The sequence below is a fragment of the Eurytemora carolleeae genome, unplaced genomic scaffold, assembly GCF_000591075.1.
Source record: "Eurytemora carolleeae unplaced genomic scaffold, Eaff_2.0 scaffold71, whole genome shotgun sequence".
Taxonomy (NCBI): domain Eukaryota; kingdom Metazoa; phylum Arthropoda; class Copepoda; order Calanoida; family Temoridae; genus Eurytemora; species Eurytemora carolleeae.
This window is the reverse complement of record NW_019396152.1, coordinates 1-72,089: the sequence shown is the minus strand read 5'-3', so window position 1 is coordinate 72,089 and position 72,089 is coordinate 1. Positions and strand designations below refer to the sequence as shown.

The following is a 72,089-nucleotide window of genomic DNA, read 5'->3' as shown; positions in this document are numbered from 1 at the left end:
GTTTTTCTTGATTAAAAATCAGGTTATTTAAAATTTTGAAAAAATTGTTGCATATTTAAAATGGCATGGTCAAGGGCTTTTCAAAAATGTATAATTTTTCATTTTTTGGACAACTTTTTTTTGCAAACATTTCTACTATATAACTGGATTTTGCGATAAAAATTCAATTTTTGCAAATTTGAAAATTTTTTTGCAGATTCTAAAAGTAGAGCAAAAGAGCTTTCCAATAATGTATCATTTGTCATATTTTGACATCAAACATGGGATTTAGAGGGGGGGGGGGGCAAATTGACCCCCCCCCAGCATATCCTGGTTTTCAAGTACCTCAGCAGAGATAGGGTTAAAAATATGTGTAGCGCAATTTTCTGTACTCTTAGAATTTCTTGCATCTGTTATTTTCTAAATCTAAAATTATCAAAAACTATTTTATTTTATGAAAGTGCGCCAAATATTTGGGGTTTTCACATTAAAAAATGTACCATTAAGGATTTGACTTTAATGTCGATCGTGAATTCTTTAGATAAGAATAAAATTATACAGGGATCTGCGTTGAGTATGGTTTTTAATGGTATATCATAAATATTTTGTAAAGAAAAAAAAAACAAAGAACTGAATAAATTTCAGAATCAAAATTTCATCCTTTGTGGGTAAATAAATTTTTCGAACTTTTTTTCTTTTTTTATTCTTAAATAAATCAATTATTTTGACCAAGTCCTGATATTATGCAGGTATTCCGTATGCTGAACCTCCAACAGGCAGTTACAGATATTCCTACCCAAGGTCGAAAATCCGCTAAATTAGATTTTAAAGACACTGTTCGCCGAATTATATAGCGTGTTCTTTTTATTTCAATATCCCCCAGGCCCTTGTCTTGAATAAGACATATTTTCTTGTCTCTCTGAGGTGTCTATTTTTTATTTTTAAAAGGATTTTTATCATTTATTTTCCTTCTTATTTAAAAATTTGATGAAGAAAAAAAATGATTAAACTATATTTAGATAAAAAAAGCATCTTTAAAGCTCTTTGTTTTCTCACTTAATTGTAGATATTTACTTACAAATTTGTGTTATAGTAAACATCTTTCTGGAACCATAAACATCTCTCGTTTGGGAATTTAAAAGAACTTGGAATAATGTAGATGCTAAAATTAAAGTTTATTTAACGTAGAACAATGTTTTTTAAACATCGAACAAAGATTTGTAAACAAAAATTTTTACAGTTAATAAACCATTATGCAATATTCTTGCATAATCAATCGTACACCTCAAAGATCCTTTTTTAAAGGGGGTGACCGGCTTTGTAAGGTAGTTGAACTGAGTATGCAGTGTTGTGGAAAACTTCTTTCGGATTCATTTGAGACACATTAAACATTTTTAAAGATCTGTAAATCCTGAGTTTGAGCGCAAATTCGACGTTCAAAACTCCTACTTTGGGGGTGGATACGTTTTCAGAATTGGTTTTTTTAAATTATTAAATAACGACGACATAAAATGTAAAAAAGTTCTACAATAAAATACAGACGTCATGTATAGGAACATGTTGAGAAAATAAAAATGATCTTATCATCAAAAATAAGTAATCTTGTTCTATTATTAGTTTCTATTTTCTCATTATTCTGGTTTCTCATTATTTACAAAGATTTTCTGCGGATTTTCTAGAATTATCATTGAAAAGACGACATTTGAAGAATTTGAAAAAAAAATGCGAATAAATTCAAAGAAAATAAGAAATTCAATATAATAATGAAAACGAAATAATCGATTTCAGCATTGATTTATTGACAAATTTCTTTTGTGAAATGTGTTCCTAACCATCTAATTATATTACTGTATAATTTTTACTTTATTTTTCGTTTTCTTTATTTTATAATTTAAAAAAACTAATTCTGAAAACGTACCCCAAAGTAGGAGTTTTGAACGTCGAATTTGCGCTCAAACACCTTACATAGTCGGTCACTCCCTTTAAAAATATAATGTAAACCAATTAAAAAAAATGAAAAATTCCTATAAATCTGAATGTTTAGATCTGTGTCTAGCTGGGAATGTCCCCTGGATGCTACAAGACTGAAGAATAAGATGTGTCCGCAGATTAGTATAGGGGTAGATCACGAAGGTGTGAGACCAAAATATTTTTAGTTTTTTTAAAATTATATTTAAACTAATATTTTTGGAAAGAATTAGTTTTAATTTTTTGAAATTCTCGGGATAGACAATGTGCCTTAAAAGTTTTTATTTTAACAAGAATATAAAAAATGAGAGTTTACTCCCAGCGGAAATATTGTATTGCAGGCTTCTTAACATTTTGAAGAAAATAAGGAAATTGACACAAAATATCAGAAACAAAATTTTCAAAAAAAACATCCGAAAAAAATGAAAGAATAAAAGAAAATTCAACCTAATTTCAAGCTACCCTCCATTTCAAGAATTTCAAGCTACCCTCCATTTTTAGAATCTCAAGCTACCCTCCATTTCTCAAGAATTTAAAGTTACCCTCCATTTCAAGAATTTCAAGCTACCCTCCATTTCAAGAATTTCAAGCTACCCTCCATTTCAAGAATTTCAAGCTACGCTCCATTTCAAGAATTTCAAGCGAAATTCCCAACTATGCCTTTTAATAAACAAAACCAATTGAGACATCCTTGTTTTTCTATAGGAAAATATAAAATAGGACGATATCTTCCTCATCGTGACCGCTTTAATCTTCAATGGAAAATCGTTTTAAATTATGTTAACGGTTCTTTAGTGATGTTTTGCATAGTGTTCTCCCTTTAATGTTGTTTTGAATAGAGTTCTCCCTTTAATGATGTTTTGAATAGTGTTCTCCCTTTAATGATGTTGTGAATAGTGTTCTCCCTTTAGTGATGTTTTGAATAGAGCTCTCCCTTTAAAGATGTTTTGAATAGAGTTCTCCCTTTAATGATGTTTTGAATAGAGTTCTCCCCATAATGATGATTTGAATAGTGTTCTCCCTTTAATGATGTTTTGAATAGTGTTCTCCCTTTAGTGATGTTTTGAATAGAGCTCTCCCTTTAAAGATGTTTTGAATAGACTCCCTTTAATGATGTTTTGAATAGAGTTCTCCCCATAATGATGATTTGAATAGTGTTCTCCCTTTAATGATGTTTTGAATAGTGTTCTCCCTTTAGTGATGTTTTGAATAGTGTTCTCCCTATTGATGTTAAGGGTTGGTGCCGGGAACTGACGAGGACTGCCTTTATCTTAATGTTTATGTTCCACAACCACAAGGATTTAATGGAATCAACCGAGGTAGAAATAAATTGTTAAGGATTTAGAGTAATCTGTTTTTATTGTAGTTTGTTGTATTTCAGTTTAAATGTAATGGTTCCAATTGTAATTTCTTGACATTAAAAAAACATTCACAAACCATGCGTCATCAATTTAATATTTAAAGAAATCTGTTTATCATTTTTGTGAAAATTAATCACCTTAAAAATGGAAAGGTATAATTTTTGTAATTCAAACTGAAATCAGAATTTTTGTGTATGTTAATCTCAAGATCAAGTATTGATCTCCAACTTTTGCAGACCTACGGATTTATCTAATTCCTCTTAAATATCCCGTGGTGCCTACATTGAATATCAAAATCAAGTTTTAAGATTAGCGAAAAACGATACTATGAACAAAAAAATTTCGATCTCTGATCAAAATATAAGAAGAAAAAAAGAATTTTACTGTAAAATAAAAAATGCCTTATTCAAGCTTCCTGAATGCTATTAAAAATGTCCAATTTTTTGTTTAAACATTTTTTAAACTGTATCCATTAAAAAGCACAATTTTTTTTGTGTTCCATTCCAAAATCTAATTTCTGTACAAAATATTAAACTTCGATCAAAATGTTTAATATATATAATTTATTTTTAGAAAAGCTTCGGCCTGTTCTGGTTTATATACACGGAGGAGCATTTATGTTTGGATCTGGTTCAGCGTGTTGGTACGGACCAGAGTTCTGGATGATTCATGATATTATTGTCGTTACTTTCAACTACAGGCTTGGACCCTTAGGTAAACCTATACCTGCGCTTTTATTGCTACGAAATTTGCTCTCACTTTTGCCATTTCTCTATTGCCATTTTTTATTTTTCCATGTGCTCTAATGCCATTTACTCTATTGGCAATTGCTCTATTCCCATTTTTTCTATCTCGTAATTTGCTCCTGCATTAAGTTTAAAATTGAACTAAAAACTGGACTCTCTAACTACAAAGTGAAAATTATTTGTCATGCTCATACTTTTTAAGCATGTAAGAAGTTAGAAGACATTTTTTATTGTATTCCAACTTGGTGATGTAAAGTGTAAACCAGTGATATTGGTGATGTAAAGTGTAAACCAGTGATATTGGTGGTGTAAAGTGTAAACCAGTGATATTGGTTGTGTATAGTGTAAACCAGTGATATTGGAGATGTAAAGTGTAAACCAGTGATATTGGTGGTGTAAAGTGTAAACCAGTGATATTTGTGGTGTAAAGTGTAAACCAGTGATATTGGAGATGTAAAGTGTAAACCAGTGATATTGGAGATGTAAAGTGTAAACCAGTGATATTGGTGATGTAAAGTGTAAACCAGTAATATTGGTAGTGTAAAGTGTAAACCAGTGATATTGGAGATGTAAAGTGTAAACCAGTGATATTGGTGATGTAAAGTGTAAACCAGTGATATTGGAGATGTAAAGTGTAAAACAGTAATATTGGTGGTGTAAAGTGTAAACCAGTGATATTGGTGATGTAAAGTGTAAACCAGTGATATTGGAGATGTAAAGTGTAAACCAGTGATATTGGTGATGTAAAGTGTAAACCAGTGATATTGGTGATGTAAAGTGTAAACCAGTGATATTGTTGATGTAAAATGTAAACCAGTGATATTGGTGATGTAAAGTGTAAACCAGTGATATTGGAGATGTAAAGTGTAAACCAGTGATATTTGTGGTGTAAAGTGTAAACCAGTGATATTGGAGATGTAAAGTGTAAACCAGTAATATTTGTGTTGTAAAGTGTAAACCAGTGATATTGGAGATGTAAAGTGTAAACCAGTGATATTGGTGGTGTAAAGTGTAAACCAGTAATATTGGTGATGTAAAGTGTAAACCAGTGATATTGGTGGTGTAAAGTGTAAACCAGTGATATTGGTGGTGTAAAGTGTAAACCAGTGATATTGGAAATGTAAAGTGTAAACCAGTAATATTTGTGTTGTAAAGTGTAAACCAGTGATATTGGAGATGTAAAGTGTAAACCAGTGATATTGGTGATGTAAAGTGTAAACCAGTAATATTGGTGATGTAAAGTGTAAACCAGTGATATTGGTGGTGTAAAGTGTAAACAAGTGTAAACCAGTATAAACCAGTATTATAAGTTTGCACAGTGTTAGAAAATTTAGGAGAAAATTACAAAATTAAAAATGATTTTGATTAACTTATATCTTTAGGATTTCTTTCCTTGGGTAGTAAAGATATCCCTGGTAATGCTGGTATGCTGGACCAGGTGGAAGCTCTTAAATGGATTCAAGATAATATCAGGTAATATCAGGGAGAACCAAATTTAACCCTAAACAGGCTAGGGAGTCCTAGCACTCTCATTTTTGACACTATTACCGTGAAATTTTGTGACTTCTAAAGAATAGTAATTTAAAGGATTTGTTGCTAAAAAAATAAAGAATAGGATATATGGCGGAAAAAAGTCCAGTCTGTGAAAATAATCTTAAATAGCCCATACCTTTTTACACCTTTACCGAGAAATAATCGAAAGCTATGGAATTAATGTTGCCTTTTTTTCTTTAATCAAGAAATGTCATCAAGGATTTGTATTTTGTTTTGGTGAAAATTATGCATATTTTATCAAACTGAGTAAATAGTGAATAACTAGTAAATAACCAACTATCATAATGTCGACGAGAATTCCCTTGTTTTCTGGTTTTCACTGGAGTTTTCGTGCAAACATGTTATTCATGAATTAGAGTTAGTTTGGCAAACACCATTTTGTTTCCAGACTGCCTTGTCTATAGACTGACCTAGATCTTTTACTTTATAATTCTCCTCTCATGCCAATTCTCCATGTTTATGCTCGAGACAAGAAACAAAAGAAACAAAGCTCTAATTACATCAACAGTGCCCAGAAATTATATTCAAGGGGATTTTTACTTTCATTCAGTTATTCTATACAGGGGAATAATAGTACTAATCCCCCCCCCCATTTAGACAGAAAAGGGTGGGCACTTGTGCAATGCCCCCTCCCCCACACTTTTAGAACAAGACTAAGGTTGCCATTAAAATTTGGTAACTATTTGTCTCAAAATTGAGATAGAAAAATGAGACTCAATCCGTGAAATATTTTACGACTAATTTTTATTTGTTGGCTGGATATTTTTTGTCTAGAAAAACGTAATATTTTTTCATCAGAAAATAATTTTCTTGTTTAGTGGAAAATGGATTCTATTATTTTCTTATAATAAAGATATTATGGAAATATTTGACCTATATTATCTCATAATAATTTCTATTGTTTTCTAAGAGAAAATTAAGACATAATTTAATCCAATTATAAAAACAGAATTTAAGAATAATATTTACTTATGTATCTACATTATACAACACGTTATGAATGGAAAAAATACGTATATCTGAAAGAAAAAAAAAAGCTACCAAAATATAAATAATACATATTTTAAATATCCTAGCATAGTTAACAATTAAAAATACTACTTCTTTTAAAATCTAAACCAAGTATTACAAACTAACCTTTTCTATTTTTCTTTTAAATATAAACAGATATATGATTTATAGATAAATATCTGATTGACTGATTTTAAATATTTCGTAGATCCTATGGAGGAGACCCGGGTCAGGTTACATTGATGGGTCAGAGTGCTGGAAGCTTCTCAGCTACATATCATTTAGTTTCTCCACTTTCAAGGTATACAGGGTGTACCATAGTTACAGTACTCCCAGGGTATAAAGGGTGTACCATAGTTACAGTACTCGCAGGGTATAAAGGGTGTACCATAGTCACAGTACTCCCAGGTATACAGGGTGTACCATGGTTACAGTACTCTCCAGGTATACAGGATGGACCATAGTTACGGTATTCTTGCAGGTATACAGGGTGTACCATAGTCACAGTACTCTCCAGGTATACAGGATGGACCATAGTTACGGTATTCTTGCAGGTATACAGGGTGTACCATAGTCACAGTACTCCAAGGAGTATAGGGTGTACCAAAATTTCAGTACTCTCCAGGTATACAGGGTGTACCATGGTTACAGTACTCTCCAAGTATGCAAGGTGTACCACAGTTACAGTTATAATCTCTAGGTATACAGGGTGTACTATAGTTAAAATACTCTTTAGGTACACAGGGTGTACCATAGTTACAGTCTTCTCCGGGTATACAGGGTGTACCATAGTTACAGTAATCTCCAGGTATACAGAGTTTACTACAGTTACAGTAATCTCCAGGTGCAAAGGGTGTACTATAGTTACAGTATTCTCCAAGTGTACAGGGTGTACCAAGGTAACAGCTCTAGTGGTATAAAGCTGTACAATGTAATGCACAAGTTGAAATGATATATATTGAAAAATAAGGAATGTTTTATTAAAGTTTTAATTGAGTAATGATCAGAAAAATAAGTTCGCATGGTGAAATTGTAATTTTAGCTTTTCTCGAATGGTTGTGAACTTGCAAGTAAGAGTATTTTCTGAACTCTTGATATGTTTCTATGTACAAGCTGGTAACAGATATGTTCCTATTTACAAGCTGGTAACAGATGTGTTCCTATTTACAAGCTGGTAACAGATGGTGTTTTTCATTTTTAACAATCTCTTGACCCATAGAAAACATATATTTCACAGATGATTTAGTCAATGTCGTCTTTGTTGTCGATTCTGCCTCGCGAATCACAAGTTGAATCAAATAGTGATCAAATATTCTACTATAGAAAGCAATTGGTAATTGGTATTTAAACAACTAATCAAATATAACAACTACACATTTAATATTTGGATCTTTATTTCATCCTTGAAATAGTTTTTCTATGTTCTGTTCTGGAATATTCTACCATTCCTACGTAGTTTTCTAGATCTGAATAATATTTGTGTCTAGACTTCAGACCAGTATTGTTAAATTCGAGGTTATTCATAATAATCTCTTTACAGATATATATCGGGAGACATGTTTTTATCTTCATTTTTGTAAACAAAAACATTGTTATCATCATTTTTATGAAGTCGTTGGGTAAAGAAGTGACACCAAGTTTTACCAAAACAATTAAAATATTTGTTAAAAGTTTACAAAATAAAAAAATTAACTTTAAAAAATTTTTAATTAACGTTTTTTTGTTTAGAGGATTATTTAAGCGAATTATTGCGCACAGTGGAGTTGGAGGGTTTTCCCCAAGCTATCATCAATATTCACCAGAACAAGCAGTCAAGTAGGTGTACAGGCAGTCAAGTAGGTTTACAGGCAGTCAAGTAGGTGTACAGGCAGTCAAGTAGGTTTACACGCAGTCAAATAGGTTTACAGGCAGTCAAGTAGGTTTACAGGCATTCATGTAGGTTTACAGGCAGTCAAATAGGCTTACAGATGCAGTCAAGTAGGTTTACAGGCAGTCAAGTAGGTTTACACGCAGTCAAATAGGTTTACAGGCAGTCAAGTAGGTTTACAGGCATTCATGTAGGTTTACAGGCAGTCAAATAGGCTTACAGATGCAGTCAAGTAGGTTTACAGGCAGTCAAGTAGGTTTACAGGCAGTTAAGTAGGCTTACAGATGCATTCAAGTAGGTTTACAGGCAGTCAAGTAGGTTTACATATGCAGTTAAGTAGGTTTACAGGCAGTCAAGTAGGCTTACAGATGTAGTCAAGTAGGTTTACAGGCAGTCAAGTAGGTTTACGGATGCATTCGAGTAGGTTTACAGGCAGTCAAGTAGGCTTACAGATGCAGTCAAGTAGGTTTACATGCAGTCAATTAGGTTTACAGGCAGTCAAGTGGGTTTACAGGCAGTCAAGTAGGCTTACAGATGCAGTCAAGTAGGTTTACAGGCGTTCAATTAGGCTTACAGATGCATTCAAGTAGGTTTACAGGTAGTCAATTAGGATTACAGATGAAGTCAAGTAGGTTTACAGGCAGTCAATTAGGCTTACAGATTCAGTCAAGTAAGTTTACAGGCAGTCAATTAGGCTTACAGATGCAGTCAAGTAGGGTTACAGGCAGTCAAGTAGGTTTACAGGCAGTTAAGTAGGTTTACAGGCAGTCAAGAATATTTACAGATGCAGTCAAGTAGGTTTACAGGCATTCAAGTGGGTTTACAGGCAGTCAAGTAGATTTACAGATGCAGTCAAGTAGGTTTACATTTGCAGTCAAGTAGTTTTACAGACAGTCAATAATGTGTTTAATGTTAATAATTGTTTACTTGATTATTTGAAAGACTGCTAATTTTAGGTTTGGAGCTAAGTCAGCAGCTCTGATTGGGTGTACTGATGTAGATTCACAACTTAGGTATACACTATACAACCTTCATAAGAAACCTAAAAGAAATATTTATTTTTTATTTTTGGTCTGCCGATATTTCTAGCTTTCATTTATGGGACGATTAAACCAAATAAAAAAGTGATTAACAGTTTATATAGAGATCTTTAACTTTTTTGTAAATTTAAATATGAAAAATTAGACCCGAAAAATGTATACCTTACTATAAATCCTTCAAAATTGATTTAAAAACTAATTTACAAAGGTTTTTTAATATCGAATTTTTTCAGGCTAAAATATTCAAATCTCTATTTTATTATGAATTATACAGTGTATAAAAGTTATAAACCATTTACTTGTCGACTTTTATGAACTTATATTTATGAAAAATAACTTACATAACTTTTATATCTAATATCTATGAAAGAATAATTAGGTTTACTGTTTGTAAATTTTGTAAATTTCTCTTCAAATGATGGACATGTGGATGCAGTTTAGAAATCCATAAATATGTAAATTAACCAGACTTGTCATAACATCCACAATATAGTACAGGGTGCCCCAAAAAACATGACAGATGAGAGACGGGTTTAGGATCATCTTTAATTTTTTCAAGCTATGTGCTGACAATATGTAATATTTTTCAAGCTATATGCTGACAAAATGTAATATTTTTTAAGTTGCGTTATACCTCCCTTGTAACTTTAAAACCTACAAAAAAAATTGAATGTAAAGACAATTTTATAATTCATAGAACTGTCAGCGTAATTATAAGTGACCCTTCTTGTAAAGATAACCGACAACACCCTATGCGCAACGGTACCAATATACAAATGTACCGTTTTGAATCGGGCATTAAGTTATGCTCACATACTCTTTAATAAATTAATGACAACCTTCAAGTCTTCTCTCATTTTTCACGTAAATCCCAGGCAGGGTAAGTTTTAAAATCTCTAAATAACATAGAAGTTATTTCAGCTGTTTGAGGAAGAAACCGGTTTCTGAGATAATGTCGATGGATGTCAGGTCAATGTCTTTTTATATACTTTTTCATATTACTAAGCTCTTCAATTTCAGAATTTCTAGTCAAAATTAAATCTTTTTTGTGGTAACCGCCTCTTGTTTCACTTCACAATTTATTATATTTACATGCAAAAAAGTATGACGTTCATTATTTTTATTTGTAAGGAAACTAACATAAACAATAAAATGTTTTCATACAGAAACATGTATATGTGTATCAATATATACAGAAACATGTCTATGTATCAATACAGAAACATGTATATGTGTATCAATATATACAGAAACATGTCTATGTATCAATACAGAAACATGTATATGTATCAATACAGAAACATGTATACATGTATCAATACAGAAACATGTATATGTATCAACGACGATTTATTTTTGCACGTACTTGAGTGTAAAACAAATCTAAAGAAGATAAGAGATCACAAAGTCGTCTTTGTAATTTCGCTTAAAATTAACCTTTTATTTTCGGCCAGATAAGAGTGCAACAACAATATTTAGATTTTATGTCTATTTAGAAATGAGTTTCTGTCCCAACCTGTTGTTGATGGAAACTTCTCCGACTCTCCCTTTCTTCCTGCTGAACCTAAAGATCTAATTAAACTTGGAAAATATGACCGGTAACAATAGACTTACTACAACTGTGGAATAGGAAGACGACATTTAATCAATATGATTTTTTTTTGATGTTGTCATAAAGCAAATAGTTTTACAAGTAGGTTGAAAATCAACCTATATTAAGTGAAATGGGTTTGTGACATGTATAAACATTTTCATGTTCATTAAACTATTTGAAATTATAATTTAAGTCTAACAGTAGTTTTTCTATTTCATAGTTTTGCAGGTCTCCTCATTGTATGTTCTTACTTGATAAAAAAAACATATGGTAAACATTTAAATAAATAGAAAAATTACAAAACAAAAATGTCATCATATCAATTGAAATTAAAAATACTTTTAGTTGATATATAAAATTTAGGATGATATTTTATGCTTTAACAAAGTATTTAATTATATGGCTGATTTTATATTATTGATTATTATGATTTATCAAGTGCTGAGCTGAGCTGAGTGTGGACCCATAAAATTTGTATTTTGATAATGCCATTTTGAAAACTGAATAACTACTAAATATTAATACCTATGTACTGGGGTCATACAAAGGAGATTCAATCTTTATTCTTCTCTATTAAAAGATTACCATAAATACAGAGTCCTCTTATCCTTTGTCCAAAAAATCGTATTTTGGAAAGTAATTAATTTATGTAATTTTGGAATTAAAGAGACTGTAAACGTAATTCCAAGTGACCCTTCATGCAAAGATTTCAATGCCCGATTAACAGCAGTATCGTTGAAACCCTTAATCTGATCTTTTCTGAGACATAAAATGTTTAGTTCTGTAAAGGAACTGAGTTTTTGTCACAAACTCAAATTGTCTAATCCCTATATCTTTACATCTGATTATGCAAACCTTTGATATTTCAAACTTAGATAATTTGGTCTAACAGAATTCATAGCTTGAAATATCAAAGGTCTACTACATTGGGTAGCAAAGATATAGAGATTAGAAAAGTAGAGTTTGTGACAAAAACTCAGTTCCTTTATCCATTTCTGCATTTATAAAAGAAATGCAAAAGTCACTTTCAAAGGGAAACCGCAATAAAAATTAACACTTAAAAACAAAAACATTGATATCTAATTTATACCTGTACTTTCAAAGGTACCGTAGTAAATCGGGGATTGCTATCTAAAAGGGTTTCGAATGTAAATGCCGACAATTCCTACTATGCATACTAAACAATATTATTTCAGAGACGTTGATGTTCTTCTTGGGTTTAACAGACAAGAAGGTCTCATGGTGACATCACTCTTTAAAGGAAAATTCAAAAATCATGAAAGTCCAGTGCAGAAAAGCTAACGTTTTTTTAAATTTCAAAAATAAATTTTTTTTTAATTTGTGATTTTTGTTTTGTTTGATAGACTATCCTCTTCTTTACACTGCAATGGCGGCCAGTTGGCCGGTTTTGGGGCCTTTTTCTTTACTAGGTGAAAAAAAAAGTTTACAGTTGTAGGGAATCAAGGATTTAAAAAAAATACTAAGCAAATTCCGTACAGTCGTCTCTGAAGTCTCATTCTTTGTGGGTAACCCTGTAGATATCTGATTTTTTTTAACGAAGGGAATTGAAACTTAGTGATTTCAAAGATCATACATAAAAGATAAAAAGTTGTTACATTTTTTATGCTGGTGAAAAAAAAAACATATTTAAAAGTAAAGAATTTTTAAAGAATTTTACAAAAGGATAAAAACACGACAAACAACTTGTTTTTTAGTGTAAAGGGTACCATTAGCAAAACATTTTGGGAAAAGATTTTAATTTTGTCAATTCTATTTCAGGAAGACACCACTCTGAGATTACAGAGAGAGATAAAGAGGAAGAACACGATTATCAAATATAACTTCATTTATTAAATTTGATATTAAATATTGTTTTAGCTAACATTTGTCTTGTTCCCCTACAAGGACTGAGCTTTGTATTTTAAAGTGAATTTTTACATTCACAAAAAGGCTATGCCCGTTTTACAACACACCCTGTAATTTTAATCTTTATCTAATCATTATTCCAGAAGATATGTTCGTATTTTTAGATTAATTTAATGTAATTACGCAAAACTTGACTGTAGAAAAATAAATTTGTATTAAAAACCACAGGAATTGAGTTTTGTCACAAACTCAAATTTTCTAATTTCTTTATCTTTAAAACCGGATGGTGAAACCTTATATATTTCAAACTTAGACTATTTGACCTAACAGAATTACTACTTTGAAATATAAAAAAGTCTTCATCATCAGGTTGCACCGATATAAGGATTAAAAAAATTAGTTTGTGACAAAAAATATCAAGAAAACACCCCCCCCTCCCAATCTTAGGTTTTTTCTTTGAACCGGAATTGCAAACATTATCCTTCGTTTTTCCTTGTTTTGACCGTGATCTGGAGTAGATAGCTAATGAAATTTTGAGCTTTTATGTCGGGAATGTGACTGATATAGGTCCGTATTATTTCAAATAATATTTTATATTTTTGTATAAAAAAAGGTAAAATAAACTTGCCAGTATTAAAATGATGCCATGCATTAAAGTTTTTTTTACATAGATTTATAGATAGTGCTTCAGTAAATTGTGAAAAGTACGATTTTTACAAAAAAAGGAAAAAATATTGTTCAAACGGTATAGTAAGCACATTATTGAAAATACACCAATTGTACTGTACTGTACTGTTTTTATCATACCGTACATGTGTTTCAGGTCCTGACAAACTTGACAATATTACTGATATGTACACAGATTCATTTTTTTCATACGGAGTACATAACTTTCTTCATCATCACCTTAAACATACTAGGTAAGTTTATGTACTCACGGAAACAGCACTGCCTGTACAGGGTTTCCACTAAGAAAGAGGCGTCAGAGACGACTGTACAGAATTATCATATTCTATTTCCTTATATATATATATATGATTTCCTAAAATTATACACACTGTTTTCTTTGTCAAATCATTTATTAATTCATTTAAAGAAACTCAAGGCTGTTTTAGGTCGTCTTTACAGTCTCATCCTTTGCGGGTAACCATGTATAACCTTAACTGAATTGATTTCTCATTTAACTATAATGACATGTTATAAATTCAATAACAAGATTAAACCTAACTAAATATCTTAAATTTGGAAATAAATCATCATCATTGTAGTACTTTAGAAAACGCCTCTTTTCGGAAACCCCCAACAGGGGGCAAAGCCCTTGTAAACCCCAAGTTTTTTATTAAAGACCCCAATTTTTCTTCGGAGGCCCCTAAGTTTTCTATCGGAGACTCCTTTACTTTTGAGACTCCCACTATCATCCAATACTGAAGACCCTAATATTCCTTTTTTGAAATGAATTATCTCCAATGGAAGTCTTGGATGCCTAATTGTTGAAAATTGGGAATCTCCGATGAAGTTAAAGGCGTACCTCTGAATATCTAAGAGTCTCCGAACCTAACTAAAAATCTGTCAGCAAATTAAAAGAGGTCTACGATTAAAAGTTTAGGTTCCCAAAAAAAATCTTGGTGTCTCTCGAGAGTTTTTATCTTGCCCTTTTAAAGCTTAATTATTTATTATGTTCCCCCCCCCCCCCCCTTCTAGAATAAATCCTTTGAACATCCCTTGAACACACCTAAAGGATTAAAAAACTTCAGTGTAAAGATTTACATTGAGTGCAAAATACTGGAGTTCCACTTAAACCTAATTAATTAGCCGTCAAGTCCAGTAATTATGCATTTGAAGCGAAAGAAAAAGTATTTTCTGATTTTCACTTTTTACAGAAAATATTCACTGCAAAGACATTACAATGTACTTTGCACTAACTAGCAACACTAATGAGAAATGTTAATAATAAAATATATATTTTAGAGGGAACACATATCAGTTTGTGTACAGCTATGAGGGAGAGATGGGCCCGGGACACAGCGCTGAAATTCCTTTGTTTTGGGCAACACATAAAGGAACTTACGACATTTATATAAATAAAAAGATAAATTAGTCAAAATGCAAAAAAGTAGCGATTAGACAGGTCTCAAATTATCCTAATGATTTTTCTCATCTTTCTGGAGAGAAAAATATGTGTCCAAACTCACGCAACCTCGATTTTCTGCCACTGCATAAAAAAAGACAAAAAACTAATTATCTTTTATCAAAATTATGTTGAATTTAAAATTCAAAACAACTTTGGTTAAAACAGAGACAAACATTGGGGTTTTAAAGATATTTTTATTAATTTTTTAGCAACCAATAAAATTTAGAAGTTTGACAAACTCTATGTTTCAACTTATTTTTTTTAGTGGATTAGATGTTTTATGTTTTCTGTAAAAAGTATTTTTAACTTAATCATCATTATTTCTAGAATTATTCTCCTACGTTGCACTTCTTTCACCTTAAAGAAAAATTTTTCATTTAGAAAATTAATCAAAAGTTTTTAGAATTATTTTCACTTAACTTGATATCTTGTTTATAAATGTCTGTTTTGACCTGCAGGAAAACTGTGGTTGAAGTCGGCTCAGGAATTAGGTAAATTCACAAAGTACAAGTTTAATCTTCCAAGCTTAGATCCGCCTTTGTAATGTTTACAAATGAGTTATTTAACGAAAACTTAAACTGCTTGGTGAGAAAATAAAGGATTTTAGAATTGTAGTTTTAGAATTTTAAAAAAATGGAAAATGCATCTCTCTGTTAAGATGTGTGGTTTAGGTTTAGACAATGCAATTGGAACTGAATGGGATTGTTTACGTTATTTTTACAAATCCTCGTTTTTTGGTCAAAACGTTCACAAGAATAAAACGGTTTCTTTGTTAGAATCTAAATATGTAAATTAAAATTTACAGTATTGAAGAAAAAAATGTAAATGAATTTTAAGGATCTTTATTCAAACTCTTAAATTGACTTCGCATAAAAATTCGATCAAGTGACTCGCCATTTATAGAGTGGCATGTCCTTGGATGAATAAGAATTTTTCTAGCTGAAAATCAATTAATTCTTACAAGTTAAAATTTTATTAGAATTTCACAAGATAGAAAAACGGAGAAAACTCGCTGACTATTGCTCAGATAGATATTTAAAGGGACCATATTGTGATTCGGACATGACATGCTTGAAATCTAGATTTGACCATGACATGCTTGAAATCTAGATCCGGAAATGACATGCTTGAATTCTAGATTCAGACATGACATGCTTCAAATCTAGATTCAGACATGACATGCTTTAAATCTAGATTCAGAAATGACATGCTTGAAATCTAGATTCAGACATGACATGCTTGAAATCTAGATTCGGACATGACATGCTTGAAATCTAGATTCGGACATGGCATGCTTAAAATCTAGATTCGGACATGCTTGAAATCTAGATTCGGACATGACATGCTTGAAATCTAGATTTGGACATGACATGCTTGAAATCTAGATTCGGACATGACATGCTTGAAATCGCACCTTGATAAATTCTTTAAATTGAAGACTTTGTTACATACATCACTTTCTGCTTTCTGAATCCCTTCATACCCTGTAGAATCCCTAGGGATCCAGGAATTCATGCAATCCCTGAAATGTTTATTACAGATAGAATTCTCAAATAAAACTTTTTATTTTGAAAATCTGGGTTTATGAATCCTGGTGACTAGCCTTCTCCATCATACTTTACAAATTGGCAAAGTACAATTGCCTGGGGGGGTGGGTGTCCCATAATGGAGGTTGTCGTCAGATAGGGGGGGGGGGAATTCTTTTTCAAGCTTTTTTTCGATTATTTTTTCCTTAGGCACTGAGTTCTTATCTCCTTATCTCAATAATTTTCAACCTAGTGGTGTAAACCATTGATCATTGAAACTTTGGCTGATAGATCTAGTAAAATTTAGAGTTTGAAATTTTAAAGAATTAATTCATTAGGTCACAAAGATAAAAGCATTTTTAAAAAAGACTTGAGGCGAGTAATTAGTTCCAATGAATGGTTCTGATAAAGCTATTATCAAAATCAGAATCTAATGAATTTGAGCCAAGTCTCAAATTCGACAAAAACCGGTTTTAATTGAGCGCCGGCTTAAATCTTGAGACCAAAATGTATTTAAGCCAAGGCTCAAATTCTTTAAATTCGGCCTCATTTAGCAGTATGCACACATTTCTGGAACAAGTTTTTACTCATAATTTTTTTATTTATTAGAATTATCCCGGCAGTTGACAACAATATGGTCTAATTTTGTAAAAACTGGAACACCCCGGAATCCTAGAGTTAATAAACCCTACCACGCTAGTGTCCATCCAGTATACAGGTCGCCCAGGACATCTCTCCAGGGGAAGGGGGAGGAGGAGGAGGAGAAAACTAAACCAAAATCTATATTAAATACAGATTTTAATTGGACAAACTTGGCCAAAAAGGTAAAAATAAATATATTTATAACAAATATAACTTTTTGCAAAAAATTAGATATTAAAAATATTTGTTCAGGCCGAATTAGATAAAATTCTAAGAATATCAACTCTAGACATTGAAGATTTCTTAAAGGTAAACATTTTATGTTTTTTTAAAGTTTGTATTCTCTTATCAAAAGAAAGTTTGTTTCCTTCTTAGCATTAGTCGGCACAGGTATTACTGATGCATACACTCTAAGAAATATCAAATTTTCATCTAAAACATTTGTTCGTGCACCGAGCCAACTTCAACTTAGTTGTATTATTCTCCAAGAATCATGCTTGAAAGTAAGGAGTAAAACTATGGGACACTTTTTTGATAAAAATTCTCCGACCCAGCTCTGCACCAGTTCTAAGGTTTTGTGATACTATTTCATGATTTTAAAACTAATTCAGATTTTTAATTTTTTTGTGTAAAAATCAAATCACTAATGTGAGCTACAGTTGGCAAAGAAACGTTGAATTCGTAAAAATTCTTAGAAAATAAACCTTGTTTCTTTCTTTGACAAATCATATAGAAAATCCCTTAAATGCTATTGCTATCTATTTAATAAATGTATTAACAAAAATGCACATAATTTAACCGTTAAATCTTATATGTAAAAATTTTTGCGTCGTAATTAAAGTTAAGTAAACTATTGTTAACCCTGTGTATAAGTATCAATAAAATATATTCATTTTATAGTTTACTGTATTTGCCACAAACTCTGATTTTCTATTCCATATATCTTCGCAGATCTTAGATACTTAAATACTTTGAATTCTCTTATATCAAATAATCTAATATCAACGATTTACACCAAAATGTTGAAATGATGTAGAGATTAGAAAATTTGATTATATGGCAAAAACTCCTTTGCAAAATTAATATTTTATTCTATAGACAACATACAAATATGACCGTTTTTTATTTCTATAGCATTTTTTTCATTAAATAATGTGTTATTTTCCAGGTTGACCGAAACCTACGGCTCGAACCTGAGCTACCTGAAGTGCCGGAGTTTCTAGAAATATCGCAAAACTTGAGAATGAGAAAATCCGCAAACTGGGAGAAAAGAATGCGCTTCTGGGAGACTATATTACCAAATATCTAGACCAGATCATGTGATCAGATCATGTGACCAGATTATGTGACCAGATCATGTGATCAGATCATGTGACCAGATCATGTGATCAGATCATGTGACCAGATCCTGTGACCAGATCATGTGATCAGATCATGTGACCAGATATCTAGACCAGATCATGTGACCAGATCATGTGATCAGATTATTTGACCAGATCACACATCTGTATGTGAAAATCTTATGCACCGTTTGTTAACCTGTAAAAAATGTGTCTTTCAGAAACAAAGTATTAAATATTTATTTATTTAAAGAAAATTTGATAATTTAGAATAAAAAATAAGAAAATATCGATTTTCTTCCTTTTTTATGTACAAAATCAAAAATTGAAGAAAAACATTGATTGCGATGTAAAATATGATGAGATCATTTAAATCTTATAAAAAGACTGTTCCTTTAAAGCATATAGTATTTTTATGCATCATAATTGTTATGATATTTCTAAAGTGTAGCCATAATCTAGTTTAACACTTGTATTAAAACCTACTTAAATAAACTAGATCAACAACCAGAATTTTTGTTTAACAAAATCCTAAGTTTGAAATATCCAAGTTATACAACATTAACTATCAAAGAATACATGTTCAGTTCTATTAGAAAAATCACTAATTTTAACGTGTTATCAAGTTTGAGTTCCTATATCAAGTATCAACACAAAAGTTTAGTGAATTTAGCAGATGAAAGATCTGATCCTGAAAATCGAATGGTTACTCTACCGAAAGCTAGTTCGGACCAGAGAGGTGAGAAAAATGTGGCTCAGACGAGAAATAATAAATATGTGGCTAGGACGAGAAGTGAGAAAAATGTGGCTCCGACGAGAAATAATATATATGTAGCTAGGACGAGAAATGAGAAAAATGTGGCTCAGACCAGAAATAATAAATATGTGGCTAGGACGAGAAATGAGAAAAGTGTGGCTCCGACGAGAAATAATAAATATGTGGCTAGGACGAGAAATGAGAAAGGTGTGGCTCCGACGAGAAATAATAGATATGTGGCTAGGACGAAAGTGAGAAAATGTGGCTCCGACGAGAAATAACAGATATGTGGCTAGGACGAAAGTGAGAAAAATGTGGCTCCGACGAGAAATAATAGATATGTGGCTAGGACGAAAGTGAGAAAAATGTGGCTCCGACGAGAAATAATAAATATGTGGCTAGGACAAAAGTGAGAAAAGTGTGGCTCCCACGAGAAATAATAGATATGTGGGTCGGACGAAAGTGAGAAAAATGTGGCTTCGACGAGAAATAATAGATATGTGGCTAGGACAAAAGTGAGAAAAATGTGGCTCCGACGAGAAATAATAGATATGTGGGTAGGACGAGAAGTGAGAAAAGTGTGGCTCCGACGAGAAATAATAGATATGTGGCTAGGACGAAAGTGAGAAAAATGTGGCTCCGACGAGAAATAATAGATATGTGGGTAGGACGAGAAGTGAGAAAAGTGTGGCTCCGACGAGAAAAAATAGATATGTGGCTAGGACGAAAGTGAGAAAAAGGTGGCTCCGACGAGAAATAATAAATATGTGACTAGGACGAAAGTGTGGCTCAGACGAGAAATAATAAATATGTGGCTAGGACGAGAAATGAGAAAAGTGTGGCTCCGATGTCACAGCTCTATCTTTTCTTTTCTCTAAGTTTTCAAATATGAAATTTGTGTTGAAAGTTTTAACACATTTATTTGCCATCTCCGTTTTCATGGATCTACTAAGCGAGAAACTTTTCCCAACAAATGAGAGTTTAAACTTTAACAAAACACATTAAAATGTTATCAAGTTGTTCATCCTTTTAGAAATACTTTTCTAGAAACGTTTTTGTTTCTTGGATTAATTCAACAAACTGTCAAATTGAACATATCTCTTTTCTACAATCTATATATATACTTTGCTTGTCTGTTTGGGTGTTTGTTTGTTTGTATTCCAATTAATGTTAAAAAAGGCTATACCGATCGGGCCAAATTTCACAGATTAGTCCCCAACAAAATATAATTTTCTTTAAATTTTGAAAACATACGATTTTAATAAAAATCCGCTAACATTTTTGTTTGCTTATAATTTACATATAGATACAAAAGAAAATGTTCACAATTTAAAAAGAAGATGAGCGCTAGGCGCCCTATAAACCTAGTACAATATATTTACAGTGGCTCCCACAAAACAGGATTGTTTTACCAGTTGACAAAGCATACTACTGTAAACCACACACTATGTCCATTTTAACACTCAAAAATATCCCAATTTCACCAAAATCTTTTATTAAATTGAAGAGATACGGAGTTGCAAATATTCTATTCTTTGACAAAACGTGTTTCATTGATGGCCTTGAATTTCATTGCAAAGACGGCATTTGAGGAAAATAAAATAGACTTCTGTGAAAAACTTGAAGAATTCAACATTAATAATAATAAAGAAATAATCAATTCTACCTAAATATGTTCCAAAACAGCAAATTAGTTTATGTATAGAAAAATTATGTTAAGTTTTGTGTCCTGGTTATTTAATGATTAAGAAACCCTTCAAAACTATCCAGAACTATCCAGAACTATCCAGACTCCAGATTTTTGAAGAACGAGTTTTTGATCTTATGAAGCAATTTTAGAATGTAAAAATCAAAAACAAATTCGTTGCGACTTGCGACACTTAAAAGTAGACCCAGTCTTAGAAGTTGATAGTCTTTTATAGCAGTCTGGATCTATGTGCTGCAAACTTCTTGGTCCATTTACCTAATGTGAATTTGCTCTCTCTGGAATGATTACAGTAAATTCTTTGCATTCTTTCTACTTCAAGAACAACCTGGAGAATAATTAGTCTTCTCAACTCATTTAAACCTAGCAAACTAATTCACGCTAAACTCAAGTTTATTTAAAACCTAGCAAATTAATTCACACTAAACTCAAGTTTAATTCTTAACCTTGTAAATAAGTATTCGGTGAACTCAAGCTTATTTTAAACAGCTCACGCTAAGCTCAAGTTTAATTTAAATCGGTAGCAAACCAGTTCACGCAGAATACAGAAGAGATTTCAAGTCACCGGCATAACAATATTAAGAAATAATCCATTTTATTTCTCAACTATTAGTTCGAGACCCCGTATCTTAAATTTTGTTTTTGGTTTTGCGTTGTAAGAAAACATTAAAAAGTAGGAAAATTGTCCACGGTGCATTTTCTTAAAACTACACAGGAAAAAGTAAACGCCAAATTCTAACAGAAATGTAAATTATAAATTATGATTACTATCAAGGTATGACATCTTTAGAGTTGAATGTCGGATTCATAATTAACAGAGAAACCACAATTCCTTTTTCTGTCAGAAAATGTTGGATATCTCATTCATGTGAATAGAACATGGTGGTACCTAACCAACTAAAGTTCGAATAAGATTGTTTATTCAGTTTTTGGATTTTATCTATACATAAATTTAGCTTGTCTTTCTGATTGTTTGTTTGCATCCAGTAAACGTCAAAACGGCTGAACCGATCAGGCACAAATTTTGTGTGGGACCTCACGTGACCCCAGGCAAGCTTTATGAATGATCAAAATTTAAAAATTTGTGTTCAGGTAGGCTGAATCCATCCTTTACTTGGTTTAAGTAGGCTGAATCCACTCTTAACTTGGTTAGGTTGGCTGAATCCACCCTTAACTTAATTTTGGGTAGGCTGAATCCACTCTTAACTTGGTTTAAGTAGGCTGATTCCACCCTTAACTTGGCTTAGGAAGGCTGAATCCACCCTTAACTTGGTTTATGTAGGCTGAATCCACCCTTAACTTGGTTTAGGTAGGCTGAATCCACCCTTAACTTGGTATAGGTAGGCTGAATCCACCCTTAACATTGTTTAGGTAGGCTGAATCCACCCTTAACTTGGTTTAGGTAGGCTGAATCCACTCTTAACTTGGTTTAGGTAGGCTGAATCCACCCTTAACTTGGCTTATGCAGGCTGAATCCACCCTTAACTTGGTTTAGGTAGGCTGAATCCACGCTTAACTTGGTTTAGGTAGACTGAATCCACCCTTAACTTGGTTTCAAACTTGTAACGCTAAAAATGCTAATCCTTTGAATTCTTTAAATCCTTTCAGAAGAAAGGTTTTATCCTGGGGATTAGTTTAAATTCAGTTTATAGAGACGCAAACTTGGTATATACAACACAATATTCATGTATGTATTTACTTAGAACCCCTTTTCTAGAAAAAAAATTTAGCTTTTAACTCAAATTGGACCCTGCAAAAAAACTCGCGGATTTTCTGTTAAAATTGGTGCATTTTTTTAAATCATAAAAGGTGTCGTTTTTTTCAGGCCACATTTTTTTTATTTCAGTCGTTAAAATGCCTTCCATTGGGTCATGTTACTTGCTGCAAAAAAATGTGGGCCAGATTAATACAGCCGATTGGACTTTTATTGGTTTCAGGTACACGGACACAAGCAAAGCATCTATATATATATATATAAAGTATGTAATCTTGAAAGGTCCCCAGCCCTATTAACAACTCCCTTGACCGATTTGCCTCAAATATTTAAGTGTGAACTCGGTAAACCCACAGGCATGTTTTTAAACTTAGTTTAAATGTTAAGTTCAAAGTTGAGTAGGTTGAGATGTGGTTATTATTGCAAAGCTTGATTTCCAAGTTAGTACTTATAAACTGACGTCCGACACCTCTGAGTCCGAATTTAATGAACTTGAGTCGCGTCTCAAATCCACCAAAAACCGGTTTTATTTGAGGGCCGGCTTGAATCTTGAAACCTTGAATACAATTTTAAGTGGAACCAACCATATTTGAGCCGCGACTCAAATTTAAGCCCAGACTCAAAGTCTTTAAATTCGGCCTCCATAAGAAAGTTAAATTAGCAGTGAGTTAATACATTTTATGCATAAAACTTTAGTTAGCTAATATATTAAATCCAGAGACATTGTTAAGCCTAAAGCTTTAAATCTATGAATTTCTCTATTTTCGAGGAAATTAATATTGAAGTTTTTAAAATAATCTTTTTTCGTTATCCTTGTCACACATGTCACGACCCTGTTAAACAGTTGCAAAACTCATAAAAAGAATTAAATCTGAAAATTTTAAAAGTCTGCAATCATCATCAAATAAATGTTAGGTTAAACCTAGAAGTGTACACTGTGATTGTCGTAAGCTTTACTGTGGACTTAAAATTTAGCTTTTCTTGTTTCCGTTTTTGTAAAAAAGCTTTAAGAAAACATTTGTTGCAATATCTATTTATGCAGAAAATCAATAAATACTCCTTCTTGATGATTATAATAATTCTTTTTTAAGAACTGATGAATTGATTTGCTTCCACGACTACACACAGTTATATACCAACTATTGAGCCGGTCAACTTTTAAAGAGCTGATTAACTTCCTCTAAACGACACTTTTTTTGTAATCAACTGTAAAACAAACAAATTAAACATGCGAATGTATATATTTCTTCCAAGAAACATTATTTAATAAAAGTGTTCTATGTCTCTAAGCCAATGTGTTGAAGAAAAATAGAATTAATGATAAAAACTTTATTGCGATTGTTTTTCTTTCTTTCAGCTCTACATGTACATATACAGTAAACAAATAATTTTATTATTTCCCAGAGATTCAAATTTCCGAAAAATTGCCATGTTAAAATAAAGAATGAAATTAATTTCAATGCACTAAAGAATACAAATATACATATAACAAAATCAATTCATAATATGCATATTCAATACGCATCTACCTATCCATTTACATATCTTTCTATCCATATATCTACTTTATCAATCTAACTATCTATATGTATATCTATATATCTATCTATCTATCAATCTATCTATCTAAATATCTGTCTAGCTATATATATGGTTATCTTTTAATTTATCTTTCAATCTATCTCTCCGCCTGTATTCTGCCTATATATTTATGTATCTATTTATCTTTCTATCTGTCAATCTATCTAAATATCTGTCTAGCTATGTAAATGGTTAGCTATTGATTTATCTTTCCATCTATCTATCCACCTGTCTGTCTGTCTGTCTACCTATCTATCTTTCTATCCATCTTTCTATCTGTCAATCTATCCATCCGCTTGTATGTCTGTCTATTTATCTATCTATCTGTCTATCTATCTATCTTTCTATCTGTCAATCTATCTATCCGCCTGTCTGTCTGTCTATTTATCTATCTGTCTATCTACCCTGGGCTTGGATACATTAAAGAATAATAGAAAAGTGTAATAAGAGACTCTTCAGTATACTTAGAATAATGAGATAAACTCATTGTTACACTCATTGTCCCACTCAACACAGTATACAGTACACACTAGCAACAATAACTTGGTATCTCCGATGTGTTTAGAAATGAGGTTTAATTTTTCAAAACTGGTTTATATATTGAAAGTAAAGATATAAATATAAAGAAATACAGATTTCCTACGCCCGGTCTTATCTGCTCTGCTCAAAACATGTCTACCTTATCTTTGAAATAATTTGTAGCATTAATTTCTCAACTTCATTTTATAAGCAACATTTGGAAGCTTTTTATCACAAACTACCCCTGAACCTGGGATTTCTAAAATGTACTTTATACTTTATTAGAGGTATGAAGAATTTTGTTCAGATTTAGACAATTTTGGTTTTGTCAAATAGATTGAAACCTGCAGGAAATTCTCTTTGTTGCTGGTGATTTTGAAAGTGGAAATAAGGAAGACCGAGTTTTGAAATTCCAAGATTTTGTAATGATAAAAATATATACAAATCGCAAATTATATCAGAGACCAAAGACGATCTTCAAGTTTTGTGGGACACCCTGATTGTAGTTCCTAGAGTATACCAATAATGCGAGGCTGGGATAAAATCATCAGCATTAGAGTACTTTTGGAAACCCCCTGTCATTAGAGACCCCCAGATTCTTGTTGTAGACGTCTTTATTTTCATTGGAGACCCCCAGATTCTTGTTGGAGACTTCTATATTTTCATTGGAGACCCAAAGATTTTCATTGAAGACCCCATATATTGGGGGTCTCCATTGAGAATCTGGTGGTCTCTAACAACAATCTGCTGGTCTCCAACTAAAAGATGGGGGTCTTCAATGAAAATATGGGGGTCTCCAATGAAAATATGCATGGGGTCTCCAATGAAAATATGGGAGTCTCCAACGAAAATATGGGAGTCTCCAAAGAGAATATGGGAGTCTCCAACGAAAATATGGGAGTCTCCAATGAAAATATGGGAGTCTCCAACGAAAATATGGGAGTCTCCAATGAGAATCTGGGGGTCTCCAATGAGAATCTGGGGGTCTCCAATGAGAATCTTGGGGTCTCCAAAGAGAATCTGGGGGTCTCCAATGAGAATCTGGGGGTCTCCAAAGATACATCTATTTTTATAAATATTATATTTTATTTATATTTACAATCTGCGTTTGGCTTCTTTTTGTCCATAATTCCTCAACTGTTAGTAAAAAAAAGTAAAAGGCATTTTTATAATTCCGCTGTTCTATTGTAAACCAGTCAAATCTAAGAAAAAGGCAAAATTTATCCAACATTACTAGTATCACTTTGTGACCTCGTAGGTCCTCTAGTTTTGATATTACGCACAAGTATGAGAAAGACAAATTTATCTTGTCACATGTTCAAGGCTTTTTTCTCTTCTCAAAAGCTCGTCATTTAGAGAAATTATGATTGTTAACAAACGAGATTTCAATCTTAGGTGGAATTTTTAGTTAAACGTGGTTCCCTCTTTGTGACAACGAATTAATGACTTTGAAGAAATTAAAATTTGTTGTCTATAATAAAATATTTAATTTTTGCAATTTAAAGAAGTATTATATACTATATATATATATATATACTGAAATATTATTTTAATAAAGTTTTGTTCGTATTCAACACATACATCACATAATATTGTTATGTTTACTGGATCCCAATTTTTTTACGCGGTCTCGGCTAGGCACGGTAGTTGAGCTGAAGCCTGAAAGTGCAGTATTCGGAGAAAGGTTAAAGTATTGTAGAGAAAAACATTATAATTAATTTTATACCAATGAGATATTTTTACAGTGTACCATTTTTATACAAGAGCGTAAAGTCGTTTGTAATGTAATATTTTAACATTTGCTTCAGTCAGCAGAAAAAACGCGTTTTACTTTATTACATATTTAATAACCCGGACAAAACAAGTTAAAAGCATTATTGTATAGACTAATTTGCTGCTAGTTCATTTTGCAATACCTAGTTTTACCACCTCTGACCAGGGGTCCATATAATTCCCAAAAAAGCTGATTTTCTCGATCTCAAAATAATTTTTTTAACCCAACTTAAAAAAAATGCCCACAGTTGTAAAAAAATGCCCCCAATTAAAAAAACATTTTCAAATTCCACTAACACCTTTGCCCCCATTGCCCCCAATTTGAAAAAAATGCCCCCCAATTAAAAAAACATTTTCAAATTCCACTAAACCCCCAATTAAAAAAAAACATTTTTAAATTCCACTAACACATTTGCCCCCAATTTAAAAAAATGCCCCCAATTAAATAAAAATGCCCCAATTTTTTTTTTAAATTATCATTAAAAAAAATTGCCCCCATTTCTTTCAAATTGTCAATCCCAAATGGGATTGAAAAAGGAATTATATGGACCCCTGCCTCTGACTGTTGATTAACTTCGCCCTCTGTAAGCAAATAATCTGATACAATATTTTTAAATTTACTAAATTCACTGTCATATAAATTTTACAACTTCAATATATATATACCACAGAATATTTTGGACTCACTGAATTGGAAACTCTCTAATGGTCCAAATTTTTTAAAAACTTTATTTTAAATTAGTTCCTGAACTTTAGTCCTGTTAAAAGGAAACATTCTATAACAGTTATAATCAGAGGATTAATTGTCGTCTGCGTACCTTCTTTAAATCAAAATACCAGATACAATTGTGTAATTGGTAATTCTTGTAACTAATAATATTTTTGAGGATATTGAGGACATTATTTTGAGACCTTGAATTATGTTTTAGTGGGTTTGATATTATCTTATCTCAGTTCTGGGAACAAACAGTAAAACATGTCAGTTCCTAAATCAACCACTGCGCTCATAGGAGCGCTGCGATCAATCAGGTAGCCGCCATTATTGTTTTGCCTTAAAGGAGTAAAGAGCTTAGCTCCGTTTTTTTCGCGCTCCCACCCTCCTTCCTTTCACATGATCTCCTACAGAAGAGGGGAAAAGACCCTCTCTTAACAATGGGTCCTCCAGGTTGCTTTACCCAGAACCGGTGAACAGGGTTCACCAGCTATGGAACAGCGGCCAGGGGGAACCAGGTTGACCCACTGGCAACAACTGCACTGGCATGACGCTAGGATTATTACTCAACACACTATTTAGAGCCGGTCTGCAGGTTGTACTGACCTACCCTAGCATGTAGGAGCAGGACAGGTAGGTGAACCAGGTCAACCAGCACACCTACAGCTAGTCCAAAGGAAGTCGATGTACTGTATGGTTGAGGGAGAACCGTACAGCTCGGTAGAGGCATACATCCTTAGCCTTTTTGCCGAAATCGTACAGGTTAGGAGAAAAGAGGTGAACGGAGATAACAGCTACCTGGCCAGAAGGGATCAGAGATATGGTAGGATAATATCATCACAGATAAACTGTTTTAGTTACATAATGCCTAGGGACGAGCGAGTCCAACTATTGAATATACTTCTGAGGATTATTGTGAACACTGTCTCTTTTACTCTAAGCATTATTCTCCTGTATAGAATAAAGAACCCTAAATACGAAAAATAATTTTTGTCATTATATATATTATATCTATTATACATTTTCTTTGTTCTATTGTGTTCAGGTTTGTAAACCGTCTACTTTTCTATTATTATTGCATGTTTTTTCCCACTCTTTCTATTCAGACCCCCGGTATCCCATTTATCAAGTGTATTATGTTTTCATGAAAAATTGACAAATAACACAAAATAAGGGAAAGGGGCACACAACATTTAAGGGACTGAATACAAAACATAAAGTGGAATGTATGATTCACAACTGTACACTTTAATAATCCATTTGATTAACAACTAGGGAAATATACTATTTGGTGCCTATTCAAAATGGATTCAGTTTGTTGATGTCCTAAAAGATCACAACAATATACAGTTTAACTTCAGAGAAATCGAAAAATGTTGTCTTGACAAATTTTCAGTGAGTTTTAAACTGTTATTTACCTAAATCTCAGTTATCATAAAAATAAATATACTGTCATGAAATATGTTGGAACAGTTTAAAGAGCTCAATTTAATTATAAAGTTTTAAAAACTAATTATGCAGCATTCCTTTGTTGTTTAATAGGTTTAGAAGACGACATTTTATAACTCCGTTTGATGACTTCGAACAAAAATGGATTAAAATAACAGATAGGACACTATTTGTCGTCTTTTCAAGATGTATGTGTTTTTCGTTCATAATAACCCTGAGGCAAAAGCCCAAAAAAGTTATGCGTAGTCGGCGTAAAACTCCAGGCTCTCTCTCTGTCTTGTAATTAACAAAGAGAGAGCATGATCTACGTCGACTACGCGTAACTCCTTAGGGCTTCTGCCTCATGGTTCTTGTGAACGAAAAACACATAAATATTGAAAAGAAGACATACAGTGTCCTATCTGTTATTTTAAGTAATCTATGACTACGAAAGACTGGGTACGTTAAACTGTGTAAAAAATCTATTTCCCTCTCAGGAATAAATAATCTACCTTTCCACCAAACTTTGATTAAAACTAAAACCGAATTATTCACTTTTCTCACTTTTTTCCTGATTAAATCAGGAAATAGTTTAATAACATTTTTTAGACTCAAAACAAAAGGAAAGGTTTATATTTACTCATTTTCTATGTTTATTCCGAGTCTTGCACTTTGCTTTTCTTTTTTTGTTTTGTTTTCTAAAACTCTTTTTATTTTTGTAAATTAATGGTCTTTGTCTGGGTTTATGACTGGGCGAATAATTACAGAAAAATTTTACAGAAAAATGTTTAACTTCATAACAATTGTTTTTTTTACTTAACGCAGGACATTTTGCGGAATACGTTGTCTTGTCAGCAAAATCTTTAATTGTCAAAAATCCGAAAAAGATTAAAATAAAATTTTTGCCCAGACCTATTCTTTACGCAGGGTTTATTAATGTATTGAGGTCAAGGATAGATCTTCTCTGTAGGAGTAATTATAGCTGAGAAACTTGGCTGGTTTATACTAACATCATAAGAATACAAATAAACTCACAGATTATGCAGATTAAACAAATAACCAGAGTTATCAATAACCATGAGATACTCAGATTATACAGATATATAGAGTTATCAATAAATACTCAGATTATACAGTCAACGAGTTGTCATTCGTTTATAGATTTTTATACAACAACAACAACAAAGCATAGTTTTCAATAGTCTATGCTATATACTTTTCATCAATTTGACTTAAGTGTGCTCATTATCCGTAATGACTAGACTTATTTGTACTTACTAACTATTAGTTTTAATCTTTTGTACTTTTTATTCATTAATTTAACGCAATTGAACTCATTATCCAAAAGTTATAAACTGTTTTTTTCTCAATACCATTTTAATCGTTTTTTTTTATTGACATTCACGCACAATCGATGTACATTTTTATTATCCGAGCTGGGCCAACCTTTGCGGTCCTAGTTTAACTGTGCTGCCATTTACGATTACTAAACCGGCAGATCTGTGTGCATTCGTTATTTTGACTTATTTGTAATTTTGCCATTATGTTGGCTCTATTGTACCCCACGTGTCACATTCAACAATTGGGGGATTGATATCTTGCCCCCACCCCCTTTTCTTTCCAGTGTTTCCATATTGGATTAATGATGGTATTTATTATACAATCTATTCCATATACTCTCAATACATTTAATATATATATATATTCAACATAGATTCAAACATTCATTCATCATTCATTCTTTAGAAACTCTAGACGATATAGATCTATCTATCCATCCTTCAATATCTAAATAACTATATTTGTAGTCCATCATTAACAGTATACCATGAATATTTTATGTAAACCACTCACTACCTTTCAATGAAAAGAAGAACTATTAATTTTCTAGAAAACTTTTAGGAAACTTTTCTAAGAGAAAGCTAGACAGAGGGATGATTGTAGGCCAGCGTAACAATCATAATTCACATAATACTCAGAATCAAAGAGAATTTAGGTGTAATCTCAAGTGACCAAAAACGTTAAAAGTTTCATGACCGATTCACAAAGGTTCCAGTTATGCCTTTTTCTGAGCAGCAGTAAGTGAGAAATTTCTAATTTTGAAAAAAAAAATTAGTCTTTCTTTCCCCCGGGCTACTTACTCATGGGTTCCCTTAAAAAAACCAGCCAATTTGCGCAAAATCATGAAAAATGACTTAAATTCTGTATTCATGCGCAATTTCGTTCAAAAGAATGATTATTGATTATTTCGAATGAATGCGCAATTTCGTGCAAAACTGGTTTCGCATTAATACAAAAATTGTGCAACCGCACCCCTAGCTTTTTCAATTGTTTACAGCTAAACATAAATAACAGCTCAGATTCTTCTACATTTTTTAAGGGTTGGATGAAAAAAGTTTAGTTTGACTGAATAATTGTTGCTGAGTAATAACATGACTGTAGAAAAATGATTCTATATATTGGCTTGAGAGTTGTCAAATACCTGTCTAGAGACTATATATATATATATATATATATATGTATATATATATATAACATAACTCCCAAGGGTGAATAGAGTAGGGTTTCCACCTTCGAAAACAATTTTCTCTTGAGCTCATTTAAACCCTTTCAAACGTTTTATTCTTTAAAAATATTACAAAGCAGGAACCGGATCTAACGAGATGTGAGAGGTGGTTGAACTACCTATACAACGGTTTCAATCCTGAATCGCTGATTCAATCTCCTATTATTTACCTGAACAGTCATGAATCTTAAAGTGTGAATCGGCAATTCAGGATTTGACCAGGCGGTAGATAGTTCAACGACCTCTCACATCTCATTAGCTAATTTCTGAAAGATTAAAACTTTTGAAAGATTTATTAAAATAGGATCAACCTCTCTAATCTATATAATTCTGTCCCCTCCCGTCTCTGATAATATAAAGAATGTATTTTTTCGAAATTTTGAGAATATTTTTGTGCAAATAGTTTCTAAGTCGCCAAATTTGTTTGGGACAAATTTTGAAAAAATTAAATATGAATGTCAAATGTGCTTGTCCCTCAAGTTTGTCAATGAAAATGTTGGCATAAATATTAAAAACCCCTTGGCAAAATAATGCTAATTTGATGAACATTTTTCAAAACTACGCGAAAATCATTTTATGAAAAGTGTTAAACCCTACTATAGTGACTGTATATATATTACACCTATCAATCCTGACTCCCCAGAACCTAATATGGGGACTGTTAGAGGGAACTTTAATAAATAAACTTACTTAAAGGGACTGTATACATAACTTGAACTCACTCTCCAATTCTGAGTTGCATGTACGATTTACAGCGGTACCGTTTAAGATGTTGTATTTTTCTTTATAATCAGTGGAAGTTTAAACCAAACCAGATTAGAAATAAAGGATGGAGACCACTTTTTCAGTAAATATATTTCGACATTCTATGATGTCCTCATCAGTACACTAACACGAATCAATATCAAATATTATAGAATCATTTAAAGAAAAAAAACATGTTTACAATGTATAACAATTTAGATTTGTACCTATATGTTGGAGGAGACACTGGTCAACTGATAAGATTTGAAAACATTGTGAATCTGTATGAAATAGAGTGGAGGGGGGGGAGGTGATTTAGTCGGAAGTATATGAACTTAAAGGGGGGGGGGGGAAGAAAGGATCTTCTTTATCTTGAGCTAGGGTGTAATAATAGTCTATACTGGATTTATCTTCCTTTGTTTAGTCCATGAAGGTCATGTCTCAAACTGTTAAATGTAAAAGGACTCTCTGATCTCAATCAGAGATCGTCCAAGTTTAGACACGTTTTCTAGATGGTGGATCTTGTGTCCACTGGAATTGGAATGTTCCCCCAGTAGCTTGATTAAAATGTTTGTAACGAATATATCCTAAATGTTCTTGTATCCTTTCAAATCGGGTTCTCTCAGTTTTTTCTCATGGAGCAAATCAGGGAGTATTCCTTACTCCCTGGAGCAAACACTTATCACAGATGATAATTATGTCTTTAACTAGCAATGTACAAATTATCAGAAATAAACACTTTCTGAATCAGAAAATGTCAATATTCTCCACATTTTTGATAAGATAAAGGTTTCAAGGGTACCGTTGTAAATCGGGCAATTGTCTCCTTTTAAATGGAAGCTCACTTGAAATATTAATGTATATCTGAGAATTTTCAAAAGAATGAAGATCTAATTTTAAATGAGTCTTTTAATCTGTTTTTGATTGTNCCCCTGGTAGTGCTACTGAGAATAAAGAGGATTTTGTTAAACAGCTCTCTAGCGCAAAGGAAACCGGGTTCAGGTATCCAATAGTCACCAAAACAAGATCTTTAGATTTTCTGAAGACAAATTGATGAATTTGAACCGCGTCGCTAAACCGCCAATCTTAAGAACCAGAAAAAATCAGAATTACCCACAAAGAATGAGAATGTGAAGACGACCTGAAACTCGTTGAATATAGCAATTCCAAGGTTAAATTAAGTCTTCTGTCTTAAATATAGTCTGTTGCCTTTTTAATGATTGTACACGGATTGAAGAAATTGCAAGGAATCATAAATACAAAGTAACAGATAGTGTAAAATCAGAACCGTCGTCTCTTAAGTCTCATCCTTTCTGGGTAACCCTGTAGATCCACCAAAGTCCTAAATCTAAACTAAACTAATTTTAGGCCTCTCGGAGACTTGGTGCATAGTTTTTCTTCTGACGATAAAACCTACGAGGAACATTTATTGTTTTTTTTAGAAATTGAATTAAAATACTTTTAAAGGGACTGTTATAGTAATTTCAAGTAAAAATACTGTTAAAGGGACCCTCCATGTAAAGATGGCAACACCCGATTAATAAAAGTACCTTTATAAGTATGAAAAAGATTTATGTTTTTGTTTCTTAAATCTATTTTCATTTGAGGTTTCTCTGCGAAAGTTACATGCGCATTTCTTGTTTATAAGAAGCAATAGAGAAAAACACGGAAATAAACAGTTTATTTTCTCAGGAAAACGACGTTATTCAACATTTTGATAAGATTAAGGTTTCAAGGTTACCGTTTTTAATCTGGCGTTGCCATCTCTGCTAGGGGTGTATATTTTTCGAAATGATTTTTGATGATTCGGGAAAAAAATTGAAAAATTGGACATCAACTTTTTTTTAACACTTTTCCCCTTTTCATTTATTTTCCCCAATTTGGGAAAAACCCCCCCCCCCAAAAAAAAAAAATATAAGATTTCGCTCCGGCAACCAGGGGAAATTACATGGAAGAAAAATGATTTTTCGAGTAAATATTCAGTCTTGGGTCTGCTGCCGTACACTTTTTCGGAATCTATAGCATAAACATTACTGATATCGAGTACAGGTGTACAGTTGTACAGAGTCTACCCCAGGCTTCAGGAGTTATCATGATAGACTTCAGGTTTCTTTTTATATTCTAAATATTTTAAGATGTTTGTCTGTCTGTTTGTTTGTCCGATCATAACTCGGGAACCCCTGGACCGATTTGCCTCAAATTTCGATTGGGAAACTCGGGATAGCCACGGGAATGTTTTTAGCTTGATTTTGATATTCTAAGTTGAGTGGGTCGACTTAAATTGGGAAAAATAGCTAAAATCGTAATTTTCGACAAGGGGCTGGTAAACTGTGGGAGTAACTATGACTCCCCTGGACCTAGCTGGGTTCCCAAGCTAGTTCCAAATATAAATTTGTAATCTCTGTTTGTTTGTCCGATCATAACTCAGGAACCCTAGGACCGATTTGCCTCACATTTTGATATTGGATTTCGGGAGACTTACGAGAATGTTCTTATCTTGGTTTTGCGATTATAAGTTGAGTGTGTCGACTTTTAACGGGGAAAATGGCTAAAATCGTAATTTACGACCAGGGGTGGGTAAACGGTGGGAGTAACTATGACTACCCTGGGCCTTGCTGGGTTTCTAAGCTAGTTCTAAATATATTTGAACAATAAATATTTCCAGGACTATATGTTTGGACTATTTATTATTAATCATGGTTGTTCTCTTTAAAAACTTTAAATGAAACTGTTTAACATCTAAAACTGTTTAAGTTTGCTAGTACTTTACAATATATATATCCTAAAAAATGAAAAACGGAAAAACGAAAAATGGGCTATAGGACTATAGTTTTTTTTAAAGATTAGTCCAAATAAAAGTAGTCCAAACGAACGTTAGTTCAATCGATCATTAGTCCTGTTGACACCAAGGCAAGGTAGTCCGGTCGATCATGGGTTCTGAAAGTTCTCTAGTCTCTACAGTATGCGTGGTAATGATGCTATTTCTTCATGGAAAGATTAATATAGGTTTGGATCATGTTCTACATTGATGCAGCCAGCTATATTGATATTGATGACGATAACTGGAAATTCTTTCTTCTTTACCAAAAGTAAGTTAATCTTTTTCTTATCTCAGTCTTGATATTTTTCTTGTTATTGTATTTTTAACCTTAAAGAAAATTTGTTCTTAAAGGGAGTGACCGGCTCTGTAATGTAGTTGAACTGAGTATGCAGTGTTGTGGAAAACTTCTTTCGGATTCATTTGAGACATATTAAACTTTTTAAAGATCTGTAAATCCTGAGTTTGAGCGCAAATTCGACGTTCAAAACTTCTACTTTGGGGGTGGATACGTTTTCAGAATTATTTTTTTAAAATTATTAAATACCGACAATATAAAATGTAAAGAAAGTTCTACAATAAACTACAGACGTCACAAAGATCTTCGCAGATTTTCTAGAATTATTATTGAAAAGACAACATTTGAAGAATTTGAAGAAATCTGCGAAGAAATTCAAAGAAAAAAAGAAATTCAATATAATAATGAAAACGAAATAATCGATTTGTCAATAAATCAATGCTATACATTGATTTATTGACAAATTTCTTTTGAGAAATATGTTCCTAACCATCTAATTAGATTACTGTATAACTTTAAATTTATTTTTCGTTGTCGTTATTTAATAATTAAAAAAAAACTGATTCTGAAAACGTATCCACCCTCATAGTAGGAGTTTTGAACGTCGAATTTGCGCTCAAACTCAGGATTTACAGATCTTTAAAAAGTTTAATATGTCTCAAATGAATCCGAAAGATGTTTTCCACAACACTGCATACTTAGTTCAACTACCTTACATAGCCGGTCACTCCCTTTAACTAAACATAATTAAGTTTTTGCTCATGTTTTTTTACTTGAGAGCAAAAGATTTTTCCACCAGGAAGCCAAAATGTTGAGGATCAAACGGATCCGGATGATAAGCACTGATAGCAATAAACATATTTAGGCGTGAATCAAGCGGGGAAGGATGTAACTACTCAATATGTGGTTATATAACTGTATACGAGTACTACGCGTATGGTAGGCAGGTACGCGTTTTCAAATAGTAAATGGGTATCAGCAATTTTGAAGCCGCCCCCCCCCCTCTTTCCTCTCCCTCATGTTGTTAATCGCGTAGGATCGTGTTTAATAAAAATAATTAATAAAACTTCCAATATTTCAAACTGTTATGTTTTTTGCTTTGATTAAACTTTGCAATATCTTTGTCACGTTTGGTTTCGCATCTCTTTTGGATAGAGGTCGGTTTTTGCATATATCCTCTATCAGAGTCAATATTTGACACAGGGCAAGAAAAGCAACTGTTCAGATTTAAATATTTAGAATTCATTCGCTTTCCTTACATTAGGCCAATCTTGAACCCAAAAGAAATGTTAAAATCTATCCAACAACGAACCAACTGAATCACAACCCGCCCAGCCCCTCTCAAAAAATTGAGGTTGAAGTTGTTCTATTGAAACTAGATTTTAGCGGATAAACTGAGTAATTTGACAAAGATAAAGACAAGATTCTGCTGAGAATCGTGGATGTAAGAAAAAGAATTGTCGTCCTTTGTGTGTAATGGTAATCCTGAACCTCAAAAATGTTTAATTTTCCATGGTTCACTTTCTTTCTCTAAAAAAGATGTAAAGATAATAAAGTGGTGACTTAAATATTAGGAACAGTCCCTTGTTTACAACCTGATATTTAGACCAACAAGAAGAGACCGAGGATTAGTCAGATGCTCATTCTTCCTCAATATCAGAGACAAGGACTTGGAGCTGCTCTTCTTAATACTCTGTATAGGTAACATATTTAGAGCTGCTCTTTTTAATATTCTGTATAGGTAACATATTAGAGCTGCTCTTCTTAATACTCTGTATAAGTAACATATTTAGAGCTGCTCTTCTTAATATTCTATAAAGGTAACATATATAGAGCTGCTCTTCTTAATATTCTGTAAAGGTAACATATTAGAGCTGCTCTCCGTTATATTCTGTAATCTGTACAGGTAACATATTTAGAGCTACTCTTTTTAATATTCTGTATAGGTAACATATTAGAGCTGCTCTCCATAATTTTCGGTAATCTGTATAGGTAACATATTTAGAGCTGCTCTTCTTAATATTCTGTATAGGAAAAATAATAGAGCTGCTCTTCTTAATATTCTGTATTGGTAACATTTTTAGAGCTACTCTTTTTAATATTCTGTAATCTGTATAGGTAACATATTTAGAGCTGCTCTTCTTAATATTTTGTATAGGTTACATATTTGGAGCTGCTCTTCTTAATACTCTGTAAAGGTAACATACTTGGAGCTGCTCTTCTTAATACTCTGTAAAGGTAAAATATTTTGAGCTGCTCTTCTTAATATTCTGTATAGGTAACATATTTAGAGCTGCTCTTCTCAATACTCTGTATAGGTAATATATTTAGAGCTTCTCTTTTAAATATTCTGTAAAGGAATAGGTATCATATTAGAGCTGCTCTTCTTAATATTTTGTATAGGTTACATATTTGGAGCTGCTCTTCTTAATACTCTGTAAAGGTAACATATTTGGAGCTGCTCTTCTTAATACTCTGTAAAGGTAACATATTTGGAGCTGCTCTTCTTAATATTCTGTATAGGTAACATATTTAGAGCTTCTCTTCTTAATACTCTGTATAGGTAACATATTTAGAGCTTCTCTTTTAAATATTCTGTAAAGGAATAGGTATCATATTAGAGCTGCTCTCCGTAATATTCTGTAACACATCTGTGGTGGCGTGGTTTTTTCTCAACTCAATGCTGTTCCATAGTCCTTAACAAAGAATACTTGACAATGACCAATCTTAGCTCAACAACATATTTAGAGCTGCTCATCTTAATTTTAAATGGTCACATTAAATTTAGCTTGAGTATCTTTATCTGTACTTTGTAAGCTTTCAGAAATGTTAATGAGATTAAAATAAAACACTATCATTAAAATGTTTAAATAAGAAAATAATATCAAAAATTATAAAACTTGACAATTTTCAGGAACTACTTGAACGACAGCAGTGTTGTGGATATTACAGTGGAAGATCCATCAGATAACTTCATCAGGCAAGACATCCTGTGGTTGTACCGAGTTCCCCAATCATAATTTGAGACAAATCGNCTACGTTGCTTCTCATACTCAAGAAATGCGCAAATCACTATATCTAATTCATGACAAAGATTCTAAGGGTACCGTTGTAAATCAAACATTGCCATTTTTGCATGGGTGATCCTTATAAATTACACTTATTGTTTCTCCCCCTTTAGGAGAACGTAATGAACGGATTTACTGATTCCTTGGCTGAGTCAGCTGCTAAAGAGCTCAAGCTCTGCAGAAAACAGGCCAGGTAGAATATTATCTATCTATCTCAGGGTACTAATAAGATTTTGGAATGTAGAATATATATCTATCTCAGGGTTCTAATTAGATTTTTGCTATGTCAGTGTGTATCCGAACCTCCCAGAGGAAGTATGTCAGCAGAGCTTTCTAAGCCTGTTGATTTAAGGGCGCTATGTGCGTTGTACTTGTATAGAAGTTTAGATGGCAAGGACATTTCTCTCCACAACTGAGTGGAAAGCGTGACTAATCCCGAACAAGATATAGTAATAAAGATGAATACAGAAGGAATACAGAAACTCAAAACATCAGGNAGATTTTGGCCATGGAAAATATCTTTTTATTTATGGGTTTTAATGAGATTTTGGCCATGTAGAATATCTATAAATCTCTGGGTTCTAATAAGATTTTTGCTATGTAGAACATCTATCAATCTCTGGGTTCTAATAAGATTTTTGCCATGTATAATATCTATCTATCTCAGGGTTCTAATAAGATTTTGGAATGTGGAATATCTTTCTATCTTCGGGTTCTAATAAGATTTTGGCCATGTAAATATCTATCTATTTATGGGTTTTAATGAAATTTTGGCCATGTATAATATATATCTATCTCAGGGTTCTAATAAGATTTTGGAATGTGGAATATCTATCTATCTCCGGGTTCTAATTAGATTTTGTATAATATATATCTATCTTCGGGTTCTAATAAGATTTTTGCCATGTAGAATATCTATCTATCTCCAGGTTCTGATTTTTGCCATGTAGAATATCTATCTATCTCTGGGTTCTGATTTTTGCCATGTAGAATATCTATCTATCTCTGGGTTCTGTTTTTTGCCATGTAGAATATCTATCTATCTCCGGGTTCTGATTTTTGCCATGTAGAATATCTATCTATCTCCGGGTTCTGATTTTTGCCATGTAGAATATCTATCTATCTCCGGGTTCTGATTTTTGCCATGTAGAATATCTATCTATCTCCGGGTTCTGATTTTTGCCATGTAGAATATCTATCTATCTCCGGGTTCTGATTTTTGCCATGTAGAATATCTATCTATCTCCGGGTTCTGATTTTTGCCATGTAGAATATCTATCTATCTCCGGGTTCTGATTTTTGCCATGTAGAATATCTATCTATCTCCGGGTTCTGATTTTTGCCATGTAGAATATCTATCTATCTCCGGGTTCTGATTTTTGCCATGTAGAATATCTATCTATCTCCGGGTTCTGATTTTTGCCATGTAGAATATCTATCTATCTCCGGGTTCTGATTTTTGCCATGTAGAATATCTATCTATCTCCGGGTTCTGATTTTTGCCATGTAGAATATCTATCTATCTCCGGGTTCTGATTTTTGCCATGTAGAATATCTATNGGATTGTACGGATTGTTTTTCGAAAATTGTACGGATTGTACGGATTTCTTCTGAAAATGTACGGATTTTTGTACGGATGGGTTCAAAAAAGTGTTGGCCACCCTGAGAATATCTATCTATCTCCGGGTTCTGATTTTTGCCATGTAGAATATCTATCCTTGTTCATATTTTGTTCCGATGTTTACATCTATCTATCCATCAAACTTTCCAATTTTCATCTAAAATCTCTTAATAATGCACTTATTTATCTATCTTTCTATTTATTTATCTATCTATTTATCTATCTATCTATCTATCTATCTATCTATCTACTTATTAATCTATCTATTATATAACACCACAATAACCGTTCTTTATCTTAACAATATAAAATGTTCTGAACTTATTTTAAGAAGAAATCTATCCACTTATATGTATATATCTATTTATATTTGTCTTATCACATATTGTATTTATCGTAGACGGATATATGAGATAGTTCGTCTGCACTATACTCCGCTCTCCGATACACCTGCTTATAAAAGTTACAGGTTTGATAATAAAAGAATAGAAATTAATATTGATAATAGTTAAAAATAAAAAAATAAATTTACTATCCTTATTAGATTTGATGTAAATTTGTATTGTCTTACCAGGGTAGATGTGAATTTATCATCTTTGTGGTAAATATTGGTGTGAATTTTTACTTTCTCTACTAGGGTTGATGTGAATCTTTACTGGGGTTGATGTGAATTTTTTTCTATCTTTACTAGGGTTGATTTGAATTTTTATTATCTCTATTAGGGTTAATTATATTTTTACTATCTTTACTAGGGTAAATGTGAATTTTTAGTATCTCTACTAGGGTTAATGTGAATTTTTACTATCTTTACTAGGGTTGATGTGAATTTTTATTATCTCTATTAGGGTTAATGTGAATTTTTACTATCTTTACTGGGGTTGATGTGAATTTTTACTATCTTTACTAGGGCTAATGTGAATGTTTACAATCTTTATCACGGATTATGTGAATTTTTCACTAGACTTGATTTGAATTTTACTCTCTCTATCAGGGTTGATGTGAAAAGACGCTTGAATGCCCCATACCAGCGTGAGCAGAGTCAGCTGGAGAAACTCCGGCGTGCGCTTAAACCAGAGGAATTTGCGGCAGCTATGGTCAACATCACTGACAGGTGATTAATCGGTTTATGTTGGACTTATGAATTTTTGTATGACAATTGTTCTTTGGTAAAAACGATTGATTGATCGATTGATCAGTTGTAGATTAATTGAAGGATTGATTGCTTGATTGATTGATTGGTCAGTTGTAGATAATTTTGTTTATTGATTAATTGATTGATTAGGGAGCAAAGACTTGAACTGCTGGAGAAACAGTTCACTGAACTAGAGGCTCACTACAAGAAAATACTGGAGAAAGTTGCTGCTACCGTCTAATCAAAAGAAATACCGGAGAAAGTTGCTTTTACCGTCTAATCTTCATACCTTACACAATTATTCTTCTTTATTTCTTTCCTTCAGTACTGTCCTCCATTACCTTCCAACTTACTTTCTCCATTACTTCCCTTCATTACTTCAATGATATGAATCTTCAAATGATATGAATGGATCTTCAAATGATGTGATCATGAATGAATCTACAAATGATATAAATGAATCTACAAATGATATAAATGGATCATAATTAAAATAAATGGATCTGCAAATGATGAGAATGGATCTACAAATGTAATAATAGATCTACACATGAAATGAATGGATCTGCAAATGATATGAATGGATCTGCAAATAAAATGAATTAACCTACAAATGAAATAAACGTGATTATGAATGAAATAAATGATGTGATTGTGAATGAATCTACAAATGATATGAATTGATCTACAAATGAAACGAATGGATCTATAATTAAAATGAATGGATTTACAAATGATGAGAATGGATCTACAAATGTAATAATAGATCTACACATGAAATGAATGGATCTGCAAATGATATGAATGGATCTGCAAATAAAATGAATTAACCTACAAATGAAATAAACGTGATTATGAATGAAATAAATGATGTGATTGTGAATGAATCTACAAATGAAATGAATGGATCTACAAATGAAACGAATGGATCTATAATTAAAATGAATGGATTTAAAAATGATATGAATGGATCAAATGATAGAAATGGATCAATACATGAAATGAATGGATCTACAAATGAAACGAATGGATCTATGATTAAAATAAATGGATTTACAAATAATATAAATGGATCTATACATGAAATGAATGGATCTACAAATGAAATAAACTGGTGATTATGAATGAAATAAATGATGTGATTATGAATGAATCTACAAATGTAATGAATGAATCTTCAAAGGATATGAATGGATTTATAAATGATAAGAAGGGATCTATAAATGTGATGTATAGATCAGCAAATGATATGAATGAATCTACAAATGAAATAAATGGATCTACAAATGAAATAAATGGATCTACATATTTAATGAATGGATCTACAAATGAATAGGATGGATCTACACATGAAATGAATGGATCTACAAATATAGTGAATAGATCTACTAATGAAATGAATGGATCTACACATGAAATGAATGGTTTCACACATGAAAAAAATTTATCTACTAATGAAATGAATGCATTTAAAAATGTCTATAGGAAGGGGTCTACAAATTAATTAATGATCCAATTAAGGATTTTGATCAGTAATGTACGAATGTTTGTGCTACGCGCTAAAATTTGTTGAATTCCATTGGTTGAACATATCAATGGGAAAGTGGGATTCCTGTTTTGTGCAATGTCCCGTAAAATTCCAAAACAGAGAGAGGGGGATTGAATTTTGTAGATCCAGAAAAATAATTAGATTAGTATTTATTTAGGGTTAGGTTAGGTTAAGACACTTTCTGGGCCGAGCGCTGCAGCTAGGACAGGCTAGGGGGCTGAGCGCTGCGGCCACGGGTTAGGTTAAGTTTTGACACTTTCTGGGCCGAGTGCTGCGGCTAGGACAGGCTAGGGGGCCGAGCGCTGCGGGTCCATGTCTTACATTTAAGACCTCACCAGCTGCCAGTCTTTACACAGGCATCCCACAGATATTATTTTTCTGGATCTAGAAAATTCAATCCCCTCACTCTGTTTTGGAATTTTGCGGGGCATTGCGCACAACAGGAATCCCACTCTCCCCATATGAATTCGTAAAAAAACCAGGGGTATACATTTCTTTTTGAGGCCCTAGGGGAAAATATATATAATTAGACAGAAGAAGGCAAATTATTTCATCCTTAAACTCAGATGATTTTGTTTAAAACGTTTTTCTTTTTCAGCTCATATTCAAAAGAAGGTGAAGAAATGGATTTGCAAGGTAAAACTATTTATTTAAGAACAAATTCATTTTATGCTCATCTTCCTTTCTCGTACAATTATTAACAATTAACCTACAGACACAGTACAACGACCTGTAGGTTGAAATACAATGAAAACAGGGTTGAGCTCCTCCACTTGCCCTGGTCTATATGGGATAAAGTGGTTCAGATCTGGCCTGAATTTTTATTGGATTCTTTTACAAAACTTTCTTTTTGAAACGAGAAATGAAAGTCAGTCTTTATTCACAGCGTTCATTACTTCTAGGTCTGCCAGGAGAAGCAGAGTGTTCTTAAAGTGTACTTCACTGGTCTAGGAGCAGAGTGTAGAAGGATTGTGATGGATCTTAATATGCAGAGGGGAGAATTACAGCAGACGAAGGTAGGGACGTATTTATGTACTTAGACAAGGGTGTATGCAGGTTGGGGGCAGTGTCCCACCCGAGACTCCTTAATAGGGAAGGGCAATTTTCCCCCCCCACTCTTAGGCATTTCAGTTACCCTCTTGAAACTAAAGAACACAGGAAAAATTGTGCTTTGTCCTAAAATCTGAATCTAAAACTGAGTTCTTTCTTTGCAAAGGATGTCGTAGACCTTTTTTATTTTATACTATTTCTGTTAGATCATATAGTCTTAAGTTTGAAATATCAAAAGTTTACACCAGCAGGTTGGAGAGATAAAGGGATAAGAAACTTGCTTTTACAATTTTGCCCCCAACTTAGCTCTTCTAGGAGAGTTGGTACAAAAAGTCGATTATCAAAACGCGTCGAATAATAAATCGTCGATTTAATAAAATCCTGAATCACCAATCGCCATGTGATTTTCAATAAAAAAACTTTATTTTTCCTAGGGCGAGATTCTTCTCTCAAGGCTGGATAATGGGATAGAGAGTACACAGGGTATTAAACATGAGCATCAAGAAGATGGGGAAGGTTCATTGAGCACAATAAGGCCGGAAATACAAAAATATAGGTACAGTGCAACTATACACAACAGTTTAAAAGTGACCGACAACGTAATTTCAAGTGACCTTCCATCGGAAGAGTGCCGTTTCATATTCACAACTTTACCTAAAAAGCTTGGTTATTTTCACTTGTGTGTTCTATTCAAACGGACTTGCGCATTTCTTGCTTGAAAACCAATGGAGATATTGTTAGAATTAAACACTTTTCAAGTCTTAAAAGCGACGTTTTAAATGGAGGGTCTCTTAAAATCATGATGGAAGTTCCTTTAAGGGTCCTAAAATGCATCTAAGTAAAAAAAAAACATTTGTTTAAAAAAATCATTTAGTTTTTCCATTTCTTTTTATACAACAACAGAAAGAATAAAGTGACTTAACAGATGAATACGGAATTATCAAAAACGGCCAAATGATATGAAAAAAAGAAAGAATTTTGATGTATTTGTTAGAAATGGCAGCAAATGGTCTGCTTATCTTGATCCTGAAGAAGAATCTAAGAGAGATAAGATTTGTTCCGAAAATGAAGAACATGAAGATTTGGAGAAAGAACAATTTTCAGATAGTTATTTAGCGCAGGAGGGATGTTATTGTTCATTATATTTCCATTCCAGTCGAGTATATTTCACAAATACAGGTTTTATCAGTATGGGGTTCTTTATTTACATTTAGAACTAGCTTGGGAACCCTGCGTTGCACAGGGGGGTCATAGTTAGTCCCACCAATTACCCGCCCCTTGTCATAAATTACGATTTTAGCTATTTTTCCCGATCTAAAAGTTGACCAACTCAACTTTGAATATCAAAACCCGTGGCTCTCCCGAATTCACCAATACAAATTTAAGGCATATTGCTCCAGGGGTTACTGAGTCATGATCGGACAAACAAACAAACAGACAAACTGTGATTACAACTTTATATATAGATGCACACACTTTCCATTAGTTGAGTTTTTATTGGTTGAATCATACACCCCCCTCCCCCGCCCCACACACACATAAAAGTTACTATTTTACTCAACTGATAAATTTGCAAGAAGACTAGTTTTTGCTTTTTTCATGTTTATTGTAACCATTCCCTAATGTATTCATTTTTACATGAATAATATCCATATCTACCGCTTGGAGGAGAACTGGAACCAACTGGAAGAGAAGACAGATCTTTTATCTGTTCCTGAGAAACCAAACTCAATATTCCATATTGGGAAGAAAACTTCTTCTTTCCAAGTTAAAGGATCGGAAAATCTAGGATCTAGTGTTTGGAGGGAAGCAAGATGGGAAGAAACTACAGTGGATTCAAGGGAAGAACATCATACAGAAGAACCACACAAATTAGAAGATAAATATTCTGCCAAATTAAAATGTCCACCGTCTAAAAAAGTGAGTTTACTTTTCTTTCTTTTTGTAATTTTTGTTCAAAAATTGCTGAAAGGAACTGCAGATGTAATTTTTTTGTGACCCTCTATTTTTTATGAGGCATGTTTGATACACAATGGTACTTAATAGGCCTTTATATGGGTAACTATGAGGAAGCTATTGTCTTGTGTCTATTTTAAAAACTGTTGAATTCCAACAATTTACAGTCAATTAAAACTATGTGTTTATTTTAATAGAATTAAATCCAATACAACATGATTTTGTTTTAGACTAAGTGGTCAGCATTTTTACAAGAGCCAGTTGTAGCTGATTCTAGTGATTTCGCCTCTTCTCTGAATGAAATCAGTTGTTCCTCTAACCCCTCCTTGAACCATCTAAAATCTTCTTCCCACTCTGAAACTGCTGGGAGCAGAGGAAGGGGGCAGATTGGAGTAAACCCTCAAAAGATAAAACCACCTAAATTTATTGGAATGAGAAAGTCAGTTCCACATCCTAATGTTTTTAAACCCTTGAAAGGAAGTGAAATAAATGCTCCTGTAAACGGGAACAAAGTCTTTTCTTCCTTTTCTAATTCTGAACAGACTCCTAGTTCATCAAAAGTTTCGATTGCTACAACTGATTTCACAAAAAGATTTTTATTAAATCGAAACTAATTCAATTTTTCTTCAAAATTAAACATGTATGGCATTTCAAAACTGAACAGCTCAATCAAAGACTGGATCCGCCTTCATACAAATTAGAACATTTTTGATTTTTGAAGTTTTGACCTTAGAGCAAATGTGTTTTAATATACTGAAATTTTATTGTTTATTAACTAATATGAACTTTATATTTTCAGTAAAATGACATTCAGTGGTAAATTTAAATTTATGCCAATGACTGATAAGCCAGTCATGTCCTCCACTGGAAACTCAAACAGTATTCCTACAATACTCAGCATTGATGTTCCAAAGGTGGAGAAAAAGAAAAGCAGGGAAATTAAATAGAATTATTTTGATAAACTTACAATTTATCTTGTAGTTAGTTATATTCAAAAAATGTTCAAGGGATGTTTATCAATCTTTGGAAGTGGAGATTTTTACATTTATGTCCAAATCAGAAGTCCAATGAATTTTTCAAGTTTTTAAGTACTGAAAGGGTAGGTAAAGGGCAAGGTTGATAAAAGTCTTAAATCTATTAAATTTCTACAAAAACAGGGAAGAAAATGTTGAATCCAGAAGACCTAGACCTGCTGAACAAGTTCCAGTTGTAAATGAAATTTCTGCCAATTTAGCCAACCCGTCTCAGTCAACATCAAACCAGGCACTTAGAGCTGCATTCAGTTCTAGTGTAAGGTTTAGATATTCCAAAAGTAATACGGGAAACAAAGGTAAAGGAAAGAAATCTGTGATCAAAATTGGGGATGAAAGGTTAAAAGTTGAAGGTGGACCAGAAGTAAATGGTAAACAACAGATGAACAGTGGTAGAGAGGTCGCCAAAAGAAGAAATTCAGTCATCTCAGATCAGTTTGAAGATGTCATGAACCTTGTTAAGCATGTCATTGACAATCCGTACAGTCCATTTCGGCCAACTTTGGACAGCCAGTCAAATCAGGACAGCAGGAAAGATCAAGCTACCTGTTCAACAAAGGAATATAAAACCCCCATAAGAAAACCCACACCAAGAAGAATTGTAACTCCAGTACAGAGTAAGACACCAATCAACCATGAATCAAATGGCTGGTACGATTCTCCTCCAATGCTACCCAGCACTGAAGAATTGATAGGAAATATTTCATTAATCTATCCTGGAAGTAGCTCTCAAAGATATGTAAGAAAGGCCCTGGAGTCTGTAGATAATTCAAATTCTCCTAAGAATATCGCTGCCATGCACAAAACCCCAGATCGCAATATGGAACGAAGACCTCGCAAAAGAAAGATAAGTGAACCTGTTAGAACGCTGAAATACATTACTTCATTGGAGCAAGAGGATGTTAATTCAAACTGCAGTCTAAAACCTGAGGATGAGAATTATGGTTCACATAGATCCTTCTCTAATGCCCAAAGTTCACCTGATGAAAGATGTGGAGAGGATATTCTGTCCCCCGCCAATGTACAGATGAAAAGGAAATCAAGCTTGGAGAACATTCTTCCCTTAAAGGCTGAAAAGTGTCACTATGATAATCAACATTCCTGCCACAACCTTTGTGATCATAAAGGGAATAATGAGGGACATATTAACTCCTGTCCAAGTCTAGAGAATAAGAAAGAAGGTCCCAAAGCTAAGATCGAAGTTGACATGGTTAAAACTACTAAGCAGAATGAACTCATATCCACTGCAGCTTGCATATCTATACGTAAAGGTAAGAAAGAGAACGTACCCCCAAATGTAGAAGATTCTGTCGGATCACCTAAACAGAAACAAAAAGCTTTTGTATTTTGGGAAATAAAGAAAGATGTGTCAGAAGCCGAGCGAAAGACCATTCAAAAGATAGTATTTGATTGCAAACTAAGACCTGAGTCTGAAAGCAGCTCTGACGAAGAAGACAGTGAAGAAGAGATAGCTGATAAAAATGATGAAAGAGATGAGATAGCTGATAAAAATGAGGAAAGAGATGAGATAGCTGATAAAAATGAGGAAAGAGATAATACAAGTAATGTGGAGAAGGAAGCTGATGATATCTTTGAAACAACTGAGGTGTCTACCAAGACAAAAAATACAAGTCTTGCATCTCAGAGTTCTACAAGGACTGAGGACAATTTTAGTTCAGAGAGTATTCATTCACAGATCAAGGAGAATAGTTATTTACCTCCTAAATCAATTATTTCACAGGAACCCACAAACCCAGACAACTCAAGGGTCCTCAAAAACCTAAAGGAATCAGATCCTTTAGGGTTGATGGAGACAACTGATTCATTCACATCTAATAGCTCATTTCAGCAGCAATCCAGTCATTTGATTCAGAATTCTAAAGAAAAATCGAGATCTTCAGAATATACAAACAGTGTAACAAAATCCCAGAAGAGTATTGAATTTATTAGCCTAAATGGGCAGAAATCTCTCAAAGCCCAGAGCAGTGCTGAAACAACAGCAAAAGCTTTACTTGGTTCTCTAGAAAACAGAGAAGTCCCACGTATAAAACCAAAGGACAGTCATGAGATAATGGAAAATGCAAGAAGCACAGAGGAGAAAGCAATGGAAACATTCAGAGAAGGGATAAATCATCAAAAAGAGTTGACAAGACAAGACTTGCACACAAAAGAGGAGAACACTAGATTTCAAGGAGATACTGCCACTAAGAGATCACCCACACCTGTTATCTCTAAGCCCGGGAGCAAGATAGTTAGTCTGAGAGCCATCAAAAGTTCTCTATCTGATCAGACTCTGCCAAAGCCAGAGATGAAAACCAACATTATTCGACTGCGCGGGGCAAACCAGTCCCCCCTCTATCCTGAAAAGCAGGATCGTCACATCAACATTGATCCTGGGCTTAAAGGACAACAGTTGACTAGTAAACAATCATGTCCAGGAACCCTTCAATATCAACTTAACTTATTACTTACTCACATGTAAATCTTTTAAGGTACTGCAAGCGTAATTTCAAATGTCCCTCCATGCAAAGATGGCGATTCCCATTCTTATAATTCCTATATGTTTTCCAGAAGTAGAAATACACGAGTCCTTTTTGTAGAGAAACTTCAAATGAAAATAATCTGTTTTCGAAATTATAAACATTGATAACTAATTCATACTTGATCAGACAAAGCTTTTAAGGGTACTGTTGTTAATCTGGCATTGCTATCTTTCCTTAGAGGATGACCTAAAATTACGCCCACAGTCACTTTAATCGCCTTATTTTGACCAATGAACTTGTTTGGATTTTAACTTGATGTTTGCTGGGGTGTAGACAAGTATCGAAAGATTGTATTTACAACTTCTGAGGAAGAATCTGAGGGAGAGTTTATTGAGGAGGAAAGAAGAGTTACGTTTAAAGATGATGAAGAAGATGAAGATACAGAAGAGGAAATAAAGAATATGGTCAACACAGAAGAAGAAAAGGAGATTAGTGATAGAAATGACAGTATTGCACCAAGTTTAAGTCACAGGTACTGGATTCACTTTAAATTGACATTTTTGTATTATTACTGAACAATTTTGCTGTCTTTAATAAACAAAATTTTTTATAATTTATTCATAAAGGTTTTTTTAAAGTGAAATTTTAATATTCCACGTTAGTTGTTGAATGATTAACATTTTTGTTATTGCTTTTGTAGAAATATGTTTGGGTGCCAAGTTTGCTCCAAGCTCTTCTGTTTGTACGAAGTAAGTTTTTGAAGTCTTAATTTATTTAGAATTTTGAACATTTACGGGAACAGGCAGGGGTTGCTGTAATTTATTAACCATGCAAGTAAAATTTTAATAGAATTCCCCCCTCCCTCCCCCATCATCAAAATTTTTTTTGTTTCTCCCACTTATTGGCAGTTTTAAACTAATTCATTTGTTTCCCCTCTAGGTCTGTAGTTTTCCCAAAAGGGATAACCCCAAATAGTTTAAAACAATTCTAAACTAATATTTCATATTATTTGTGGTGATAATCCTAAACTTTTTTAATTCACGTCTTTTTTCTGCTTTTAATTATAAAATGTCAGAGGAACGATTTATAATTTCCTACTGAACTATTTCATAAAAAAAATAAGAAATAAGAAATAAATCAGTTGCAAAGTATTGAAAATCACATTAAAAGACGAATCACGACATTTATTCCATTGTTTTCTTGTTTTTTGTTTATTATCATTTTTTTAAGGATTGCTTACTCCATCTTGATCTGGAACATTCTGAAGGGGTATGCAAACAAGCATCAATAAGAAAGAACTCAATTTTTAACTTGAAAGTAAGTAAAGTAAAACATGAAAGGTAAAAGAGTTATTACACCGATTAAATGTGTCAAGAAAATGTTATTAAAGGGACTATACGCCTAATTTTAAGTGAACCTCCATGCAAAGATGACAATGGTACCTTTGAAACCTGCATCTGATCAATAATATGGAAGATATTGTAATTTTTCACAGCTTTAAAGGGCGTCGTTGTGAATCGGGCATTGCTATTAATGCACGAAGAGACACATGAAATTACGCTAACTGTAAATTTAAGAAGAATTTAAAACTTTAACTTAATTTTGTTGAGGTGAAAATGTTCACCTGTTGCACGGAGTCCTGTGTGGATATGTTCAGGCACCCATCAGCTCATCCTTCAAACATGACATTTAGATTTTTTTGATTTTTTATTTAATTATTATACCCTGTTTATTTAGAAAATAATTTTATATCTCTTTAGTTCTAATCCCTACATATGTTCAACCCAATGCAATGTCGTCTTACCACAAATATTTCAAAAAAATTTCATATCAAACAATCTAGGTTTTGAATATCAAAGGTTTACGCCATCAGGTTTGAAAGATATAAGGATTAGACCATTTGATTATGTGGCAAAGACTCAGTTGAATGGGTCTCGGCCTTGATTTCCACGAAATGATGGTTGATCTTTATTAATTTATTTATTTATAATGAATAAAGCGTTTAAAACAAAACTTAATCACAAACTTGGTTCAGTGAAACAACATTTTTGTGATTATCATTGACTTATTACATTACGGTGTTCCATTTTCATCGGCATTTTAGATTTTTCATTTCCGCGGTAATTTCCCAGCTCACCTCATTGCTCAATGAGCTGGGGTTGATTTAGGACTGCTTCTCTTAATCTACTGAAAGCACATATTCATATCAGACATCCAGGAGCAAAGAAAATAAGGTGGGTTGTGTATAATAAACAATATAGGCAGAAGCCCTAAGGAGTTACGTGCATGCCGCGTTGAAATACAAGACAAAGAGAGACCCGTTCTAGCCGCAGCGCTCGGCCCAGAAAGTGTCTCAACCTAACCCTAAAATATATACTAATCTCTCTCTTTCTTGAAATTCGATTCAGCAATCGCGCGTAACTGTTTTATACAACTGCCATATATTGTATAGGGATTTGCTATTATCTGTTGTACGCACATGCCCCGTAAAATTCCAAAACAGAGAGAGGGGGTTTGAATTTTGTAGATCCAGAAAAATAATATCGGTGGGATGCCTGCGTAGAGACTGGCACCTGGTGGGGTTTTAAATTTAAGACATGTGGCCGTAGTGCTCGGCCCCCTAGCCTGTCCTAGCCGCAGCTTTTGGCCCAGAAATCGTCCTAACTTTATCTAGCCCGTGGCCGCAGCGCTTGGCCCCCTACCCTGGTTATCACTGTATTTAAAAATTGCCATTTTATTCTTTCTGAACTGACTTTTTATTTGTTGCTTAATCTAGTTTTCATTGATTCATTTGTTAATTGGTTCATTAATTTTTTGTTTTTTGATTAAATTGGTTTATTGATTCATTGGTGGTTCATTGATTCAATGGTTCATTGATTCTTTGCATTGTTTCTAAAGCAGAAATTTGGAAGTTACTTTACAGAGAATTTACAGTTGATCATGATCAATTTTCGAAGAGAAGATGACGGATAACTCATGGATATTGATTCATTGGTTCATTGGTTTATTGATTCATTTGTTTATTGATTCATTGGTTCATAGATTCATTGTATTGGTTCATAGGTTCATTGGTTTATTGATTCATTAGTTTATTGATTCATTGGTTTATTGATTCATTGGTTTATTGATTTTTTAGTTTATTGATTCATTGGTTCATTGATTCATTGCATTGGTTCATAGGTTCATGGGTTTATTGATTCATTGGTTTATTGATTCATCATTAATTTATTGATTCATTGGTTCATTGATTCATTGGTTTATTGATTTATTGGTTTATTGATTCATTGGTTTATTGATTCATTGGTTCATTGATTCATTGGTTTATTGATTCATTGGTTTATTGATTCATTGGTTTATTGATTCATTGGTTCATTGATTCATTGGTTCATTGATTCATTGGTTCATTGATTAATTGGTTCATTGATTCATTGGTTCATTGATTCCTTCGTTCATTGATTCATTGGTTCATTGGTATATGAATTCATTGGTTCATTGATTCATTGCATTGGTTCATTGTTTCATTTTTTCATTCATAAATTCATTCCCCCTTCTTTTCCTTCTATGTCCATTCTTCCTTCCTTTCCTATATATACAACATTTCCCCTTCCTTTCCTTTATATCCAAGTTCCCCCTTCTTTCCCTAGTTTCTACAGGAATAAGAGTGTGTGCATAGTGTAGAATGTGTTGTTTGATTAATTAATCCATTGATTCATTGATTCATTGATTCATTGATTAATTGATTCATCAAATTATTGATCAGGTTCCTGTGTTTCTGTCAAATCTGCAAAGGAGAAGCTTTTAAGGACAATAACGCGTTGAGGAAAATTTTGAACCTTTTGATATCTGGTTTTTATCTCTTATAATGTTTTAATGAGCATACAATTTAAAGAGTTTGAATACAATTATTTTATTTTAAGTCTATGAGCTACTCTACAGATGATTGGGACACTTAAAATGTCGTCTTTTGTTATCATCATTTATTTTCAGTTTATCGCGCAGATAGGAATTTATGCTTGATGGAGATGAAAAAACTGACTTTTATGTTTTACGACAAGCATTTCTAAAGTTTTCGTGAAAGAGGTTACCGTAAAAATGTTGTTGAAACGTTCACGTTTTTCCTTTGTTTAAAGTTCCAATATTTTGCAGAGATCACCTTGTTCAAGTTCATGGATTTGAGAAAGACTCAGGCAACCATAATCATTTCTTTACATGCTTTAAGGGGAGTGACCGGCTTTGTAAGGTAGTTGAACTGAGTATGCAGTGTTGTGGAAAACTTCTTTCAGATTCATTTGAGACATATTAAACTTTTTAAAGAGTTTTGAACGTCGAATTTGCGCTCAAACTCTGGATTTACAGATCTTTAAAAAGTTTTATATGTCTCAAATGAATCCGAAAGAAGTTTTCCAAAACACTGCATACTCAGTTCAACTACCTTACATAGCCGGTCACTCCCTTTAATGTGCGTTTTCTCGAACTATAGTAAACCCTCATTACCTTCGAGAATTAGTAGAGTAATTTCAAGCAAGGTTATAATGCAAGGAAAGTTAATTACAGTTGCGTATACTCTGTGTACATTTTGAAACCTGTTCTCTCTGGGCGGAATTTTAAACAAGAATAGATGTTCTTTTAGAATCCGAGGAGGTTAAAAGCATTAAATTTTGATAACCGATAATTCACATAATAGTTTCCTAAGACCAGAATATTTCATTGATTTTTTTTGTGAAAGATGGATCCCATGTTAGGCTTCGACATCCGTCTTGTGTTTACATTACCGCCCAGAGACTGCAGTACAAAAGATGCGTACACCTCTGAAATAACTTTCCTTGCATTATAACCTTGATTTCAAGTATGTTTATGTGGTCGTAGGCGTCTCTAAAAGTCTGGTTTGATTTTGATTTGTTGAGAAATCTGACTTTCATTGGCAATAATAACGTTATAGATATAACTAGTTTTAGTACCCGGTGTAGTCCAGGTTTATATTATTATTACTAAGAGACATAGTTTCACCGTTTACCCGCACTTGGTATTAAATTATGATTTTAGATGAAGTACTCAATGCTCGTCATATCTCGTAATTTCAATAACAAAAAATTGCCTGTGTCATCTTCGGGGTATCCATGGGTTCCCTCAAAAAAAAAATCCGCAAATTTTGTCCAACCGTTTTCTCAGCTTTAGCGAACAAATGTATATGTATTTATATATATAGAGTTTTATTTCAACTGATGATTGGGTCAGAACCATGAAATAATTTGTCTTGGAAAATATATATTTAAACATCTACAATATATATAAAAACTGAAAAAAAGTTGAAAATACTATATATATATATTTATATATATACTAGCCCTGCCAAGGTTACTAATAGTTACTCCCGCCATTAACCCGCACTTGAACGATTTTGCCCTGAAACTATATTTTCGCTATTAAAGTCGACCTATTCAACTTAGAATCTCAAATCCAAGCAATAAACAATAAACACTCCCATTGGTCTCCCGAGTTCCCCAATCGAAATTTGAGACAAATCGGTCCTCGGGTTCCTTTGTTATGTTCGGACAATGAAACAGACAGAGATTACGACTTTTATTATAATGATTTATTTACATGAATGAAGAGCTTTATTAAATAAATAAATTAAAAAATGTGAATAAATGCTGATTATGGTCAGGAAACACACTCACCCACTTCTTTTGTATTCCCTGCAAGAAGCAGATCGGGAACAGGGTAAGTTTTTTTTCTCCGTGTGAAAAATAATGATTTTAGCAAATTATTCTTAAGACATAATTTCCCATGCAAAAAAACGCAATCTCCGTCACAACGGTACCCTTGAAACCTTTATCTGATCAATATTGTGAAGAAAACTGTCGTTAAAAGTGTTTAATCCTGATAATTCCTATATCATTTTCTGCAGTAAAAATGCGCAAAAAATTATCAGTTTTCTAAATTGTAAACGTTGATATATAATTTTTGCTTGAATAGACAAAGCTTTTAAGGGCACTGCTGGCATCGGGCATTGACATCTTCGTATGGAGGGTCACTTGAAATTCGCTTACTGTCATTTTAACGGGGATTTGATATTGCAGGGAACTAATACTAGTTAGGGAATTAAGAATGGGAATTATTTAGGGGGAATGAAACTAAATATTCTTTACCTTTGATATGATATGATTTTAAAGTTGAAAGTAGAGATGGGCGTGTTCGGCTTTTTTTCATTTCGTTCGTTCATCGTTCTTGAACGACCCATTTCGTTCGTTGTTTTTCAATCATTCAATAAAAATTGTTAACAAAATTTTCGTTAATTTTCCAACTATTTCGTTAGTTTTCTCACTAAAAGATTGTTCAGGAAAATCGTTCGTTTAATAAGATTGTTTGTTCAGTAAAAAAATATTGTTTTTTTTTTAAAGATGAATTCCTTGTCCCAATTTTGCTATAGTTTGATGTATCTCATGATACTTTGATTCTAACTTAGACCAAACTTAGCAAATAAGTATTCAAAGATATTTTCTTAAATTGCGCGCGCGCGCGGACATTTGATTGAATTTGGAGGTGAATTTTTTGAGCGCAGAATTTTGTCAAGACTATCAGGATAAATGTTCAAGTGCAATTAATGAAGTTAAGATTGATTAACTGTCAAAGAAGTCGTATTTTTTCACAAAAAGCGCGCGTGCGCGCGCACTTTTGCTCAGATTCGTTCAAAACCAAAAAATGCATGTAATATACATAATTTTAAGCTCGCATGCAAAAAATCAGCCTCCTAGGACAATGCTNCCCCTTTGTTCAGTTCAAACGATATTAAATCTTTCGTTTTTAAACAACGATAGTTTTTACAAATAGACGATCCAATTCGTTCGTTTTTTCTGAACGACACCATCGTTCGCGACCAATTTCGTTCTTTCACAAAAACGATGCTCATCTCTAGACTTGAAAGGGGTCAGGGAAAGTTGTTAAAGAGAATAAATTATTGCAGGTAGCCTGGGAGGCCCATCGGAACAAGTACTATCACACCTACAGGCATCTTTTCCATTTATAGATATATAAAAAAAAATTGTAGGATCCGGATCTAGAATAATTTATCAGGATCTAGTTCCGGATAATTTTTCGCCGGATTGTATCCAGGATCGGTTCCGTCTGACAGTTCATCTCCCCTTATTTGTTATAACCAGCGCAATGTTTGACATAGAAAATCAATATTAAAGCATTTAAAATCATTACTTCACATAAATAAAAATTCCACTCAAATGTCGTCTTCCTTTCAAATTATCAACCTATTAATATTTTTAAGACTGTGATAAATTTTAATGTGTTTTCCAATTAACATATATAAATAGCTATATGTCCAAAGTTCCAAACATTGTTTTGCTGACTAAAATTGTGTTGAAATGGTGTAAACACAAGGGGGAGGTGTCCCGTCAATGCTTTACATTTTTCAATTACATCAATATATTATTTTTAATTAATCTAATCTAGGTTTGGTGTTTACACAGCGAACAAGGAGAAAAAAAGCCAGGTATAAAAGTAGCTAAAAAGCTGATTGATTGATTAGTTGCTTAATTAATTGATTAGCTAATTTATTGACTGCTTGGTTGATTATTTACAGTCATTTGATATTTTTTATCTTCAACAGTTAAATATGGTATTCTGAGGATTTCTCCATTGTTTCTGAAGCAAGAAATGCCCAAATCACTTGTTGTAGAGAAACCACAAAAGAAAATAATTAGTTTTCAGTAACAAAAACTTGGACATTTTTTCTTTCTTGATCTGGCAATTTTTTTTAGGGAGTTCATCATTGTAAATTCATTTAAAATTACGTTTACAGTCCCTTTAAAATCCATTTTCTTGTATCAGGGATATCATGATATCGAGGAAGGAATAGGATTAGATGTGGAGGACTTCACAGTTTGCACCAGTATTCAGGAAAATATAGATTTTATAGAAATAAAGCGGCACTTATTCTGACCAGTAAATTGGCTTATTCTTCGGCCATATTTATCTTTAAAAACTTAAACTAATACCAATGAATAGCTAATTTAGGCTATTCAGTTTACCCTTAAATTACCCAAATAAGTAAGCGGATTTCATTTCTTTTACACTTTCAAAAGCTTAAAATCTATTTTGCGACAAAGGAGGCTGGCCAGGCCTCAAAGGTAATTTAAGAACTTTTCAGATGCTTTCTTTCAAAATGAAATCGTCCAGGTTGACGACCATGGATCCGACTTTAATGACGAAGTGTGGGGGGTAGATGGGGTAATCTGTTTCGGCGATTTAAAAGCTTCGGTTCGAGTCTTAATTCCTAAAACCCAGGTTTGAGGCTCAATCGCAAACCCAACTTATGAACGATATCTTGTGTCATGTGATCGACTGCTGCTAGTTGCTTCTTCGATCCCAAAGCTCGAGTCCCAAATTAGTCTCAATGACAATCTTTACTCGATTTTTTTTTAATCGCGGACAAAAGATTTGAGGCTAAGATTACAGAAGAAATTCTGTGAGATTACATTTTTATAAATGTACTAGCCTGGGAACCCAGCGTTGCCCAGGTTACTCATAGTTACTCACGCCGTTTACCCGCGCTTGGTTTTAAGTTACAATTTTTGCTATTTTTCCCTTTAAAAGTCGACCCCCTTAAATATGAATCTCAAGACTAAGCCAAGAACAGTCCAGTGGTTATCCCGTGTTCCCCAATCAAAATTTGAGGCAAATCGGTCATGAGGTTCCTGAGTTATGATCGGACATACAAGCAAACAAACAAACAGAGATTTCTATTGTACATATATGTAGATATTTAAATAAAAAAACAAGTATGCAAAAACTAAATTCGGAAAACTATGGATTTGCTAAATGTTCTTAATTTCTAGAACTCGGCTGGACCAGGACCAAAGTCTAAGCAGAATCTGCTCCACTGTGTCAACTGCCCTGACATTTTTCACAGGTAAAAATCTGCTCATTTTCCAATATTCGTTTTTTTTAGGATTTTGGCAACTTCTTAAAGTTAGGATGTTGCATGAAAAAGTATTGACTCACTTCAAAGATTTTATTTGATTTGACTCCCCCTTCATACTGATGTTAATGTTGATAATAAAGGAAAAGAATTTTTTTTATACTTATTTAGGAATCGAATTGAGGAGCATGTTTACAAATGTCATCCGAACTCCACATTCCAGGTAAATAAAATTCAAATAGATAAAAACCTTAAAAACTTTCCTGATACATCAGAAAAGGGGAGGGGCAGAGTGGGCTTTTATTTGTGGGGACAGCAAACCATAAACCTCTTATTCATGTCAAATAACTCTTACAAGGTCGGTTATGCAATTTTTTTGAGAGAAGTGTCCAAGTCGTAGAAATGTTGCGTTGAAGTTCCTATTACTGACGGAAAACTGGCCATTTCCGTGAACACTCTTAAAATGGGTATTTTATACACGAATCAGAGACGATACTAATACATGGGACAAATATTTGATTAATGGTTGTTAGAATCTAATTATATTTCTAGATTATCCTGAGGCCGAATTTAAAGAATTTAAGTCGCGGCTTAAATCCGCCCAAACCCGGTTTAAATTGAGCGCCGGCTTAAATCTTGAAACATTTGATACAATTTTAAGTGAAATCAACCATAATTAAGTCGCGGCTTGAATTTAAACCGCGGCTCAAATTCTTTAAATTCGGCCTCTGATTCCGTTGGAATTTCCTGTAAAAAAAGCTATGAACTATACGTTTTCTGCAATCGTTATGTCTCCAGTGTTAACTATGAACACTATGACCTTTCAAATGTACGCAATATTGCTAAGTTAAAGGATCAATGACAAAGATATGAATGGGAAACGTAGTTATAAATTGAAATCATCAAAAAACAATGATATGAATGGGAAACGTAGTTATAAATTGAAATCATCAAAAAACAATGCAAGCTACTTTTGATAGTTGATCTATTTACTTTACAATATTGATACAATGTTTGTAAACAAAAAGATGATCAGAATATGTTTCATATTTCATCCTGAATGCATTTTAAGAGAAAGATTGCGACAAAAACTAGTCACCCCTTGGACCACTGTGAGGGGGTTAATGATTTCTTCCTGAAAATGAATTCCCCTGTTTTAGTGTGAGTATATCGTGAAGAAAGGTTGGAATGAAGAGTATGAAGGTGTATCGAAGAGAAGATGTGGGAAAATGTTGGTCACAGCTCCGAATATGATCAAACATCTTCAGTATCATGATAGATCAATCAACAGGTCAGAAAATTGTGTTTCAAGGGACTGTTAGTGTGGTTTAAAGGGGTATGAGAGGTTTCTCAAAGATGAGAAGTATTTATCAACTATTATAAATAGTGCCTAATTATGACTAATAAAGTGGTTTATAAAACTTAAAATATTTTTTTACACGAAAAGGAAAATATTTAAAGAAAAACATTTTATCTAATTTCATTTTTTATAATCTTTGATTTAAGCTATACCTTTTTTGTAGTTCAAATTAAATCTAGAAAATTTGTATCATTTATTTAAATCTTAACATTTTTTAAAAAAAGGTATTGTTTAAATCAAAGATTACAACAAAACAAACCAAGTTTACTCCAGTAATATTTCTCCAAATATCTTCCTTTCTGCGTAAGAAATGTTTAAAGTTTTAGTATAAATCTTATAAACCACTTTATGAGTCCATATATGTTTCTAATCATGACAATCAATAAATAACTCTAATCTTTAGTAAAATTCTTATGCCACTAAGTCAAAATAATTGTTAAAATTTTTCATTACAAATAAAAACCAAGATTAAAAAAGTTGTGCTTTATGGTGGAGGATCGTTTACTGCATAGCAGAGGCTTGGTCTGCATAGTGGGGGCTCTGTCTGCCTAGCAAATCTGAGAGGTTTGTGTCTGCATAGCGCAGGCTCAAAGCGTTCGTTGGTTCCCTCCCTCAGATCAGCAGATTAATCATTTATAGGATATAAAAATATATAGATAGATGAATTTAATTTCCAGGATTTATGATGCGTGCATAAAGCGGTTGGTGACACTGCCTGAAGATCTTCGATGGTTTCGTTGCCAAATATGTTCTCTCTGTGTTAATGCTCAGAATATTGCGGTAAGTTATGATAATAATGATAATGATGAAAATGATGATAATGGTGATAATGATGATAATGATGGTAATGATGATATTGATAATATTGATGATATTGATGATATTGATGATATTGATGATATTGATGATATTGATGATATTGATGATATTGATGATATTGATGATATTGATGATAATGATGATATTGCTGATATTGCTGATAATGATGATAATGATAATAATGATGATAATGATGATAATGATGATAATGATGATAATGATGATATTGATGATATTGATGATATTGATGATACTGATGATATTGATGATATTGATGATATTGATGATATTGATGATATTGATGATATTGATGATATTGATGATATTGATGATATTGGTGATATTGATGATATTGACGATATTGATGATATTGATGATATTGATGATTATGAAGACAATGATGATTCATATTCATATTTTTATTCAACTACAAAGCACGAGATAATACAAATAAAAAATCACAATTTACTATGTAGTTTGGACCCGCCTAACCAGAGAAGAGTGTTTTAATTGGTTGGCCCACTATAAACGAATGAGAATTGCAGATAAAAACAATGTACATTGTACATTTTAAACATAAGAATGATAATAAATCAGGTAAAAATGATAATGATGATAATGATGATAATAATGATAATAATGATAATGATGATATTGCTGATATTGGTGATAATGATGATAATGATGATAATGATGATAATGATGATAATGATGATAATGATGATGCTAATAAAATATTGATAATTGTTCAGGTGATTTCCGATCATGTGAAATCAACTCACTCAGGCTTGTCATAATCTATTTTCTGTATTTCAATTATCTAATTAGGACTGATGGTAAAGTCGTAGTGTTAATAGGACGTCCTTGAGAGTCTGATTTAAAACAGAAGTACAAGGATATAGACAGGGACAAACATAGAAAGACGTACAATTTTCTACGGACTGGGGTAAAGACCAAGAAAGATCAAGAGTACGGACAAAGAACATGAGTTTGATAAGGACATGGAAAAGAATAAAGGGTATGGGCAAGGACACTGAAAGGAAACACAAACAAAGACGTGGACTATGATAAGGTGGAGTAAAAGGACATGGTGGAGTTCAAGGACATGGCGAAGGAAAAGAACAAGTGGATGATGAAGGTGATGGAATACTTCCCTGGCATACTCAACCTCTTCTAGTTGTTGATTTTGGTTGCAGGATCTGTGGAGTAGTTGCACAGGGCCCTCAGGTACAGTACAGTACAGTGAGCACAGCACAGCACAGTTTTTGTCTTTACATAATTAATAATTATGTCAATTTTACACAGAATAGAAATTTATGTTTTAGAAAAAATCTTCTCGTAATTTACTAATTATATTTTTCAGGGTTACGATAAGTTGATGGTTCACATTCAGCAATGCAGGCATTCAATTTATTTTTCTCATATCATAATTTCAAAAAAATTTCATTTACAAAATATGAACGCTTCTAATTCAAACATTTTCAAGAACTTTTGTATAACTAAATTATGAAAAGTTATCAAAAAAAAACATGAGAAGAAAAAAAGTTGTGTTTTCAGGGATAATCACAGAATATCAGTGTTTCAAAGAATCACACTTTAAGGAGAAGATTCATCGATCCTAGATGCTTGTCAAGCCGAATCCTATTTTATCAATGATCGGTGGGCAATCAACTATTAATCTGACAAAGACGATCTTATAAATCTATACCATCAAAAAGATCTAGTTCTACTCAAAGGATACTTAATGAAAAATTTCAAGAGTGCACTGTTCAGAGTGCACTGTTCCAAGAACACTGTTCCTGAGAACACTGTTTCAGAGAACACTGTTTCTGAGATCACTGTTTCAGAGAACATTGTTCCAGAGAACAATGTTACAGATAGCACTGTTCCAGAGTGCACTGTTCCAGATAGCAGTTTTGCAGAGAATTCTATTTCAGTGAATGTTTCAGCAAAGATAAATGTTAAATTTTATGAAGTACGGGACGAAAAATCGAAAACATGTTTTTTTATTTAAAACATGGCAGCCAATTCGACTCTGTCTTTCCAGCCAACAAGATACGGTTTTAGTTATATGTTTATGTTAAATTTACCTATGATTAAGCTGAGAAATACAGAAAAGAGACCAGCTGACAAGAATTTACTTATGATCAAGAAATCATGAAAAGATAAAAATCAGGTTAAGTTAAGGAAAAACAGAAGAAACATAAACCTAATCTAACATCAATAATCTGCAGTACGGCCCTGATGATCAATAGTTGAGCTTATATGATCTCTTGCCACGGTGATATGATCTTAATTCAAGATAATGCTTGTTTGATCTCCAGTCGTCTTAAGGATCGAGGACAAAATTTCTAGTCAAGTTTATATTATCTCAATCGTGGACTTAATCATATTGGTTAAGTTTTTGTGATGGCCAAGTTTTTTGTGATCCTAGTCAAGTTTTTATTATCTCCAGCCGGAGATAAAATCTCTAGTCAAGCTTATATGATCTCTGACCAAGAACTTGATCTTAAGTCAAGCTTTTGATCTTTTACCATGGGGGCTGGATGAATGTTACACTAACCAGTCGAGTCATCAAGTTTCAGATATCTAGCTCTAAATTTAAACCATAGATGGCAAGGAAAAGTAAAAAAGTTGAGTTTCTTAAGAACTTAAGTTAAGATAAAAACTAATCCAACATAGTCCTGAAAAATCTAGCAGGACAGCAGGACAAACTTTTCAAAAAAAAACTTTAAAGGTATATTTGATGATCTCAATCGTGAAAGCACTTACAATGTGTCCTAATGACAATATAAAATGTTATCTGTTTGTGTGGTGAAGGGAAATATTGTTAAAAACACAAACAGATTTGTTTCTGATAAAGATGAAATGAATTGAATCGTCTATGGAGGAAGGACATATATTTGAGAATTGCCTGAAAAATCAAGGTTCACTCTAAGGCCCAAGATGAAGTGTTAGAAGGGATTGTAACTTGGTGTTTACCATGCATTATTTTTTGTTGATTTAACATCACAACATTATTCTTCACAATTCCTTTAAATTGTTGTTATTAATCTGGAATTACCCCCCCCCCCTATCAAACAAAGTTTGTGACTTTTTTCGCTAATTGTTTTTTTTATTAACATTTCAAATACATTTTTAACTTTCCTATTTTTTCAGATAAATGAAAAGAAGTCAGTTTTAAAAATATATAACTACAGGTGACCATATTGCTCAATTTAATAATAAATTCAACTTTTAAATTATGAATGAATTTTTAATTAATCTTAACTTTTTATCATATTTTAGGATGTCTGTTTCTGCAAAATTTCTCCCTTTCCAAAGTATTTTCACAAGGAAAACAAAATTTTTTTTTATTTGATCAATTTTTGTTGTCTGTTTTTGATTGGTTTGGTTTGGGTCCATCAAGATGGGAAGACTTACAGATCTTCACTCGTAATTGCTCGTATAGTGCTCTCTCTCATAAAACGATAACCTGGTCTTCCCCCCCCCTTCCCTGCTAGAAGGGAACTTTTGGTAATCATATTTATTTTTCAGTTAAAGGGACTGCACACATAATTTAAAGTGAACATTTTTATAGAGTTGCATGTCAGAGTGATAATTCATATTTTTCAATTTCATAATTGATTATTTTCCATTGCTGTTTTCTGTAAAAGTGAAAACAGGAAAGGTTGGGAAATCATATCTTGAAATTTCGGGGACAGTCCCTTTATAAAGATAAATCGGCTAAATTTTTAGTGTCTTTATTCTAAATTTGTTTCCCACCCCGCAGATCCTACAGTTCTGGAAGTCTAGTCCTAAACCTAAAGAAGTTCTCCTCTGTTACATTCTCCTCAACTTCACTCTTCTCCTCAAACCACTCAATCACTTCATGTTCATCAATATGCTTTACTTCCTATTCCTTCTCTTCAGGTCAGTCTAGGGGTTCATATTCACATTTTGGGGCAGATGGAAAACTTCTCTATATAGCAGAATCTATGGATTTTAATACTGTTTGTAGCAGAATTTATGGACTTCAATACTGTTTGTAACAGAATCTATAAACTTTAATACTGTTTGTAGCAGAAACTATGGACTTTAATACTGTTTGTAGCAGAATCTATGGACTTTAATACTGTTTGTAGCAGAATCTATGGACTTTAATACTGTTTATAGCAGAATCTATGGACTTAAATACTGTTTGTAGCAGAATCTATGAACTTTAATACTGTCTGTAGCAGAATCTATGGACTTTAATACTGATTGTAGCAGAATCTATGGACTTATATACTGTTTGTAGCAGAATCTATGGACTTTACTGTTTGTAGCAGAATATATGGTCTTTAATACTGTTTGTAGCAGAATCTATGGACTTTAATACTGATTGTAGCAGAATCTATGGACTTTAATACTGATTGTAGAAGAATCTATGGACTTTAACACTGTTTGTAGCAGAATCTATGGACTTTAACACTGTTTGTAGCAGAATCTATGGACTTTAATACCGATTGTAGCAGAATCTATGAACTTTAATACTGTTTGTAGCAGAATTTATGGACTTTAATACTGTTTTTAGCAGAATCTATGGAATTTAATACTGTTTTTAGCAGAATGTATGGACTTTAATACTGTTTGTAGCAGAATCTATGGACTTTAATACTGTTTTTAGCAGAATCTATGGACTTTAATACTGTTTGTAGCAGAATCTATGGACAAAGATACTGTTCGCCACAGAATTTTCACCATAGAACAATTAAGAGCAAATGGAATACGAAAAATTACATTTTACGTGAAAGATGGGAAATGGGAATTTTGTTTTCCGTTAAAGATTAACATGGTTAACCTTTAAGATGCGAATTTTGATTTTTTTGATGAATGTTAGGAGAGACTAAAAATCATCTATGCTCTTAATACATTTTATTTTTATGCAAATCAGGATCCTGTATCCGAATTATTTCACATCGTTGATATTCAGGGGTGTAAAGTTTAAGTATTTTTGATAATCTAGGGGGGGAGGTGAGTTTTTTCATCTTTGTTGAGTGTGGGGGGGAGGTTTTCAAGATAATATACATCCCTGTTGATATTTTTCTTGGCAATTTCAATATTTAGGCAACAGACAACTCCACAGTTCCTCCAGACTATCCTCTAAAGATTATTATTCAACCCTAGGCGTATCTAAATCTTCGTCACAGAAGGAGATTAAAAAGGTTAGTTTTCTCCCACGTTTGACGTTACGTTACGTTAAGTTGACGTTATATTGACATTTTAGTCCAGCGCAAAGGGACAGAATTGATTGAATTTGAGCTGGGTCTCTAAACTACATTACATCGATTTAAATACTTACCTTCGTTCTGCAGTGTAGTTATAATCATAGGACATAGACAAATCCTGAATCACCGGTTCAAGATGTGTGGTTGAACCGTCTCTTGATCTAGCTCAAATTCATTAAATTCATGAACCAAAGATAAGTTCAGAAAACTTTCTTCATCTTTCATCATTATGCTATTTACAATCATTTTAGAATAAATCGAATTTTTTTAACAGTTTCAAACTAGGGTAGTACCGTGATGGATTATCCTAGGTGGCTGTTAGTGTGCAGTTGGGCAGTGACTTAAAGTCATTGGTCTGTACTTTGACAGTTGGCCACACTAGATCTGTGTCGTAACCAAGTGGTACATTAATAGCTGTATATTATTGCTATTTTTGACGAACTCTCAGCCCTGACTTCTACGGAATTATAGTCCCTTGTTTGTTTGTTTTTTACCTTTCAATTAAACAATATATTAGTGATGACTAAAAATGTTTAATTCTGATAATTTCTTTTAATTTTCTTCTGCAGCAAAAGCGTGCAAGTCAGATTGTTCGGACCTTAGTGAGAACCAGAAAACTCTGAAATTTGAAAACGACTCTTAGACTCAAATTATGACAGTCTAATGAGTATGGGACACTGCAATTGTGCAATGTAAACAGACTTATTTCACTTTATTAATAATTTAACTAGTGTCTTTAAAACTATTTTCTTTGTATTAACATTAAATACACTTAAATATTGCTATAAATTCGTCTTACTATTTCAGAGTTTTCTGGTTATCACTGTAGGAATTTTGTTAATTAGCAAGAAAACTGCATAATTACCTTTGTTCATTTTAGGCATATTATCAATTGGCAAAGAAATTCCATCCTGACACAAACAAGGATCCAGATGCAGCTAAAAAGTTTCAAGAAGTCAGGTCAGTTTTCATCTTTTAAATGACCTTGTCCTTTAACTTGACCACTATGACCATGACCATGACCATGACCATGACCATGACCATGACCACGACCACATGACTACATGCCCACAACGAAATGACCACGACCACGACCTTGACCTTGACCATATCAACAACAAAAAAAATACAAACTTGAATTCCAACAAAAAAATAAGCATGGGTATTGGGCAATGGGTCTCAGGGGAGGTCGATTTTAAAATACTACTTACTATTACTATACTACAAATCCGGTTAAAACAACTGAGTCTCCCTTAAAGGGCACATGAATCTAATTCTAATTCAAGGAAGCACTGGACCCACAAAAGATTCGCATCAACGAAACCAGTTGGCGTGATCCATAGTAATGGAGCCAGTGCTCCCTGTATTACAAAAGAAAATATTTTTAAATCGTATTACCAAGGTGAGATGTTGGATGTGCATCAGCCTTGCCACTGGGCTGCTATACAGTATTCATGCATTATTTTTATTGCTAAGTTTTTTATTTTATTTTATTTTATTTTCAAAGCTAAATATGTTTGTAAATTAACTCGTTTCACTTTTATTCTATCCTATTATAAAGCTTGGTAACTGACCACCACTACCCTAGGATGATCATTTTAGGTATTTTATCCGATAGTTAAATGAAGATTTTTTTGGGAGAATTTTTCTTGCCTGGTTCATTGGATCCATAATTTACCAGATTTTTAATTCAAAATAGAACTGGGATGTATATGTATAGCAGTAACCCGTCCATAGGCTGATGATGAAGAAATCTTCTATGGCCAACTACGAAAGTAGAACATATTCATTTAAACTAATTCTGATTTGATTTGATTTGAACTTAATAACCACAAAACAAAAAAGTTTACTTGACTTTGACCATGACACGGCCCTGGACCTTAATCTTGAACTTGACCTGGACCTTAATCTTGACATTGACCTTGACCTTGACATTGACCTTGACATTGACCTTGACATTGACCTTGACCTTGACATTGACATTGACCTTGACCTTGACCTTGACATTGACCTTGACCTGGACCTTAATCTTGACTTTGATCTGGACCTTAATCTTGACCTTGATCTGGACCTTTTATATTTTAGTGAAGCTTATGAAGTGCTTGGAGATGAAGATAAAAGAAAACAGTTTGATGCTTACGGAACCATAGGAAACCAGACAAAATATTTTATAAACATTTTTGAACCAACAAATTATGTTAATGGGACATTAGTCCTCAATTCACAAGGGTACATTTAAACCTGTATCTGAGAAACAATCGTAGTTTTATGGAGAAAATAAGATGATCAATTTTGAGCCAGAAAAAAAGGATAACTCATTCACACTTGATCAGACAAAGGTCTAAAGAGTACCGTTGTGATCAGGAAGAAAGTAGGGTAACTTTGTTACATTTACCATTCCTTAAAGTTGAGTTTTTTCCGCCTTTTATGATTTGTTTTTCACAAATTAATGAATCCAATGTGTAATTTATTTCTGGTGTACCGGAAGGTGATCAATTCGGCGGTATGGGCGGTGGCGGTTATCAGCAGGCGGGTTGGGACTTTAAATCAAATGTTGACCCAGAAGAACTATTTAGAACTATTTTTGGAGACAGAGGTTCACCTTTTGGAAATTTTGGACAACAGGTGAAGAATTGATTTTAGATGGAAGAAGAATGATTTTTAAAGAAAAAGCACACCCCTGTTAGGTAATTAAATAATGTTTATATATAAATTTCCAACGCATGTGGATTTTACTTCCACACTTTTACGATCACTTTAATTCCGCGCATTTCTAAGCAGTTCCGCGCAACGGAAATCCTATTGGAAACCCTGCTCCGCAGCTGTACAGATCTAATTATTCAAACTATTCTTTTTTATTATTTGTCGAATAACCAAAAAACTTTTAAACGTTTCAAACTTTTTCTTTTTAATTATCTCCTTTATTTAAAATTTAGTTTTTACTTTAATTATGAATTGTTTACCATGTTATTTTATGTTTGGGTTTTAATCAAATTTTTTTTATCAATCCCACCAACCAGGATTTTAATTTTGAACCTAAGGAATTAACTTTATATCTGCGCTACGTTAATGGGGTTAAGACGTGTTTAAAAATGTTCTCCTTCGAGACGCAAAAGAAGTAAAATTATTAGGGATCAAAATCGAATTCAATTCTACATCAGCCTAAATCCCATTTTATTTTTGACGAAAATAATTAATTTTTTTGTTTTTGTTTCAGCAAGCGCCCCACCAGGATTTTGATTTTGGACCTAAGGAATACCATGTTAATCTCACGTTCCAGCAAGCAGCTAAAGGTCAGAATGTACAGGGTCATTCCAAGAAGAAGGAAAACACCATTCGACGAAAACAAAATAGATGCTTATATAAAAAAACTTCAGGTGTTTAGGTCATAAACAGACACCAATTTTATATTTTTCTTTAATTTTCAGAATGTTTTTTGTTTTAGAATAAATTAATAGATTCAGCATTTTTACACTAAACATAAAAGGTTTTGTTAAAAAGATTTTTTTTGAGGGGGGGGGGTATTATGATTTTATCATTATAAATAAATCGACAACTTGACCAATGATTTGTTCGACATTTTTATCATGACAAAAATAATTATTGACATATATTATTCTATTTATTCGTCGGAAGTAGTGTATTCTTGCTTGCTTTTATATTTTATTAATTGAAGGTGTAAACAAGGATATTGTAGGTGTAAACAAGGATAATGTAGGCGTAAACAAGGATATTTCAGGTGTAAATAAGGATATGAATGTATTATTGTAAGTGTAAACAAGGATATTGTAGGTGTAAACAAGGATAATGTAGGCGTAAACAAGGATATTGTAGGTGTTAACAAGGATATGAATGGATTATTGTAGGTGTAAACAAGGATGTTGTAGGTGTAAACAAGGATTTTGTAGGTGTAAACAAGGATATTGTAGGTGTAAAAAAGGATATTGTAGGTGTAAACAAGAAAATGAATGTAGTATTATTGTAGGTGTAAACAAGGATATGAATGTGACTATTCTTGATAACTGCAAGAGTTGCAAGGGGACGGGAAGTGAACCAGGATCTAAACCAGAACGCTGCCCTAACTGTAACGGTAAGTATTCTAACTGAAAGTTGTCCCTAACTGTAGAGTTCAGTTCATCAATAAGTTCAGAAATGTTGGAGTTTCCCTCATTATTCAAAATTTTAAATTTGTGTTTTGAAGCCAAAACTTTTTTTTCTCTATTTGATCCTGACCCTGAACACTGGCTTTTAGTATGGGCTGTTCTTTTTTGGGAGACTACTAAATTAATAATATTGATCACATGATGATAATAAATTAATCATATTGATCACATGATGATCATAATAATATTATTGAGTATGAGTATGTTGATGATAATGACGAAAATGTGGATATTGATGATTTTGATGATACTGATGATATTGATGATATTGATGATATTGGTGATATTGGTGATATTGGTGATATTGATGATATTGATGATATTGATGATATTAATGATACTGATGATACTGATGCTATTGATGATATTGATGATATTGATGATATTGATGATATTAATGATATTGATGATATTGATGATATTGATGATATTGATGATATTGATGATATTGATGATATTGATGATATTGATGATATTGATGATATTGATGATATTGATGATATTGATGATATTGATGATATTGATGATATTGATGATATTGATGATATTGATGATATTTATGATATTGATGATGTTGATGATATTAATGATATTGATGATATTGATGATATTGATACTATTGATGGTATTGATGATATTGATGATATTGATGATATTGACGATATTGATGATATTGATAATTTTAATGATATTGATGATATTGATGATATTGATGTTATTGACGATATTGATGATAATGATAATTTTGACGATATTGATGATATTGATGATATTGATGATATTTTGGAATGTTGATGATATTGATGATATTGATGATATTGATGATGTTGATGATATTGATGATATTGATGATATGGAAGATATGGAAGATATTGATGATATTGATGATATGTATTTTATTGATGATATGGATTATATTGATGATATGGATGATATGGGTTATATGGATTATATGGATGCTATGGATGATATGGGTTATATTGACGATATGGATTATATTGATGATATGGATGATATGGATTATATTGATGATATTATTATTATTATTAATGACTTATTATATTCATTTAATTCTCTACGACTTCACTGTTGCACTCTTCAATTTATATGTCTTGCAGGATCCAAGTATCCTTAAGTCCAAATTTCTAATTTAAGAAATGTACGTATTTAACCCTTATACAGACCTATAAAAAAAAATGTAAACACATGTAAACAATTTTGTATTTATTTCACAAATCTAAAAAAATGTAAACGAATTTGTCGATTACACGTAAACTATTTTGTACAATTTAAAAAGACAATAAATATTTAGATTTCAAAAAAGATTATATTGATGATATGGATGATATGGACTATATGGATGATATTGATGATATGGACTATATGGATGATATGGATGATATGGATGATATGGATGATATGGACTATATGGATTATATTGATGATATGGATGATATGGATGAAATTGATGACATTGATGACATGGACGATTTAGATGATTGAAATGATGTATATAATAATTACTCTCTGCTGAAGATGAGAATTATCTCATATATAAAATGTTGAAGGTAGCTAGTGGGGGGGGGGGGGGGGGGCAGCATTTGAAAGAGGGGAAGGGGATGCTGGATAAAACCGTAAAAGCTTTATAATTACAAACTTAAAAAAAGAAGTTACCATAAATTATCCAAGTGCACAACGGATTTCAGAACAGCCATATTAATTTTTCCAATTTTCTGGTCGAAAATATCTATCTATCTATCTTCATAATTATCTATTTTTATTTTTATCTACAATATATTTCTATGTGTCTGTCTATCTATCTATATATCAATATAATTATATATCTACATATCTATCTGTTTATCTATATATTTATAAATCTATCCATAAATCTATCTATAAAAAAATGCGTACACCTCTATGGGTCTAGGTCAAGTATTAAGTAAAGTATAAAGGAGGATAGATAAAAGATCTAACGAGATCTATCATGATAAACTTTTTAAACTGTTAATTACAGCTGAATGTACAATCCGCAGAATTTGAAGAACATGGAAATACTATCTTATAGTGTCTACGACCATTTATTTAAAGAGATGCCTGTCTGATTCACAACGGTATCCTTTAGACCTTCGTTTGAGCAGACATGATAAAAAATAAATAAAAAAAGTTAAGTAGACTGAATGTCAAAACAGCTAAACTTGGTTCAAAATTTAGGCTCTTGCGTTAATTACTTGTTTTAAGAAACACCCTATGCATATCTATCTATCTAACACATCTGACTTCTAATCTGTCAAATTTTTCCAGCTTTTTGTCTATCTATAAATTAACAATCTATCTATTGATTTCCAATACATAAAATCTAAATGTGTACAAAGTACACATATGTATTTCCTTTGTTCCCCCCCCCCCCCTTCGATTTACAATCTATACCCTCTC

The 72,089-nt window shown here is 32.8% G+C and overlaps 5 protein-coding genes across 9 annotated transcripts in view; all 5 read left to right on the top strand.

The window, feature by feature from the left end:
- The window catches only part of LOC111696571 (liver carboxylesterase 1), a 38,951-nt gene extending 19,813 nt beyond the window's left edge, over positions 1-19,138 (top strand). For all 3 annotated transcript variants that reach the window (XM_023466209.1, XM_023466211.1, XM_023466210.1), the window contains exons 14-33: positions 729-780; positions 2,024-2,112; positions 3,183-3,266; positions 3,882-4,022; positions 5,437-5,527; positions 6,828-6,920; positions 8,348-8,434; positions 9,443-9,499; positions 10,448-10,495; positions 11,023-11,124; positions 12,317-12,381; positions 12,485-12,550; positions 12,900-12,937; positions 13,505-13,553; positions 13,810-13,906; positions 14,955-15,046; positions 15,576-15,608; positions 17,253-17,467; positions 17,538-17,594; positions 18,454-19,138. In XM_023466209.1, the coding sequence (XP_023321977.1) occupies positions 729-780; positions 2,024-2,112; positions 3,183-3,266; positions 3,882-4,022; positions 5,437-5,527; positions 6,828-6,920; positions 8,348-8,434; positions 9,443-9,499; positions 10,448-10,495; positions 11,023-11,124; positions 12,317-12,381; positions 12,485-12,550; positions 12,900-12,937; positions 13,505-13,553; positions 13,810-13,906; positions 14,955-15,046; positions 15,576-15,608; positions 17,253-17,467; positions 17,538-17,594; positions 18,454-18,594 (1,697 nt within the window). In that variant the 3' untranslated portion in view covers positions 18,595-19,138. The remainder of the gene's footprint in view (positions 1-728; positions 781-2,023; positions 2,113-3,182; positions 3,267-3,881; positions 4,023-5,436; positions 5,528-6,827; positions 6,921-8,347; positions 8,435-9,442; positions 9,500-10,447; positions 10,496-11,022; positions 11,125-12,316; positions 12,382-12,484; positions 12,551-12,899; positions 12,938-13,504; positions 13,554-13,809; positions 13,907-14,954; positions 15,047-15,575; positions 15,609-17,252; positions 17,468-17,537; positions 17,595-18,453) is intronic.
- A 13,905-nt stretch (positions 19,139-33,043) lies between these two features.
- LOC111696583 (histone acetyltransferase type B catalytic subunit) lies at positions 33,044-41,437 on the top strand (the record flags this gene model as incomplete). Its single annotated transcript, XM_023466221.1, has 11 exons — positions 33,044-33,126; positions 33,493-33,544; positions 34,174-34,230; positions 35,131-35,213; positions 36,106-36,187; positions 36,847-36,941; positions 38,155-38,245; positions 38,422-38,501; positions 40,330-40,398; positions 40,921-41,040; positions 41,212-41,437. Coding segments are annotated over 11 exons (903 nt in total), but the record flags the coding sequence as incomplete, so codon positions are not given.
- A 3,891-nt stretch (positions 41,438-45,328) lies between these two features.
- Positions 45,329-50,474, top strand: LOC111696581 (uncharacterized). Its single transcript, XM_023466220.1, has 6 exons — positions 45,329-45,580; positions 45,847-46,554; positions 46,778-49,085; positions 49,464-49,662; positions 49,831-49,879; positions 50,361-50,474. Exons 2-6 carry the CDS (start codon positions 46,420-46,422, stop codon positions 50,472-50,474), a joined length of 2,805 nt encoding a protein of 934 aa, XP_023321988.1. The 5' UTR covers positions 45,329-45,580; positions 45,847-46,419.
- A 195-nt stretch (positions 50,475-50,669) lies between these two features.
- Positions 50,670-62,909, top strand: LOC111696569 (uncharacterized). 3 transcript variants are annotated; one of them, XM_023466207.1, is made up of 17 exons: positions 50,670-50,787; positions 51,299-51,364; positions 52,891-52,950; positions 53,277-53,317; positions 54,796-54,851; positions 56,095-56,138; positions 56,595-56,634; positions 56,973-57,041; positions 57,251-57,271; positions 57,980-58,053; positions 58,234-58,285; positions 59,223-59,353; positions 60,100-60,202; positions 60,994-61,027; positions 61,380-61,468; positions 61,605-61,642; positions 61,799-62,909. In XM_023466207.1, the coding sequence occupies exons 1-17, from the start codon at positions 50,747-50,749 to the stop codon at positions 61,839-61,841; spliced, it is 1,002 nt and encodes a 333-aa protein (XP_023321975.1). In that variant the 5' UTR covers positions 50,670-50,746; the 3' UTR covers positions 61,842-62,909. The 3 variants fall into 3 exon arrangements, with proteins under 3 accessions (XP_023321975.1, XP_023321972.1, XP_023321971.1); XM_023466204.1 differs by having other exon boundaries at positions 61,326-61,468; XM_023466203.1 differs by having other exon boundaries at positions 50,672-50,787; positions 61,314-61,468.
- A 501-nt stretch (positions 62,910-63,410) lies between these two features.
- LOC111696570 (protein tumorous imaginal discs, mitochondrial-like) lies at positions 63,411-69,612 on the top strand. The gene is made up of 9 exons (XM_023466208.1): positions 63,411-63,441; positions 63,530-63,577; positions 64,014-64,153; positions 65,330-65,427; positions 66,371-66,450; positions 67,576-67,640; positions 67,979-68,115; positions 68,708-68,783; positions 69,476-69,612. The coding sequence occupies exons 2-9, from the start codon at positions 63,531-63,533 to the stop codon at positions 69,595-69,597; spliced, it is 765 nt and encodes a 254-aa protein (XP_023321976.1). The 5' UTR covers positions 63,411-63,441; position 63,530; the 3' UTR covers positions 69,598-69,612.
- Positions 69,613-72,089: the final 2,477 nt, after the last annotated feature.

What these genes read in the sequence shown, in the direction of transcription:
- LOC111696581 (XM_023466220.1), top strand. Translation starts at nt 46,420, where the DNA reads ATGACATTCAGTGGTAAATTTAAATTTATGCCAATGACTGATAAGCCA. An exon ending in AGAAAAAGAAAAGCAGGGAA is followed by an intron (nt 46,555 to 46,777) that starts ATTAAATAGAAT and finishes AAAAACAGGGAA; the next exon opens with GAAAATGTTGAATCCAGAAG. An exon ending in TAGTAAACAATCATGTCCAG is followed by an intron (nt 49,086 to 49,463) that starts GAACCCTTCAAT and finishes GCTGGGGTGTAG; the next exon opens with ACAAGTATCGAAAGATTGTA.
- LOC111696569 (XM_023466203.1), top strand. Translation starts at nt 50,747, where the DNA reads ATGTTCACCTGTTGCACGGAGTCCTGTGTGGATATGTTCAG. An exon ending in CCAGGAGCAAAGAAAATAAG is followed by an intron (nt 51,365 to 52,890) that starts GTGGGTTGTGTA and finishes ATTATTGATCAG; the next exon opens with GTTCCTGTGTTTCTGTCAAA. An exon ending in TAGTTGCACAGGGCCCTCAG is followed by an intron (nt 61,469 to 61,604) that starts GTACAGTACAGT and finishes TATATTTTTCAG; the next exon opens with GGTTACGATAAGTTGATGGT.
- LOC111696570 (XM_023466208.1), top strand. Translation starts at nt 63,531, where the DNA reads ATGTCTGTTTCTGCAAAATTTCTCCCTTTCCAAAGTATTTTCACAAG. An exon ending in TGATGCTTACGGAACCATAG is followed by an intron (nt 67,641 to 67,978) that starts GAAACCAGACAA and finishes GTGTACCGGAAG; the next exon opens with GTGATCAATTCGGCGGTATG. An exon ending in GTTCCAGCAAGCAGCTAAAG is followed by an intron (nt 68,784 to 69,475) that starts GTCAGAATGTAC and finishes GTATTATTGTAG; the next exon opens with GTGTAAACAAGGATATGAAT.